This window comes from Phaethon lepturus, unplaced genomic scaffold (assembly GCF_000687285.1).
Source record: "Phaethon lepturus isolate BGI_N335 unplaced genomic scaffold, ASM68728v1 scaffold45240, whole genome shotgun sequence".
NCBI lineage: Eukaryota > Metazoa > Chordata > Aves > Phaethontiformes > Phaethontidae > Phaethon > Phaethon lepturus.
The window spans coordinates 1-53,916 of NW_010510620.1; the positions used below are offsets into that span (position 1 = coordinate 1).

The 53,916-nt window shown below is 42.9% G+C and overlaps 1 protein-coding gene across 1 annotated transcript; it reads left to right on the top strand.

Moving 5' to 3' along the window:
- Positions 1-6,565: 6,565 nt before the first annotated feature.
- Positions 6,566-30,146, top strand: LOC104628855 (A disintegrin and metalloproteinase with thrombospondin motifs 17-like; the record flags this gene model as incomplete). The annotated part of the gene is made up of 4 exons (XM_010297573.1): positions 6,566-6,770; positions 10,702-10,854; positions 26,335-26,512; positions 29,690-30,146. Coding segments are annotated over 4 exons (688 nt in total), but the record flags the coding sequence as incomplete, so codon positions are not given.
- Between the last annotated feature and the right edge of the window lie 23,770 nt (positions 30,147-53,916).

Sequence of the window (53,916 nt, forward strand, 5' to 3'; positions counted from 1 at the left end):
AGGGGAGGGGAGACGGAGAGTAGAATGAGGAGGGCTTGTTGGCTACTGCTAAATGCATTTACATCAAATAATTCAAGATGACTTGCTAGAGCAGAAGTTAATTTGGCATTAGTTTTCACGTGGAGTCATGAGACAGGTTTCTTAGCTTCGCTGTAAACCCCCAGGCTGGCTTACAGCACAGTTTTTCCCATTATAATGTTTGACTCAACAGTCTTATGGTTGAACATTTCCTTGTTTTAAAATGTTAAATGATCTGTGCTGCTTTGCTGTGAGACTCTTTAGGCCAAGTGCAGTCTTTACCCACAAAGAAGGATTAGCAGGATAATCTAGCAAAATATTTAATTGTGAAATTCACTCCTGCTGCTTGCTGTAACGCTCTTCACACTGTTTGCATCCTGTGGTGTAAGCTGAGGAAAAGGCACTGCCTTCTTTGAAAAGCAGGGAGTGGAGCTGGACACCAGTTGCCCCATCAAAGATACCCCAACCATGGATTGGGGTGTGGGTAACTCACTGCAAGGGGGCTCTGAGACTGCTGATATTCTGTGCCTTAGTGTAGTGAGGCAGCTGCCAGCAAGGACACCTACTCACACCAACGCCACACTGAGTTCTCAGAAACTGAGTGATCAGCTTGATTTGGGAGATGGAGGGGGGAGAATACAATGTCTTTCATTTAAAAAAAAACTTCCCAAAGTGCATTTAAATTATAAAACATTGCCCTATGGTTGATCTTATAATTGGTGGGAAATTAAAAAAAATAAAGCTGTCAAAATGATAATCACTAAAGAAAAAAAGAAACCTGTGTGAGTGAAAGTTGGCAAGTCTGTTAGCAGAATGACTACTGTACTGGAAAATTACTGAGCACTGTTTATAAAGGCAATCAGACAGGAATGTTAGTCTTGGAGTCCTACATTCGACATCAGCAGCTGTATTATTCTACTAGATTCCTTGTACTTTTTAAAAAAAAAAAAACAACACCCTTCTAGTGACTGGGTGTGGCACAACCTGTTCCCAAAAGTCAAGATTCACCTGATTATTTTGACCCCAGTATAGCAGAGATATGGTGGAGAGTTTCAGAAGTGTGCAAGGAGAGAAAGATACATAGCAGAGTGTGCATACTTCATGGAAATCATGAGTCCATTCGTAAACAGTGTTTTCTTGGTTCTACATATTCAAGCATGAACTTAGTTTGATAGCTGTAAGCAAAAAATATCTCTCTGTCAGTTCCACGTGACTGATTCTCAGAAATCTTTTCCAATTCTCCCTGCTAAAATTATCCAATGTGAAATCCTGGCCCTACTGCAAGTTGGTCTGAGTTTTGACTAACATCAAGAGAGCCACAGTTTCATCCAGGTGCCTCAGAAAACTGAGAGTAACTTTGACATGATTTTGCATCACTAACTGGTGCTAAAGACAACCAGCTAACTAGACATGGTGTTATCCTCACTTGTACAGTAGTGCAACAATGTATGTTAAACTAAAAGGTACACAATAACATCTCTTATAAATAGAACGCTCAGATTACACTGCTTTAGATTAGTTTCTGTCACAAGTGCTGTTTCAGACTAGCTGTGTCTTGCTTAGTAGCAAGTTTCCTCTGATACTTTATTCAGTAGTAGTACAGGCTCTTAACTAGTTGTAGTTAAGAGCCAGTTCCAAAAAAAACCAGGTTTAATAAAAACAGAAAAAATTGTGTTATTGCAAATGTGTCTTTGGTCACATCCAAGCTATTATTGTGAAAGCAAGGAAATTAATTTCACTGTAGCATTGGGGAGGGAACAAAAGTAACACAATCCCTGTAGATAGTGAGTGCATGTGAGAATATGTCATGGATGTTTAGTTAGTGGAACAGACCAACCTGCAGGGCTCAAGACAGAAATATCCAGGTGAAATTTAATGGGCTGCAATATTTACCCTAGAACATGTAATGGCTTTATGTTATAAGAGGCTACAAATCTCTGAAAAGTGACCTCATGTCTTTTGATTGCACTCCTCCACCCCATCCTTCAGCCTTGACCCATTTTATCTGCATAGCGTTTTTTCACAAATCCTTAGCTACAAGTCTTCATTTGCAGACATTCATCTCCCCTGGGTTTATGTACATAGTGCTGTAGACAATTTTTTTCCTGGAAAGTGTGGGAGTCTTAGGCAAGTAGGTAGAGTGGATAATTCAAGGTTAATGACTAATCCAGACCATAGAAAGATCAAATGATGAACTGAACCTCTAAAAGATATTTCAAGTTTGCTCCAGGGGCCTGCCAAATGAGTGTTGCCAAAGCAGGTTAGAAGAAGAACTCCCAGTTCCTCAGCAGAGATACTGAGAGGTCAGAGGTTGAGGAAGACTCAGAAGACAAAGATTTAAAACAGCCCTCTCAGATTGCATGTACTGCCCATCCCAGCTTTTTGAAGCTGTAGAAAAACACACCCTTCTGGGCATTTTTTAGCTAGACAGACAGCCACTGATGGAGTTAAAAAAATCTGTGCTTAAAAGCTCATCACTTTCTTCCTAAATCTAACCACCAGCAGAGATCATCTAGCTCTTGAATATTCTGTAGAGGTAAGATTACAAAAAATAATACCATGGATAAAGCCAACCCTATGGTTGTGAGAAAGTTGAGTGTGTTTGTCACATAAATCGGTGCTTGTTGGAAAATGAGAGGCTCTCCAGGGACTGCAGCTAGTGCACTCACATGGTCCAACAGAGGATAGATTATAACCTACGAGGGAAAGACCAAACTGAAAAGAACTGTGGTGTCAAGCAATCCCTAAGATCAGTTTACAGGCTTAAAACATAACTGGAAGCCAAAAGCTCTATATGATATACACAAGGCTTACTGTACAACAGTTAATTGGCTTAGTTAATAATACAGAGCTAGCTTAGTGTTTTGAGTTAGAATACTGGAATTATTTTTTACACTGTCACAAGAAAAATACTGTTTAAAAAAAAAAAGAAAAGTAAGTCTCCTTCTCAAACACATCCAGGTATCTTCAAAAGGTGTAATGACAGTGTAGAGAGGAAAATCTGTCTGTAGTGTAATTTAATAGTAACCATCATGTGATACTATTTGCACATCACATTTTTCTTCCCTGTTGTGTGTATTAGCTGCAGATAGCAATTATGTTAATACCTTGCTGCACATTTCTTTGCGAAATAGGAAACTGGCAGGAATTTTCATATTTAATCACTTTGTCCATAAATCCCTTGTCTTTCCACTTTGGTTGTGAGTGATGTTGTTGAAATATAGTTGCAGTGATCGTGTCTCTTACAGGCACCAAAATACTATTTTCAGCTGCCTATGAAGGGAGCTTCAGGAGAACTGTGGGGGAAGATCGGGGCACTGCCAGTACCGCACGTAGGACTTGAATTTACTTGTTTGCCAGATCATTTTTACAAGCCATTGAGCAAAGCAGAGATTTCACTGAGAGGATGAAGTTTTGTGGTCAAAGTGATCATCCCCTTGATGCCTTTGAAAATAGCTTACTTCACTGATATTATTATTATTCAAACATTTAATCTGTCTCTTGTCTCTTGGATATGAAACTAAAACTACTGCTTTAAAATAACCTTTAATTTCTAAGTATTTTTATTCCATGTTAGTAGCAGTTGTCAAAAGTAGGTCAGAGTGAGCTGTGAGGTTTCAGAGATCCCTTACAGTACAGCTCCACCGTATTTGTAACCATTGGGCTCAGATCAGGGATGGATGTAGTGGGTCAGTAGCTGAAGCTGGCCATACAGATGCCACTCTGACAAAAAAGCTGGAGATTGCACTTTCACCACAGGCACAGCTTTGTATTGATTCCCTGAATTTTGGCTCATGCCCTGTGCAATCATTCTTTTCATGATGATGATAATATTTGTTTTTTCTCTGCCCACTTTCCAGTTAGTCTCTGTCATATCTGTGCTACAGCAGCACTAACTAGAGACCACTGAACAGGGTAGGAAGAAGGTGATTTCTCCCCTCCACAAGAGCAATAACAAAAAAAATTTGAAAAGGAATTTTCCTCCTGAAAGGAAAGTCATAACCTTACTCCTTAAGGCATCTTGGAAATAGTTGGCATGCTGCACACTGCCCATCCTAAATGCAAGCTCACAGACAGCCTCTGCCAAGAATGTATTTTTATCTTTCTCCTTTGCTTTCAGTCCCTTTCCCTTTTTCTTTTGCCAGTAGCTGTAGATCACAGTGAGAGTACAGTGCTGAAGTGAATATTAGTTCAGTGGAGCCTGTACAGAAACTGTTCCTGGCCCTGTGACTCACATTCAGCTCATAAAGCAAAGTCACTCTTTCCCCTCCATGCCCTTGTTGAGCAGTTCCTTCATCCAGATAGATAGCTGCCTCCACATTTGCTCTGATAAGGCAGAACCCAGCTGATATCAAGGGAGCCTGGCTATTCATTTTCATGGACACTGATTTCTGCGCTTCAAGGCTATTTCTGTCAGTCTTTCAGTCCTAGTATTTGATTACCCAGCTGGTATTTTCCCATTCCGTAAGCAAAATACCAAGCACTCAGCCACAGAGATGCGTCAAAACACTGGTTGGTGTCTTGCCAGCTGTTTTAGCCAACGGAAATTCGCAGATGTGTCAACTGCTTTAATGCACAGAAACATTTGAGCAGGGCCCTATTCCACAAAAGACAGGTGGCCAGCCTGCCCAGTCCCATCCTGCTCAAACCAAATGGCTTCTGCCTTCACTGTCAACGCAGTCATCAGCGCTGTCACACCAGGTCATCAGTCATAGCATTTAGCAAGTGAATTCATGACAATTGCACCAAGCGAAGATGTTTCTACAAATTGTGCAGAACTGATTTTTCCCTGTTCAGGAAGCTGGGAAACAGTTTTTTGATTCGTTCAGGAGAAGTTATGTGGCAACTTCAAAAGAAACATGGTTAATAAGTTGGCACTGGTGCTCTACCTGGACTACGGGAGCCTTCAGCAAAATGAATATTTCTGACCAGACTTGTTTTTGAGAAGTCTTATTTGAGCCACTTATCATAATAAATAACCCAAGCTTGGGTGACAAGTGAAAGATTCATGGTATAAGGATACTAATCTAAATGACAGTCCTAAATAACAGGCTAGAAGGTAAATTACCTGGTGAGAAAGGCATGATAGCCTTCCGGTGCACAGCGCCTACACAGTTATTGTTCCAGTCTTTCACTTCATCCAGGAATGCCTGTAATTACAGAGAACGTGTTCCTCATTGACAGATTGCAGGAAGCGTAAAGATCGATGCTGCTTGTCTTTAGGAAAAAAATCGTTCCTCCCTACATACCTCCTAATTCAGATTCTTCTTAGACGTTTTATTCACTGTCTTGTAGCCCAGCTCTAAACCACAGTGATGCTTCCAGCACTTGCTGGAGTCAATGGGAGCCTTTCAGTTGGCCTTACGCTGAGCTGGAAGACAGCAGGGTGAGGTTGCCTCATTTCCCTTGCATGGCCACAGCCAGCAACTGCTCACAGCAGCCGTGTGTTCCTTACTTTGGAGGAACCCGAACACCTCACAACATTGTTCTGGGTGTTTGCCAAAGAGCCTTTGAAAACATAACAAAGCAAACAACAAAAAAAAAGGCCATGTATTTGTGCACAGCTCACTTTGATCAAAGGGGAAGGAAATGGCAACTGAAATGTGCTTACAAGGTAAATGAATCCCAAAGGCTCAGAGAAATGATGGGTATAGGGAAATACCCCCTGCTGCCATCCAGATTGAGTTATGGCACATCCTTGTGAACTACGGCAGCTTTGAAACAATATTGTAGGATCCTTTCTATAGGGAAAACCTTGTCTTTTTTAAGTACTTCTTGAGCCTTGGCAGTTAAATGCAATTCAGATTGTCTAAGAATGAATGTGGCCAGTTATTCTCCATTTTTGAGGCCCCTAATGCCATGAACTGCAAACAGATGATATTCCAATTAAACATCCCGGAAAGCCCAACTGTGAAAAGTGAAATCTCACCAGTGGCTGTGAGAAGATGAACTAAAAGTGTGGCAGGAGATGTTTTTGCATTTCAGTAGTCTGGTATTAGAGAATTTTTATGCTTTGAGGTCATATAATGTCAGGCTAGAGAAGCTGACTCTGGTCCTGGATGTGGGAAATCCATGTAGGGCTAGGTGTCTGGCTGTAGTACCATCCCAGTTTGTACATAGTAAGTATAGGTTCTCTGCACAGCTCCACTGCACAGTGAAGATGTGCATGCAGACATAGCAGTGGTTTTCCCAGGTACCTCTCAAAGACAACAATATTTGTGGGATAGGATGATCTGCAGACAAGTCTGTCTTTATTTGGGGGGAAAATGTAGCCACATTGTAGAGACTGGGTGTTAAAGGGAAATAATGCAGAGTTTGTGTTTCTGTCTAGCATGGAGACGAGAGTGGATATTCACTTGTATACACTTTTCTGCTTTACACGCTTCAGCTCCCAAAGGTGATCAGGTGATCTCAGTGTAACGGTAATACGGCACCATTGAAAAACCCACAAATTTAGGAAGAATTTCCCATTTCTCACTGTTTTTAAGTGAAGCATAGTGTTTTATCCCACCAGTTTTCTAACATTCCTTGTCTGGCTCCTTCCCAGGTGGGTAACTGGCCATTGGAGTCCCTGCTCTGCTACTTGTGAGAAAGGTGTCCAGCACAGGGAAGTGACTTGTGTTTATCAGTTGCAAAATGGCACCTACGTTAACACAAGAGACCTCTACTGCCTTGGCAACAAACCAACAACAGTACAAAGCTGTGAAGGACGGGACTGCCTTTCTATCTGGGAAGCATCAGAGTGGTCAAAGGTAGGAACTTGGTTCAAGAAAGGAGCCATACTGCACACAGCTGGCCCTAATCCAGCTAAATACTTAAAATTAAGCACATTCTCATGGTCAGCATACTCAGTGCCTCACAATATTGGGTCACTGGGTAGGACTGTCATTTGTTGAGATGATCAGTTTGGAACTGAGGTTTGTATTCCATACTGGATGAGTCATTAAGGTGGATTTTAAATACCATGCTATAATAACTATATCTTTCCATGTGAAAACTCTGACCAGCAAGGAAAAACATTTGACTGACCTGAGGCCAGAAGCGTAGTAACCCACCAGGGGTTCTGGCTCCATTTAAATGCAGTATGAAACAAATACCAGATTTATCAAGCATCTGCATGTTGCAGAGAATGTACAATCTTTGGGCCTTGGCCAACCTTCTTTTGTGTAATTCCAGGAACATGGAAAAGCTGGTTATACTTTGTATAAAAGGTGCATCTCCACATAGTTGCAGAGAGTTAAGAAATTATTCTCAGATATTATAAATGCACTTCAGATATAAATGGTGTGTGGTGTAGACAGCCTGCGTTTTGTTTAGCAACAGAGTAAACTGGGAGTATGCCTGCAGTTCACAACCAGGACTCAGCTAATACAGAGCAACTTTGTCTGCACCTTGTGAGCAACAGTCCTAATAGGATGTCCATGGTAGTTTTGATATTGTATCTGCTAGGCTCATGTGAATGATGAGAAGATCCTTTCACTCTTGGTGCAGTGCTTACAGCTCTACCAGTCTTATTCCAGACTGGTTGTGTTATGGGACACAGTAACAGTCATCGCTGTGAGAGGGATCTTTCCTTGTTATTCATCTCTATTTTGAAACAGTGAACTGCTGTTTAAAATATTTTCAAAGAGCTTTTGCAAAATATTATTGTTAGAAATGTGCTTAAATGTCACAGATACTCAGGATACAAGGGATCTTGCAGTGAGGAACAGTGTCTCTTAACAAACACAATGTGATTCCATTGTTCACCTTTTGAACAGGAAACCTTTGTTTAGCAAATGAGATGACAGTTAAGTGAGAGTAGTGTTTCCTTTCAGTAGGACGCTGTATCCACTCACTAATGCATGAGATTCATTTTCTTTCTGAGTTCTTTCGTTGCAAATGATGTGGAGAAACGCACCAAAGTTTTAATAATTTGTCTGATAGGTCTTTTGTGTGTTATAGAAATAACCCTTTCAGGTGATGCCCTCTCTATTTCTTATAGCTGAACCAGCTGAACTGTTTACAGCTGAAACTATTCTTATGGCGCAGTTCCCACCTGCTTTACATGAGGTCTTTTGTTAACAATCCCAGATACTTCTCTCTCCTTTTATGAAGCAGAGTAAGTCAAGTTACGTAAGACTTTTTCCAGAGTAGAAATCTTCCATATTTGTGACCATATAAATAATTTACAAATGCATAATATTTTTAGATAATTTTTCCAATAACTGGTTTACTTTGATAAATTTATTTACCTTTTCTCGTGTCTGTAATTACCCACTTGGGATTTTAAATTCATTCTTGTTCTGGCACATTTCTCTGTGCTATTATGTAGCAGAGTTGACTCCAGGACTCATTTGATGCTCTGCCAGTTCGAACACTTCTCATACCTAGGACTTTCTTCAGTGGTAATCACTTTAATCCTTAACATTTTAATCTGATGTTGTGGAGTAAATATCACAGTAGTGGTATCATTTTAGAAATTCATTTTCTCATGTATGTTTTTGAACTTTTTGGTTATACAACAAAAAACAGTTGACCACACTGATGTCTGGTCCCCAATCAAAAATGTGTGTTTTCAAAGCAAATTCCAATACAGTCTTCATTGTGGAAAAAATTAAGTTCCCCTTTTATTGCCAAGCACTTGAGATTGTTTTGGCCAAAGTACTGCTCAACCCATTTTTAATGACAAAAATAGAGACTGTCAGAAAAAGGTGAATGTTTCTAACTGTTAGGAAACTAGAGTGGAAAAAAATATGGATTTCCTTCAAATAAAGGAGCTGTATCTTAACTGTGAAGTTTTGTTGCTCCTTTACAAAACCTTGTGGGATTTGACCAAGTAATTTATTAATAAAATAAGACCTGATGATCTCAGCTGGACACTCAGGGACTGTACACATTATTAGTAGACTGTTCTGTTGTGGAATCTCTGTAAAATATATATGTTAAGAAATTCTTTATGAAGACAGAGGACTTGAAGAAAGAAAAAAACTCATAAAGAGAGTGATTTATATGTGACCACCAAAGATCTGTTGGAAACCATTTGCAAATACTGTTTTGTCTAGGAAAGTATATGCAGTATTAATCTGTGAATGACTTAAAAGCTTGTGGGAAGAACAAACAGTTGGTGTTTTTCCCAGACTTGCTTGTAAAACCCACCTAGAGGTTTCTCCTACTGTGAAAAATACTCCCACTTCAGTTTGATTTACTTTGAGTAAATTGGACCATTTGAGAGATTTTATACATTGTGCTTTGTAGTTTGAGATGAACGAGTGCAACCCTGAGGACTGAGGAAAATGATATATAATTTGGGAAAGTCTATACAACTTGGGGCAAATTCATGGCTTTAAGGTACCATTTAGGGAGCTCCAGCCTGGGATCTCTGGCAAGTCTTGCACTCTGAGGAGTCCAGCAAAGCAGTTTCTGGAATTCTGCAAAGACTGGAAGAATTCATCCCCATATCTAGCAGAACTATACAATTGTGCTTGTTACAAAGATGTTACATCCGTAAGGAGGTCACGCCATGAGCAGCGCATAGTAAATTAAGTGGAAGGTTTCCCAGATTTTCAAGAAGTCACTTTGTAGTGCTCTGAAGTATTTAAAGGCAAGTCTGTTTGCTTGCCAGCTCATAAACGCTTGTCATTCATGTCCTTAACAAGGCCAGCAGGTCAGAACTGCCTGGATTGTATTTTTAAGACGGTTAGACAGGCATGCTGAGATTTGTCCATTTGATGTAATTTATATCAAGCTGACGCTTGTTTCCAGCATAGACCCCCTGGATGGAGAAGGTTCTTGGAATATGTTCAAAAGACCTCACAGAATATCTCATATCTTCACTATTTATTCAGTGTCAAATCAACTGTCTTTTCCATGCTGGTCCCCTGAAGGGGAGAACTCGACATGCTAAAGGAGGTTAGTTTTTATCTCAGTTGGTACATATATCATTTTCCACCCACCTGTCCCCAGTGGCTCTTCAAGAAAATTTCTCACTCTTAACCACTGCAGTGGCATGAAAATGAAGAGCAGAGAGACTAGCTTGCTGGCCATGTTTGGAAGCTGATCACAGCGCTGTGGCTCACTCAGTAATGGCACTCCTGAGCTATCCCCTTTGTACATTTGAAGCTCTTTGGAACTAATATAGTGATGAGGTTATGGCAAAACAAAGAGGGAAGGTCATGTGTGTATTTATTTCACATGAGAACACGTGTGAGAACTGTGACTTTACCATGGTGTGTACAAGCTGTATTGCAGAAGTGTGATTGTAAGAGTGGTCTCATGCCACTGTGATTTAAAAATGCATTCATCACCATCATGTTACTCTCACGATACATCAGGGGATGTAGCAGTTCTGTGGTGTAAATCTCAGTGTGCCCTTTTTCAGTATGAATGATAAAAACTAGATTTAGTGGTTTTTTTAATCTGTAACACTAATTCAAGCAAAATGCCAGCTGATATTTTTCAAAGAAGGTTTATTTTCGGAATTGCCATTTTTCATAATTAAAATGTTTTGCAAGCAGATATCATGGTTTTCAAATTCCTCTTTTATGTTTGAAAGGGTCTTAGATTATCAGGGGGAAATCTTATGGGTTATCCATTGTCTTCTGCATTCATAAAACCAGCTTTTCATTTTAGCTGTGTTACCAAGATAAAAGTTATAATTTCTAGGCATCATGTAACAGAAAACAAATACCTGTTGTTTTGCAGTGCTCAGCAGACTGTGGCAAGGGAATTCAGAAAAGAACGGTGACATGCACAAATTCTCAAGGAAAATGTGATGCAGCCACCAGGCCAAGAGATGAGGAAGAGTGTGAGGATCACACAGGCTGTTATGAATGGAAAACAGGCGATTGGTCTAAGGTAACAGTGAACACTACATGGTATTTTCTTTCAAACTGCAAAGATGTTCAGCGTGCCGTGCTTCATGTGCTCTCTGTGTTAATTTGCAGTTTAAATATTTGGAAAGGAAGGGTTTAACTGGTTTTTGATTGGAGTTTTCACTGGGATTTAAATTTTCCCTTTATGCCATTTATAACCCAAACATTGCAACACAATCTTATGGATATGACCCAGCAAGTTTTAGAGAAGTGTATTCCAAACAGGATAGAAATGAGTATTAATTGACAGCTTAAGCACCCAAAGACAAGACCTACACAAGATTCCCACTACAGGTGGACTCTTGATGTCAAAAAGCTACTTTATAAACAATGCTGAAACTGCTTTCCATATTTCAAAAAGCAAATTCTGAACAGTTCTGGCTAGCAGATTGAATTCTACACAGAACATTTCATTAGCAGTATCTTCCAGGAGTGCAGGGAACTAAGGAGGTGTTCCATGCCCAGCCTGGATAAGCTAAAAAGAAAACAGCAGAAGGCTGGCTTCCTTGAGTGTATATACATGCTAAAAATTTGCACTTCTAGTTAGGAACCTAGTCACTGAGAAAAAGGGAAATCTCACAAGGGGGCTGTGGTGAGAGGTTTGTCTCACTCAAAGCATCAATACAAGTGATGAATCTGAAGGCTTGGGAGAACTGTTATTAAACTGAATACTACTGGTGGAAGCCCGGGGAAGCCCTAGCAGACTCGCGCAGAAACAGAGGGTAACTAATTGAAAGCACTCACAGCTGAGTTCTGTTCCTCACTCACAGCTGAGTTCTGTTCCTCTGCCTCACACAGGTCCTGCATGGCAGAGTCTGACAGTACACTGTTCTATTACCACAGATGCAAGGCTAGAGCTATGCAGCTGAATTTCATGCTATTCTGAGACCTGCAGAGCATAGTCTAGTCCTAGACTTACTCCAACCACCTGAAATGAAAGTCATTAATATAAAGGCAGAGCCAAAACCATCAGTCCCTTCCTCAGGACTGGATTTTACCTTCACTTAGGCCTGTCTGAACTTAGTTTCTCCAGTGACATCAGTGGAATTAATTCCCGAATGCAGTGGATTAACCCAGAGAAGAGTCTGCCCTGTATTTGCATTCTGATCTTAAAGCAACAGGTAATTTTGCTTGGGAAGGAGACCTGGCAGTGTGAGAAACTCAGCCTTTGCTGGTGTCATTCATAAAGCATCCTTTACATTACTGACTTCATGTTTGCATAAAGAACTAAAATTTCCCAGGAATATTGTATTCCAGTTTGGTTTTATCTTATCTTTGTAACTGTACTGTTCTTTAAACAAAAAGTCTACTTTGTGTTCTGGAATGTACGGCATGTGCAGAAACCACTGGGATACAGTAGTTGCATTTTGCTTTCCAAAAACCCAAACTCCAGCGAGGAAAATCCAGTGAAATAGAGGCCCATGATGGGCAAGTTGGCATATCTGCAATTGCATTTTTTTTACATTGTTATTAGGAATTACAGATATTTATAGATATACTCTGTCACAGAGACGTGAATTTAATGGTGTCAGTGCTGGAGAATGCATTAAGAACCTGCCACATACAAAAGGTCTGTATGTATGCTGCGCCAGGAATTTGTATTGCAGAATGTTTAGAGTATTGAACATTATTTTATTCATAACCTGGCACACAGAGTCCATGCAAGCTGGCCAAAACAAACAGTTCTCCTGTGTTAACAGGTGAAATAACATTATTTATTTATTTGTGGAATTTTAAAACATTTTGGCATGCAGATTGACCCGGATTCTCTTTATAGGGAGGAATATGAAATAACTGTGTATTCACTGATTACATGGATTGAAAGTTCAGTATTGTATGAAAGGTTCCAATCCGATAAAGATGCTGGCTCACTGCTAGAAAGGCTGCAATCATACATTGGTCACAGTAAATAGAGGTGTTGATGGTTGTGTTGTCTGCATCTGAGCGGGACAGGATCAGTGCAAAATCACCTGTTATTTGCAGTTCTTAACTCAGGATCAGGATCCTCCCTGTGCAGAAGGGCACAAAAGCTTATGTATCTGCTGCATATGTGGCCTGCTTCTGTCTGCAGAGAGCTTGTGCCAACTCTCTGCTTCCCAGGAATTTCACCCTGTGTGAGTCCAGCAGGATGTTCTTGGACTTAGATTTGGTTTATAATGAGCATTTCAAATTCTAGACATATTGGTTAATTCTGACTGGACACTTAGATCACACAATTAGATTCTTATTCTCTGACTAGAGGGGTAAACAAAAGGCACCACTGGATTGCTAGGAAAGGGTATGGGTAGATACAATTCTTTGAAGAAAATGTATTGTCCCAGAAACCCAGATAGCTTAAATGTTTGGTGTGGAATTCAGTTCTTCACAAATCCTGAGGAAAGGATTTTCATCATGAGGATCCAGAAGCTTTAATGCAGGGCTCAAACTTAGGGGAAGAGCCTTTAGAGCTATCAGCAGCTCCTCTTTGGTCTTGTCCAGCTTTAAAGAGTTCCTGCTTTAAGGAGAAACACAAAGTCTGCGGCAGTTAGATTATAGTGAACTCTTTAAAATTCATACTCCCAGGGTAAAATTCCATTGTAAAACATTTGTTGCCAGTGCTGTAAAAATCACTGTGAGAGAGCTTTGTGCTGACTAAGATGGAAACTTTTTCCTATTAATACAAATTGATCTCAGAACAAGCAACAACTTTTTGCAATTAATGCATCGTGCATTTGTTACTTATTGTTAAGAATCATCAAGGAAGCAAGATTTAACTAACAGTAGTAATTACCACAGATTAAAATAAGGGGCTTTGATGCTTTATCTGCAAACAGCTTGCATGGTGACTTGGCCTCCAATCCTTCAGTTCCTAAACCAAGATCATTTGAAGATACCAGGAAATCATGTAATAAAGAGGCAAAACCTCATTTAAAAAGTTAAGTCCAGAAACAACTTGTAAATAGAAAAGGCTATTTGGGTGGTAATGGCGGACTGTTATTTTTATATTATTAGTAGTAGTATTTATAGAACACATGGACTCTGTGCATGAGAAGACACACCACTTCCCTAAGGAGCTCCCAGCCCTATATAAGTAACTCACCTCGCATCTGACAGCGATGGACATGGTTATCCTATGTAAAATCTTAGATCCTGTTGCATTCAGAAGGTGCAAGAGTGGGCAGCAGTAAAAGCTCCAAATCTATGCCAGACAAGCTGTGGTTTTATGTTCTCAGACCCTGGATCCACTTCTGTGTAGAAGAGGTGAGGGCTGGTGGCATGGCCATGCTGATCTTTAACCTGCGCCTACCAGCCAAAACCTGGCCTTGGTAACGGCTCTGCAGCAATGCCTGTCCATGCTCTGAAGAAGAGGAATTTTATTCCATTTTCTGTTACGTTTATTTGCAGGTGGTCCTTACTGCATATTATAGCTGTGGAAAGCACTTGGAGCTAATGGAGCAGAGTTAGCAAGCAGTCTTGGCTGTGATGTTTGTGTATTCCCAATGTATCGGCAGCGTATTTCAAGTGTTGCATGAGGAACTGATATATCTAGTTCTCTGTGCAAACACATAGGGCCAGGTCTGTAATGTTATTTTAAACGTCTTTGAAGCTACCTTTTTTAGCCCAGTGCTTGAGATTAACAGACCGTCTACCGTAATTCTAAACACAGAGTATTGTTCTGTTACTGGTAGCCATGTGTAACCTCTGTTACCACTGCTGTTAAACTTGCAACTTCTCTGCACTACTTTAATGTCTCTTTTAAACCCCTTATCTCAAAGGGATATGATTATTATTTTTAGTGTTTAACAGAAATGCAGAAATGATATTACAAGTTATATAACTAAACTGTTCCTGGCCCGAGAGTCTTCAAACCTAGTAGAAAGATAGATTGCACAGAGAGACACCCACAGAAGGTGTTAACCTGAAATATTTTTTTTTATTGTTGCCTGGATTCTTCAGCATTGCAATTCATTATATCATCCTTTTTTATATATGATGGAATATACAAACGGGAATCCAAGCCATCTCCCATTCAATCGTTTCTTCCAAAAGGAAGTTCCACATCCAGTTTGCATTCAGTTAAAGAAACAAACATCTCATACACTCTTTCTACTTTGAAATAGTTCCTCCTTGTTTGAAATCTGAGCTGTTAGAAGTTCTAGCACTGGAAACATTTCTACATTTTTGCTGTAGTTGTGCTAGTCGAAAGAACAAACGCAAGTTGCTCAGTTTCTCGACACTTGCCTCAGACTCCTAGGCTGCTCAAAATAGGCTTCTTTAGCAAGACAGTAGTTCATTCTTTTGTGATGAATCATGTTTTGCTGACAAACGTTATGTCAAGAATTACATTCTTGTGAAGAACACAAGCTAGTGAACAGAATGTGTCTTCATGTATGTGGCTGCCCGAGTCTGTGCCATGCGCCTGCTCTAGGCTGCGCGCAAAAGCGTCAGCCGCGGGACTCCGGCTGTGCGTTGAAGCCTGCCGTGACTCAGGCAGTTGAAAACGTGTGTCCCAAACGCTGTAGGGGTGCACTGCTGGCCTGCTGCAGGGCCATGGAGGCTTGGTGTATTGGCTGGCTATGGTGATGATGAAGATCAGTTGTGCTTGAAGGTGAACAGCACGGGGTACTGCTTCTTAGCTACCCGAGGCTATCCCTGTGTCCCAGCTCTCTCCCCTTCTGCTCTAGTAATAATGTAGCAGGGAAAGCACTCAGGTGCAAACGTACAGGCCAAGGCTGTATTTTTTGAGTTCCTTCTCTCCAGTTGGCTTTTGGACTCTTTTAGGGTATAACTGAAGAGGCAAGAGTATACACCAGGAGTAATTGTCCACAAGATTTTTATGGAGTTTTTTTTAATTTCCAGTTTTACTTAATTGTTTCACTATTTTATATGCCTCGACATACTCTATTTCTGTCCTGTGACTGAAGTATTGTATTTCGAGCCAATAGCACAGAATGGTTCAGGGTTCCCAGTTTCATTTTTTTCACTATTCCCCTTTTAACTGGTCTTATATCAAGGAAGGTAGAATTACAAGCAAGATATACTAGCTCCATCGTTCATTAGAGCTGACTTTCACAAGGGTGCATTTTCAGCTTTGTGGCTGAACTTTAAACATGCAATTTCTGTCCCTCAGGCAACAATTTAGCTCATTAACCTATTATATTACATAGCCCAATGAAAAGATTTTTAGAAGAAGAAAGATACATAGAAGCCTTGTAATATATTGGCTTTGCCATATTTTTTCTTTGCTGTTACAGTAGATGCTCTGTAAATACTAAGGCCTGTATTAATCTCAGATAACCCAATGTAAATCCAGGGTAACTGTCTTTCATTCTTCCCTACAACCCATTGGCCACAAGCCAAGGATCTCACTCAGCACACTGGGTCAGATATCAGTCTCTCTTACGTTAGTGTAAATCCAGATTAATTCAGCCACTTAAGTTAATGCAGGCTTATGCCAATGCCGTGCAGATCAGAACCTGACCTGCCAGACTGTGCAAGATCTTTGGGTCTTGTGTTCGAACCATCACAGATTCATGCTCTCAGGTGAAAACAGGAGAAATCTTTTTCTACTACTTTATATCTCATATAACCACCTGGTACAACTTTCACTGGATTCAGAAAGATTGTACAGTCCAGAAACTGGAAAGCACGAGTAAGGATCAGCTTGGCAAAGTGTGATGTTAAACAATATTCTTGTTGCCAAATAGTGTCAGTAGTGATAAAGCACATCTGAAAAATTACCTATAGCCACCTGCCTTCCCTGGACATCAATAGTTGCCAATTTCTTTACAGTATTTTGCTCAGCCTATGAAATGCTGGCTATGGGTTCTCATCCCAGGAGAATATTAACAATAGGGAGGAAAAAAATCTAATTTCCTATAAGAAAAATACTGGTTTTGTGCCAGACATTGAGGTGTTTCATACTGAGGATCAACAGTCATTCATCACAATGGGTGGTAACGAGGATTTTGTAATTGCAAATTAATTGTTTTGGCAGGATTAGAGTAGACTCTATTCTCTAAGAGATAAAACTCCTAACCTTGCAGTACACCAAAAAACATGTTGGGGTTGTTTTTTGGGGTTTTTTTTCAGTTTTGTTTTTTTTTGTTTGTTTGTTTTTTTAAATACTCTACAATGTTCCAGTGCCAGGAAGGCATGTTTTCCAAGTTCCAAATGTTTGGGAACATCAACAAAATCCTCTACACGCCTCACATTTAATGATTAATTCACATTACATGATAAGAAGAGAAAATCAAGGACAGCTGTGGTTTGAGAGGTATATTCAAAGCTGTTGTAAATATAGAAGCAAACTGTCCTTTGTTCTAACATTCATTACAAATTCATGGCTTGACCCGCCATCTGTTTACGATAAACTATGGACAACTTGTTAATTCTTCGTAAAGGTCATAACGAAGTTCATCTTCTTCTACCTTGGAGAAAATAACTTTTCTTGTTGAATTGAGAGAAAACTCCCCAGAAGGGATGGTCGCTTAAAACTGCAGTTGCACATCACAGCTGACAGACCCTTTCCGGCTGCTTACTCACTTTGGCTCAGCAAACAACTTCGTGATTTATGGCTGCTTATGTGCATTCAGCACTATAGCTAGAAACTGATTGTTGGAAGATTGTCTACAGGCCTCACTGATGCAAATCAGTTGTTCTCCAGAAGGTGATAGAGCTGGATTTGACAGGAGAAGACCCAACAAGCTTTAGTGTTCAAACCCTCTGCTTCTCTCGTCCTAGGCATGGCCAGGAGCCAGAGCATCAGAGTGTCCTAAACCTAACTACTGACCCTATGGACTGCTCTAAGTTGTACTGTTAGTTGTGGTTCCCCATGGTTTGCTCCTCTGGCATGTGATCACTGAGGTGCAAACCACAGCCTTTCTTGCCAACAGCTAATCTCAAAATACCTCTCACACCAGAGGATGAGAACAAATGGACCAAAACTGGTTATATCAGCCAGGTATAGTCCTCAATTTGGGAAATTTGTTGCCAGTATCTTAGTAAAAATTTCATGCAACCCTTTAGAAAGTAAGATGGAAAGCCATGGCTCTGCATTCTGAAGTAGAATGGTATACTTTTGAGTTGTGATGGGCTAAAACCATCACCTTTAGTCTAACCTCCATTGACGAAATGCATGGAATAAAACAGATTTCTGTGTGAGAGAAAGCTAGTGTTTGTTTTACAAAGCAGAAATCACTCCTCTCTTCTGCTGCAGTGAACTCAATTTTGTTTATAATACTATAGGCCAAATCACTGACCGACCAAAATCAATGGCCAACTCCCAATGACTTCAGTGAGTTAAGGATCTCAGCATAAAACAAAGAATTCTGGCACATGGCTTGCAGTTTACCTATGACAGAGCTCCAAGACTATTGGTTATTTTTTTGTCATCTTCACTGTCAGTGCAGGGCATGCTGGAGTTTTCTCTGTTCCTTTTCTGATCTTATTCCACAAACTTAGGTACAAGAGAAATGAACCATCCAGAATAAGGGCTCTGACAAAAAGACTTGGATCACTGAAGTAAAAACCTCAGAAGGGGAGACACCTCCATGTTCCTGCTGCCATTTCACAAATCTGTCACTTTGGGCTGCTTAAAGCCCAGCCCAAGGCCCTTCTACTGCCTTGTACCACCAAGTAGAACTGATTGCTTTGTTGTGGGCAAACTTAGAAATAGAGTTTTCATACCTCCAGTGGAAATATGCATTTTAGGAAAGAAAAGAAAGTTCATATGAGTTCAGCTCCTATCAACTACAGACTTCTGTACGGTCATGGGTCCATCACTTAATTGAATTCACATGACTGAATCCTAGCCATCTGACAGGTAGGTGCCTTGTTTGAGACAGATAGTTGTTAAGCTCCATTTACATTCATTGTAAGACAGGCGGCTCCAAGTAGTAGTTTTATCTCCTTTCTTTAGTAAAGGCTGAATTGCCCTTTGAAGTGGCGACCTCTCTCTGCTGACTGCAAAGAGAACCTAAACAGGCCTAATTCAGTAAGATGAATCCAATTCCTTTTGCTCTTTCATTCTTTGTCCCCACATCTGTGAAATGTCTTCAGTTACGGTCAGAGTTGTAAATGTTGTATAACGGCACTAAAACAAGGTTGAGCCGCTATCTAGACTTGTGCTGCCAGCCCCAGTCGATGCAGCTGTAGTTGGAAACCTAGGCATGGAAAGTGAAGAGATGCTGACTACAATGCTGGCTGGCCATGTCATTCCCCTGGGGAATGTAAGCTACAGAAACCAAGTCCTGCTCATGCCTTTAAGGCAATGACTCCTCCTTGTTTGCACAACAATTTTCACAGCTCATCTCTGCTGGAGTTTCTGGGAACATCCCTAGTACAAATTATTTTGATGGTTCCTTAGTAAGGGAGAATGTACTGCAAAAAGACCATATTCATCAGTGTTTTGTTTGAAGTGGAGTACATTCTGTAACAGTGTTACTGCCTCATGTTCCAATACAGCCTCCAGTGATTCTATTAATTGGAGAATAACTTTTTCTTTTTGGTATTTTTTAATTTAAAAGCCTAGTTCATTAAGTGTGGGGTTTTTTTTTTGATGGAGAAATAAAACCTCCCACCAAGATCAGTGGATTGGAAATGGAATTCCATCATGACTATTTTACTCTCTTTTTTAAATGTGAAAAAGAAGAAAGCATGAAAGACAAGCCTGTTCAAATATTGGCATTCATTTTCTCTGAGTTAATCTGAGATGTTACAGTGTCTAGGATCATGTTTTACAAAATATGAAGAGTAGCTAATTCACCATTTAACGTTTCTACTACTCATCTGAAGAGGTTTTTGCCCCTTGAATCCTTACAACATGCAGTATGTATCACTAGCAGAGACTGCTCTAATTTTGCAGTCTTTCCAATAGCCTTTTGAGATTTATAATGACTACTGAGGTGTTAAGGTGACAATTTTCCAGAACAATTAGTATCAGCCTGCTGGTGATCCCTTGTTTGACTGTGCAAAGAGATGAAATGCAGTGTTAGTTCATCATCATACATTTCAAAGTTGAGTAGCTCCCTGTCTAGAGAATGCTGAGGCAGAACTGAGATGACAGAGATGAGCAGTCTCTTGCTGAAGTTCAGTAATCCCAATGGAGTCCTGAGTTTAATTACTTTTAAAAATAAATTTCATTTAGGTAGCATTGATCATTAACTGACTAATAACTAAAATACGTGTTCTGTGGAGCTTCAGTTCCCAAGATATTCTTTCAGACTAACATCTGCGACAGGAGTCAGTATCACTTCCTTCCAGTTTTTTGAGTGGAATAAGCTATGGAATATTTCCACATTGTACCTGCCACAGGTCAAAATATTGCACACGTCCTATAGGTGGCATAGGGTGCTAGAATATGGCACCCTACAGGCAATACTTTATCGTTTCACATCTCTGCTTGATCCTGTTCTTGAAATCCAGTTTGAAAACTTGTGAGAAGTAAATTCTGCCTGATTGGTATAATGAATTAAATGACATTTTCTTATTAGCACCCACCTGGGCTGCATTGCAAAAGTACTTAGGGGCACTGTCACCACCCAGAATGTCATGCATTCAGCTCTTAATCTCTGAACTCTCTATACACAATGGAACTTTTCAGAACAGCAAAGTCAAGCTTAATTATGCAGTGAGATGTGCTGGCTATACTGGTCAGGTCTTGTTCCTTAGGGTCATGCAGCTAGAAAGCACAGCTGTAGGCAGTTCGCAAAGATTGCTTCTCTTTTTTCCTTCTAAGACACCGTCACATCAGCCATGAGCGTTTTCTGCTATAATTTATTATTTCTTCCCATACTGAGTCAGAAGGGTATGCATTTTTTTCTTGGCTAAATTAAACAAATCAGTCATTTCACAAAAGTTTCCAAATGAAAGGTTGTTGTAAGCAAGACCAGATATGTTCTTTTCACAGATCTAGGGTTCAGAAAGAAGAAAAAAGAAAAAAAAAAAGTAAAGAACAAGGAAGCTTGAAAAACAGCTTACAGTTTGCTTTGGGCTACTTAGATCTTATCAGTGAAAAGACAAAAATTTCTTTCTTTAGCATGATGCCATGGTGAAAGTTGACCCGGTGTTTATGAAAGCATATTGCATGCTGCTTTTCAGCTAGAACTATAGGGTTTAGATTAGTGATACTCATAAAAAGCCTGATGTTAAGCTGTATGGAGCACTGACTTTCAGAGCACACACATACGTACTATTAAGGTCTCAGGAAAGCAGCTATTACAGGACATTTGTCGTTCATCTCAGATGCCATGTTAGAATGGCAGAACTTGTCTTGCTTTCTTTCTGACTTTCATAGAGACAGAAACTAAGACCCCCAGGGGGAAAAACACTCTACTCTATCCTAACGCCTTGAAATACTTGAACTCTGAAGTCAGTAAAACATGACTCTGTCTCTGAATATTGGAGCTTTAGCCATAGTGTTATCCTTGGCTTCAGCAACTTTCAGCAAATTGGGGACAAACCAGTATCTTTAAACATCAGATGACTGCAGGCTGATGAATAAAGAAAAAAAACATCTTGCCTTCAGCTTAGTTATGACAGTCATATTGAACTATATCTCCTTCCAACAGATCAGCCTTCTAAATGTTGGAGTACATTCAGGATTGGCTGAAGGGATGCTATGACCTTCTGCTGGAAAAAGCAAGTCTCTTACAAAAGAGACTAACATCTCTTAGAGGTTAGGAAAATGACATTTTTAAAGATGATGCATGGTCTGAATGCATCCCTGCCTAGCCAGCAGCCCTCAGCTAAGGCATAAGCAGTGCTTCATTACCCCATTCAGTCCTGAACAAGATGGATTTACCACCTGTAGTGGTAAATCTGTACCTTTTCCTGTCCCCATTAAGCCTCAACACAGGGATTCTTTGGACTCTCTCTCTTATGCATTCCTGCAGCTGCCCAACGGCAGCGCTGCCCTGGCTTCATTTATTTTCATTCCTTTTCTCTTTCTCTGGCTATCTTTTGTAGATCAGGAGTTGATGAAGTCCCTGACAGATCTCAGCACTTACTGTAAATTCACTCTGTTTTAATACCTAATATTTTCCCGAGGCGCTTGCTTTCAAAGCAATTAGACATCTGTCAGCACCTTTGGTAGATTTCAAGCTTCATATCAGTATCCTAAGGTGGAAATAGCATTCCAGTTGAAAAATCATAGCTTGGTCTTAAGGTTGGAGTTTTTCGGTGAGTAAATCTTCTTTAAGCTGATGAATGCAGCTGCTGCCTTGACAATTTGTGTGTTTATTTCCTTCTGGATGTCCCCACTGGCTTGCATGTTACTGCCAAATGAATTTTGGAGGCATTTTTATATTTCTTTTGCCTTCTCAAGCAGTGTTTGAACTGGGAGTTACAAGGGCTCTCATTAGGTTCACTTTTTGTAACTGTTCATTAACCCCCTCTTTTTTACAGTGCTGAACAATCCTTTGGTCTTTGCATGTGGGTGGATTTCCAATTTACAATGGCTATATTGTCAGTTTAGTGCATTATGGTTAAACTACATGAATTTTGCGTATGCATTTTTCTCATAGTGATATCACTGGCAATGCCTGGTGCAAGGAAAAACCACTTCTTTGTTTGACACCAGTGTCTCTATTCAACCACTTGTCTGAGTCCCAAGCTTCCCAGAGTAAGCAAGTTGCTTGTGGGTTTTCTCTCAATCCTTGCATAGCAGCTCAGGTGCCAGACAGAGGTCCACGCAGCTCCGAACCACGTTCCAAAACTGGTCCTCCACATTCACAGATCTCTTTACTCCATCATGGCATCAAAACATACGTGTTTCTTGAGAGTTACACCAATGCTTGTAAAGGCTTTTCCAATTTTCAGAGTACGTTTGTTAATAGCAGTGTAAGATCTCTGTATTTGCCCAAATGTCCAGTATTCATCAACGGCATTTTACATATGATCAGCGCAGCTTCACTGTGCAGCACTGGAGCCTCCCAGCGTTCCGCGCAGTGGAACTGTACCAGCTCTACAGAATCTGGATCAGGTGCTGGGCTGTAACGGTACTTTTGCCCCTGCATCCCAGGCCACGCTCTGCCATAAGAGATGCACTCTCTGGCAGCTGTTGGCTGCCTGGAAGTTCCTCGGCTTGCAAGAAGGCCACAGCACCTTTCCTTACTCAAACTCCTCATAACCTGTGTTCAAGCCTGAGGGTCCTGTTTCAGAGGGCACAGAGTGAATCTAGTCCTGAAAATTGTTCTGTGGATATGCTTACTTGTTCCATAAATATTTGGGAACAGAGAGACTGTAGCAATGCATTTAGCTGTCCAGAGTAGGAGGGAAGGTATTTATGGGAATTTGCTGTTCAGTTGGAGTTTGATTTTTACACCTCTTTTAATGATGTCCTCTCTTCATAGTGCAACATGAGTAACAATTCCCCCTTTGTATGTATTTTGTATCTTTTCCTATTTCCTATCGAAATTCCTAGGAAAGAGACTATCCAAGTACAGAGTTGAAAATTTCATCTTAAAATAAGCCAGATGTCCAACCTTCCTTTAGCTGCCAAGCCCAAAAGAGTTCAAGAAAGATGTTAAAATCTGTCTTCCTGGCTGTGAAAAACTAATTGCATAGCATAGGTGATGATCCCAGTCTCCCAGGAGAAGGAATAAAACTGCTTCGGGCAAAAACTCTGCTGTTATTTGTCTAAGGATTAGAGTTGGCAGTGTCTGTGGAAAAAGTTTCTTTGCTTGCCCTCCTTGCTGGTTAACAAATGCAGAGGCAGGAACACAGACAAAGTTAGGTGAGTGTTTGTATATTGGTATCTGAAAACCTTATTCACTTTATGAGAATTTTTTTTTTCCCCTCTGTTAAGAGAATTTATAAGCACAGGGCTTCTAAAAGCCAGAGGCAGAGGTTTCAGACTCACTATATTACAATCACATGAAGGAACCCCATGGCCTGAATGGGTTATTTTATGCCTATGTGATAACATCTATCTGTAAAATGGATGTACAATTCACTCCCCTTGCAAAGAGTTTTGTGAGGATTCAGCACTCTAAAGACTAAAAGTGCCATTGAAATCCTGAGGCTTAGAGGTTGCATGTGACTAGTGAAGTGGAAGGGCCTAATAGTTGCATTTATCAGGATAAAAATTGTTAACTTTAAACCCAAATGCAATGGCCATGCCTGACTGGCTTCCAGACTGGTAGAAGTCACTGAGGACACACAGTGCTGGGGAAGAGCAGAGGGACACCCAAGACTAACGGAATGCCTACATCTCACTGCAGAAACTCAGACTATGAAGGGGGTTTAAATAAGGGACTTTTACTTACTTTAACAATTGCTTTTTGGAATAGCTCACTGTAGGCCATACAAGGGAAGGGCTCATTCAGCATAGTTCTAAATACCATAACCATTGTTGAGGTATTAATAGACAGTGACAAAGTTTTGATGTAGAGACAACATCTGAAAATCTAAGTGCAAAAAATCTGTCATCAACTAGTGTGTTGACCCTAAATTGAAATAAGAAGGACAGAAAGCAAAAAAACTAATTATTTATTTAAGAAAAAAGAAGTTCCAAAATACATGTAAAATTTTAATATTGCACAACTGCTACCTTCAGAGTACATTAATCAGGTCTGGAGAGGGCTGCATAGCTGGAAACACAGAGGTAAACTGCACACCAGGATCGCTTAGTGGCGAAGTCCGGAAGGAATCTGAGCCAGAGATTGTTCTGAATGGAGAAGTTCAGTCCTAGAGAAAGGCACTGGGAGAAAGAATAGGAATAAAGAGCAGGTGGAATATAGGGGGAAAATTAGGAGAAAAGCAAATGCAAATTTGGTGAGTATACCAAATACAAGAAACCTGTTTGATAAATCATCATTAATGTGAGTGACTAAAGAAGAAAATTAGATAAAGTGTCTTTGTTATTTTTGACAACAGGGTTCACTGATTGTACAACTTCTCCTACCCAGAAATAGAGTTCACACTGTGCAAATGTATTTCTGCACTGGGTTGTCTGAAGCAGCTCTTTTACATGGTCCTGTTAATCCGAGGCCATTTTTTATCAGGCCTTTCAGTGATTCACACAGGAAGGAAAAGGTCCCTGTGCTCCAGCCCAGAAGAAATCTATACTTCTTGTATCAGATGATCTTTGAGAAGCAGCAGGTTTTTTTTGTGATACATCCAGAACAAAATGACCACAGCTTTGCTGTGCTCTCCTAGAGATGGGAGAGGTGAAGGCTATGTGCATCCATGAGTTCTTTCGCCCTTGAGTCCTAGTCTTATAAGCATCCGCACTGCATACACATCCTTCATACTTGAACTTCAGTCCAGTCTCAGCGGTGCTCATCTTTTGAGCCTCTTCAGTGTTTGGCATGCCATTTTTAAGAAGTACCACTCTGAGACAATAGTGTTTTTCAGGGAGAGAGCTCCGCTGCCCTGATTTTGTTCAGAAACAGCTGAGGACAGAAAACATGATCTTTTTTTACATCATCTTAATTATATCTCCTGAGTTTTCCTCCACCTCCTCCTCTCCCCACACACAGCTTGTGTGTGGCTTTAGCAGAAATAGGAATCTTACCAAAGTCCTGCAACCCATTGTTTCTTTATTTTAAATACAAGGTTCTTTTATTAACTCCAGCTGGTGCACCTCAGTGTGCTCACTGTGTTTGCTTTATTAAAATTGAACAGCGTGCAAGTAGGACATTGTAAATCACAAGCGACTGGGCCAGGGGAAGAGGGAGGGAGAGGTAGGGACTCCAACTGTATGACAACAAAGAGAGCATATAAACAGGCTGGGCCTCCTGGCTAATAGAAGCCAAAACTCATGGAGTGCAATTTGCAATTGCTCCCAGGAGGACAGACAAGTGCCAGACGGTTAGCAAGGATAGATGAGAGTGAATACTTGAATACCTCAATGTGTTCTCCTGTATCCTGGAACAGAGCTTCTCTAGAGGTCTGGGCATACAGTAGGAGCTGCCTGCCTCTGCTGTAATCCTTGGGTTTATCTTATATCAGTGCCTGGCAGTGGTCATCTTGTCTGTGGTGGAAGCCTTGTTAGACCATCCAAGTCTTGAAGAGAGCATTTAAACCAAGGCAACCAGTACCACTGGGTCCCTCGTGGAGAGGGAGGCGGAAGCTGCTAGTCCATAATTGAGGTATACGTTTTCCAGCTTTGCCTCTTTGTGGCTGATGGAGGGAATTGCATCTCTGCCTGCTTGAACCCTGTGGGCATCCACAGGGACAGTCAGTGTAGGTTTACTGAGGGCAAGTCCAGATAGAAAGACAACAGCTTCCTTCCCTGTGCCTGGACAGTTCCTCTGCTCACGGCACTCCCTGAAGCTGCAAAATCATCATGGACAAATGCAACAGCCATATGAAGGGTCCCTGGCTGTCATGATGCCCCTGTTGCTGACTCCTCAGCACCATAGTGAGCTTCCAGTCTGCTGCACACTTCGGCTGTAGCAGTAAATTTTGTGGTGTATGTGTGTATGTGATTTTGAAGCTGCTCTGCTTGGACTGTGTCTCAGTGCCTTCTCTCCTCCAGTGCTCCTCAACCTGTGGGAAGGGCCTTCAGTCACGCGTGGTCCAGTGTATGCACAAAGTCACCGGGCGCCACGGCAATGAGTGCCCGGTCCTGTCCAAGCCAGCAGCCTACAGGCAGTGCCACCAAGAGGTCTGCAATGAGAAGATAAACGTCAACACAATTACCTCGCCCAGACTTGGTGAGTGAGGGGTGTTGGGGGAGGATGCCACCTGCGAAGGATCAGACAAAGCCCAGGGTTCCAGTGTGCCCAGTCTGATAAAAGTGGGGCTTCAGAGGATTGCCCAAGGCCAGAAATTAGGAGAGGGCCCCCCAGTCAGACTTTAGACTAAAGGTCTAGTGTGGATAAGGTCCTCTTTTATCCATCAATCCCTGCCTCAGACTTTGCCCAAGCTGGAGTGCTCAGCAGTGGATAGACCTGGGAGACCAACAGGAGCACACAAATGGTGAGTGGGTGATTGATTGATTGATCAATCGATCACAGAGGTGAGGGAGCTGACAGGCATATCTTTCTCTGTCACAAACACCTTCACACCCTGCTTTCACTGTGGTGCATATAAAGTATCATGATTTATTCATCCATGCCCCAAGAAAAGTACATGACCTTGACAAATAGAGCATCACTGTTTTTTCTTTCCTTTTCACTGGCTGCCACAAGAATGTGGTTTGATGAATTAATTCGCCCAGGGAGGCGAGAGAGCATCCAGCCTCTTTCTGTGAACCCTTTGATTTTCTGTCACTGTTCTTCTCCTTCACCCTCCCTGCATCCCCTGTGTACCTGGCTGAGATGAGAATATGGTGATAAGCCATCTATTGACCAAAACACCCTAACACTGTATTGAATAAATGGCTCCAGTTAAGAATGCTTCTGTTAATACAAAATTGTGGGAATCCATGACTTTCCACATCATATTTCCTCAGTTTATAAGGGGATAAAAATATGTTTTTCCAAACTTCAGCCTTGTATGTTCAGCCACAGCTCCAAGAACCAAGCTAGTTTCTTTACATTTCACACTTCATCACCAGTAAGATGAAGCTAAACTAAGCCATCAGCTACACTGACACAGCCTCATCGGTGCCTCCCATTACTTTTCAGTACAAGAGACTGGGTTGTAAACAATGCTGCTAAGAGCTTAGCAGAAAGCACAGCCTCCACCCTCTCAACAGAGCCAGTCTTGTAGGCTATGAAGCCTCTAATACACATGAAAAGGCAGATCCTAAGTAATAGAGAACCATTTTCTAATAGCACTGTTCAATATTAAATAACACTTAAACTAGGACTGGACTTGAAGCTTCTGAACTGAAGTTTGTTTCCCAAAAGCTTAACAGATGTTTAAAAAAATATGGGAAATTTTATTCTTGCAAATACAGTCATACAGAGGAGCTAAAACTCTTGTTTAAGAACATATGAGAGTACTTCCCAGATATTTTAGCACTAAGAGCATAGTGAAAGGAAAACATTTCATTTGAGAAGTAAGCCCTTGATACACTGATGAGACAAGAAATCCATCCTAATTCACATTTTAGGACAAAGCAATAAAAAGCTCACGTGTTTAGAAGACTGAGGAGGCTCAAGTCCCTGCTGAAAGTAATCTGCAAGTAATTTGGGATGCTTTTGTTTCTAAACTGGGCTTGGAATCACCAGGGCCAGAAACAATGATATTTGATATTAGCAGAAAGATATATCATTGAGTGTGTTGCTCTTCCTGCTTATAAACAAATTCTCATTGGGTTATCCTTAAACAAAATTTTCTGGTTTCTGCAATGGAAACATCACCAAAAAAAATCACACAGAAAAAAAATCCAGTAGTCTACAAAACCCATTCTGCCTTGTCCCCACTCCAGAATGTCCCATTTTTCGTCCCAGGTAACATTTTCAGAAGTATGTAAGTGTGGGGTTCATCTCCCCTGACTCTTACATCTGTGTCCAGTGTCCCTCAGTGAAGACACATTCAGAGGGGGTTTGTTCTGTCCCTCAGGCGCCTCGCCCATGTTGCTTCCTCCACATGCTTCCTGTCTTACTTCACAACCTATGAGGAACCTTGGACCTCTCAAATATTAGAGTCCTAGCCATGTTTGTGGCTCAGTGTCTTTCTATTCTATAAAGTTTCTCATCTCAGGTCTATCTCAGTTGTTATTCAACTGCACCACATTTTTGGAACACTGTGCCTGGTTGGAACCTTAGCTAGTGGGCAGTGCTGCAGGTCTAACCCCCTCAAAAACCCCACTGCTGGCAGACTCAGAAATAGCTCTACTTTCCCCCTTTTAGGATGGTCACTTCAACTCAATTTTTTTTCCTTACAATCATTTTTTTTTCAAATTGGCTTCACGTTCCTTTTTTTTCTGGAACAGTGCAACTTCATTTCATCAGATGCTATCAAACTTTTGCTTCTTGTCCAACTGAGTGAAGCTTCAGTGATAAGCATTCCTACCAGTTTTGCTGCCATCGTTTTCTGGTGCTTGGTACACAGCTAAATACAGGATAAGAGCTTTGCCTGGTTTCATCTAGCAGAGATGAGGAACATGGGACTCAAGATGCTGCTGGGTCAGCACCTTTTGATATTCTTTAATTAGACCATTTTTTCCCAATCTCAGAGGCCACAATATTGAATTAAAATATTTTCCTATTGTCACAGCGTTTGTAAGAATGCTACATACAATTTATAAATGACATACTATAAAAAGCACTCACTATGTGTGTCCATTTTTATCATTTGCAGTTTTTCTACCATTACTTTTTTATAAAAGCACATGTGACCCTTTAATGATACTGTCAGCAGATTCAGCAACAGGGTCTTCATGCCACTTTCTCCCCTGCACAAAACTTTGTCAGTCTGAGAGAGTTTCTGCCATCCAGCTCCCCCCTCCCAATAGCTAATTGTTGTCCTACTGTTTTTGCTACACGAAGAAGTATTATTTTCAATAACCCATCAAACTGGGTTTCATTTTGTTCCTCTGTAAAAACATTTTCCACTGAGAGGATGATGGCCACTCCTGGAAGCGTGCCTTAGCGAAGCACTCTTCCTGGGAGCACAAAGCTTCCCATTGGCTGCTGTGACATCTTCATGTGCTTAAATCTAGGCCAATGCTTTAGACATTTTATTCATCTAGAGCTATTTGTTACTGAGACAAAATAGGTACAACATGAGGAGGCTTGCTCTCCCCAGTCATGTCCAGCTACACCCTTGCAGCAAGCACTTCCAAGAGCCTGATGCTTCGGTAGAAAGAACATCATCTGATCTCCAGTGCTGACAGCAAGATTGGCCCTTTCTTCCCTCATATGCAGTGATTTTGACCACACCTGCCATGCTGTTCTGTGGCTAATCTGCTAGTTTCTCCTTTCTTTTCTTGTCCAAAGCTGCTCTCACGTACAAGTGCACAGGCGACCAGTGGACAGTGTACTGCAGGGTGATCCGGGAGAAGAATCTGTGCCAAGACATGCGGTGGTATCAGCGCTGTTGCCAGACTTGCAGAGACTTTTATGCAAACAAGATGCAGCAGAAGAGTTAATGAACCTGTGCTACTTCTTAGGGTATTACAGCTATTTGTATGTAAATCACGGACTAGTAGGTCTGAGTACTGGAACTTCATGAGTTGCTACAATGTGGTGGATTCCAAAGCATACCTAAGACTTGAAACTAATTCTACAGACTGGATACCAAAGTAATCCACTCATCCACCTTAAAAAAAAAAACAAACAGAAAGAGTCATCTCAAGGAGCCAATCATTTTATCGTATTGTGACATCCTTACGTTTTTCATTAATGCTTTTTACTTTAATATATTAAATCACCAGCCACTGGATGGCTTGCTACCATTAAAGAAAAGGACAAGAGTTGCAAAGTGATTACATTGACTAAGGTTATGGGTACCTCCATGGAGGAAGGCCTCTGGCAAAATAATTCAGCAAAGGTACAGACATTACTTAATCTTTTAATCTTGGCTTTCATCTGACGTTTTAAATTCTCAGCAGTTATCCCACTGTGGACTAGGCTTGGAGGGACACACATAAATGAAAGGCTTAATTTAAAGAGAGGATTTGCTGTAAAAGCTTGTGAAAACTGATAGCAGAGGATGGTCATCTCTGAAATTCCTGCAGAAAATTCAGTACAATTATATCCAACATTCCAAGGCACATTTTTTAAAGCAACTAATAGGGACTGCTCTTTCTAAAAAAAAAAAAAAAAAAAAATCCTCTCTCTCTTTACTCCAGAATAATATAGTTTCTTTTATGAAAGCTAATATTTCTCTGAGCTTAATGAAATGGAAGCTTATTAACATCAGTAGATAATTATTTTTAAGGAAGAACCATTTAAATGACATGGGAGAAGCCAGAAATCATTTCATCCAGTAAAGCTCACTGAGGGATTGCTTGGCCTAATCTCTCTCCAGATTTTAGAAGTCAATAAGATAATGAGACTGAATGTTTTTTTTTAAGAGGACCATGAAACTGGATAGGGTTGGTACAGAAACAGGATTTGGAACAACCTTTGTGTGAAGGATGGAGTGGAGAGCAGAAGAGGTGTTTCCTATCCTTCGGCTCTTGTATACATCTGAGGTTATGCAGCCTTTTAAGTCAAAAGTAGTCAGGGATAAAAGACATTCAAAGTGTAATCTTGAGCTTGTTGAAGCCGTAAGGCTAAGACTTCTGTTGCCTTCAGTAAGGGTTAAGATTTTACTCACTGTAAAATGCTTCCTGTCTTACTTCTGTGGTGCTGTCAGGTTTGGGGCTGTCAGCTTGGTGCTATCAGAGCACTTCACATGTGCTGCATATAGGATACTCTCTTCCATGTCTCTGCACTTTAAACCAAACCTCTCTCTGAGATGTGAGACTTGAAACAGGAGCTCTGCCCAGGGCAGTGTTTGTCCCCTCCGTTAGTCCTACAAATGTCTCTCTACCATATCTTGCTCCAACACGTATCATTTCCCTTGCCAGGGTCCAAGGTCAGTTGTGCAGTGGTTAAGTTACAGCCCACTCTTCGTGACACAGAGCCGTTTGGATGAATTGCAGCTTTGTACTCGCTCTAGAACTGCGTGTTACTGCGTTACTCTTTGGAGATGAGAGCAGAACTAAGCCCAGCTACTACCCCCAGCCCCTGGGCCAGTCTGGGTTGCAGCTCACACCTGTCCTCAAGTTGTCTTTGTTGCTGTTGTCTCTTTTTTCCAATGCAAGGAGGGATAAATACTCTTAGTACCTAACATATATTTAAAGCAACTTTTTCTTCCTTATTACAATCCTTTCAATATCCAAGACCTCACTGGAATAACTCATTAGCATGTTATTAAGGGCTAAGTTTTTCAAGCACAGGGAGCTAATGTTCATCTATAGACTAATACTGTGTGGGCTTCACGTTCGCATCTGTGCTTAGTGCAAATGAGCGTGTGTGCACACAAGGGCTGGCCTGTATGCACAAAGGCACATTTGCACACAATTTTTTCTGAAGTGCCTGTCTCAAACAGATCTGCTTTCCAATGCCCCAGATGATTTTCTCTATCAGGGAAATGATTCCGACTTTTTATTATACTGGATGTTCTTTTGGCATCTTATAGTCAGGATCAGACCTTCTTCTCCTCTTATTCCCACCCTGTAGCCCAAATGCAGAGGTTGTGTAACTACCTAGCAAGTCATCAATGTAAAATATTGCTGGCAGGAGTGACAGGGAAGATTTAGGCAATACCACGGTGATGTTCAGTTAGGCAAATTAATAAGTAGATGAAGTGCTAATGAGAAATCAGACAGAGCCCAGAGGACCTGATTTATATTGGTAACTCACAGTGGTAATTTCCCCCCTTGCCTCTGTCACACCCTGCAGTAACACAGCCCTTGCTGCCCTGTCCTTGCTGCCTCCCTACCACCACAGCCACCTCACAGCAGTTTGGCTGAGATGGGTCCCCTTACATCCTTCACTCGCTTTGGAGTTTGCTGTTTTTCTTTTAATGGGCAACATTTGCCCATGAAGTGGCCTGGCCCGATGAAATGCCACCCCCTTGCTGATCATTTTTGGCATTGCTAATACTCACGTTGGGCTGTTGAAGGATTTGCCACTGGGCTTCTCTATTATCTTGGAAGAATAGTGTGTGCATTTATCAATGGGAATCAAAGGTGCTTTTAAATAGCAGGGACTATTTTTCCTTCCGGTGCTGATCTGTCACCCTCTCTAGGCAAAATGTGGCCTCCTAGAAAGGCGCATAGGAAAGGAAGGATTTTAATTCTTATGTTTTTCACTAATAATTCACTACTGGCCACTGGCCAGAACAGGATACTAGCCTGGTTAGACCCGTGTCCTGTTCCAGTATGCTAGGTCCTGCCTAAGGAAACATGGATTTACAAGGAATTCTTTGAATGTCTGAGCACTGAAAAAACCACCTCACTTGCTCTCACAGCCCACAGATTAGCATGCATCTACCTTTTTTTTTTTAATAATCAGAAACCAACATTAATTAAAAACTGATGGCACAACACAGCTCTACTTTATCCTCTTACTTCATATGGTGACAACCTTCCCATTTTATAATAGCCAGAAAAATAATAACAATAAAGAAGTTTAATTCTGCTCAATACTCCTGCACTTCTGTTTTGTATCATTTTGTAGGAGCTTTACTATGAATTTACAGCTATGCTCTGCCCTCAGTTACTCCATACTGGTGAAAAGAAAGCTGTTTGTTTCCGTGTATCTATGACAATACTTTTTTTAGTTGTTCGTAAGAGATTGACGCTCTTTTGATTACAGTGGTGGTATTTCCATATTGTAAACAATACTCTGTACTGTTACTAAAGTACTGTACATTTCTAGTTGCACAATTGTGTTATTGAGTGTAGATTCTCACTATCTCATGTATGGTGCTATTTTTGTTGGTGGAAAAGAATCTTAGCAGTTGATTATTGCTTGATATTTTATTATAATACAGGGATATATTCTCCATGGCAATAATATCATTTAAGTTTTTCATTACAGAGTGAAATGTATATATTTTTCCATTAGCTAATTTGCATATGTACTGTATCCATGGTAATTTTCTTTTTGGTGCTGGTTATAAATAGAAAAGATAAAAACAGTCAAACTGAATGGAACCAGTTGTAAATGAAAACCAAAAACAAAAGGCAAGAGGATCATTCCATTTTGAAAAAAATGAGTATGTTGAATAATAAATTTATTTTTTCCATAACAACTTTAATAAGGTTTCTGAACTTGAAAAAAAAAAAAGCAAACTAAATAGCTAGCGTGAAAATTAAGAGAAAGGAGTGAAGCTCTATGTAGTACATTGTGCGTCTGTCTCATACTGGACTGAGACTGGGATTCAGTTAAGTCTAGGCCAACTGTTTGATAGCTGTGGTAGGTGTAAAAGGTCATTTGTCATTAAAATTCTGGCATCTCAGAGTTCCCAGTGTGCTAACAAATCAAGAAACGATGGGTCTTGTCCCGGTCAGGTTGCAAAATAAAGCACAGGGAATGTTAATACCTGATTAATGCCTTGCAAGGTCTGTGGTCAGTGACACAACAGTAGAAAATGCCTGTCTGGAAAATGGGAGCCAGGCTCCGTTTGGGGTATTGCTGTGTATGCCTGAGCAGGCTGCGGAGAAGCTAAAGCTTATGCATGAGGGGAAGGACATTTTGCAAGTGCTTTTAAGAAAGGTTGCTCTCAATGTATGTTGGAGCTGAGATGAAGTGGCAGCTTGCTGTATGTTTAATGGTAGCTGCTCCACAGGCGCAACCTGGTAATGAAGGCTGCTGAGCATGTGGAAATTTATACTGGAGCAAAATTATCCCATCCATTGGAAAGGTATCTACATAACCTAGCCGCACACTTCCCTGGTGTGAAATAAACAGAGTTACTTCAGAGCCAAGTGTTTTGGATGTCTTTGTTGTAGGCACAAGCCAGAATCTTTGTACTATTTAATTCCCCTCTCAGCATGGTGAAGATGTTTTTTCAGCCAGCTGCACACGGATATGCCTGTAGGATCCTCTCCCATCCTGTCTGACAAAGATGCCATCATCCATATCCCATTCCAGCTCAGTTCTTGTAAAAAGGACACTTCCTGGAGATGGGAGCAGCACCTTTCTAAAGCAGCCTTAAAAACAAACCATAGTACGCTTGGTGTGAGAGTCCTCCTTCCGAAATGATTTCCAGAAATTGAGTTTATACTCGTATTAAAAATAGAGCTCATTTACTGATCTCACGCTGGCTTCTTGGTAATGGCACAACATTGATAGGCTTCCTAGTTTTCAGAGGTAGCCTTAGGAGATACCAGCCTAGCTGCCATCATACATATGATTGTTAACAGCAGCAAAGTTGTAGAAACTCCATCCAAGTGTTGCTGTATATTAACACATCATCGTGTTTGTGTATTGCCTGGAGTCAACATATGATTGCAATTGTTGACCTGTTTAAGCAATAAAACATAGCTATGAGCCTTTGGAAGCCAACAGGCTTTACATTAAGCTGGGATATGGCAATGGGTGGGAGGGGTGTAAGGAATGCTGTCATACATTTGGCTTGAAATTTTCCTGGTATGTGCCAATATATCTTCTATAAATCCAGTAGGCTTATATACAATTTGCCTATTTTGCCTGTAGCAGTTTGCTGTTTTTCTCCTATTCCTAATCCCCATCTTCTAACCAAGAAACCAGATGATTTGAAGCCATTGTCCTTCCCTGTTGTCTTTTTATTTAACACACCTCAGCCAAGTTCATTCTTGCAGGTGGGGTCAGGTGGTTCTGGTGCTCTGGTGTAAAAGTACCAGGAGGAAAGTATAATCTCTCCTCAACTGCTTGGAGTTCAGTTCTGCCTCTGCCAACTCCACCTGCTTCCGTCACTCTTGCAAGTCCTGGTGTACACGGCAGCCTTAGCTGTCTCTTGGTCCCTTGCAGCAAGCTAGTGGGACCCTGCTTTCTCTGGAAGGGAATTTCTTTCCAAAAAGCTCAATATGGATCACCTTACCCTGGCATCAACCCCATGCATCACTCAGAGTACTACCGTTGGAGGACCTTGCTCTGTTGGTAGAATGAAAACCGCATCTTCCTTTGTGCTTTCTCCAACACCACGTGGTCCATTGGGAAAGGTATGTCTTCTTCTTATTAAAGAGTGTCGGCACAAACACCAATATGCTGTGGAGTTCCAGGCAGAGAAGAACCATGCCACAGGCACTCACGTTCAATGCACTCACACTTCTGACAGCGTGAGAAAAGAAGCCCTGGTAACCTACTTGCTGGCAAGTTACTTGTGTCACTTGTCTTGCTGCTATATGAATATAGTAAACCCAGAGACAGGCAGGCTGTGAGAATTGCTCCTGAACAGCATTTCTTCTTCGAGTACTTGGACCTGGGTTGAACATGCTTGATAATACTTCTCCATACAACTTGCACTTCAGCATCCTTCTGTTTATCTTGGTTTGGAGGCAGGTCAGTAGGAAGATGGGAGTTCCTCAAATGTTACTAGTGCACAAAGAACAGTTATCTTTTCTGTGTGCATTTTTTGGGGTCTTTTTATCATGTCTATGGCTTCCCTTCACACTCTTTAGAAATGGAGAGAGACTTTCCTACAGCATAACTACCTTGGACAAGCAGGACTGTAGCATCTTCACTTTGGTTGGGAAGAATGGTCTGTTTATAAAGGGAGAGTTTAAACAAGAGAGTATATAAGCAGAGAGGGACCACAAAATCCCCTTAGCAGTAACTGCCCAGAAGGTAATCGGAGAGTCTCCAAAGCTGACCTCCATGTGTCTTGCATCACCTTGTCTCCTTTCATGCCACTTTCATGTGACAGACCCCATGAAGAATGCCTGGAGGCTGCACTGTACCACATTTATTATTTTGTCAGAGCTGCCGTGTCTGCCAAATGGTGGCCAGACACTCAGACAGACTTTCCCAATTAGCAGAGTCCTGCAGCTGATGTCTGGGGCTTGCATATGTGTTCCCTGTGCATTAACCACAGCTGAGATGCTGGCCAGGTCCACATGGCCTGGGGTAGGTATCTGCCTCGGCTGCTGGGCTGGAGAGAAGCAGCTGGACTTTCTTGAAAATTGTGGTTTCCCTCAGATCCTCTTATTTGGCTGTGAAAGGCTCCTGTTTGGGTGTTTCATCCTTTCATCCCTCTGTGTTCTGGGTGGAGCTGGAGCCTCCAGTGTGACTTGTCTGGGTCATGCCACCAACCTTGGCATCCTCCTCGACCTCGGGAAAGAGCAAGTCTGCACACTCGCCATGGTGGGGTCCACAGGACATCTGCGTGTGGGGCCGGCTCCTGGCACGACTCAATCTCCAGGTGAACCCTTGCATCCTCCGCATCCCCAGCCTCTCCCAAGCCTCAGGGACTTATAGCCATCTCAAGTGTAACTCCAGAGAGGCTTGCCTTGTCCATCTTCCTCTATTTCCCACAGACACGCTTCATGGCCTTGACTTCCCTGCATGACCGTTGTTCCTTTCCCCTCTTGCTCTACTTGCAGCTGCTTTGTCCCCCACAAACTTGCTTTGAACCTGCCAGAAACTTCATCACCTTTGCAGTCTATTCAAAATACCTTCCCTCATGTGCTCAAGTGCATTTAATCTCCTGCCTCAGCCCTCTGAAGAAAAATACTTTTCTCATCGTATTCCTGTGGTAGCCTTATGTCTCCCCTCACTGTTGCTTTCTGTCTGGTTTTTGTTCTGAGGTCTTTTATAATGATTCGATGTTCTTTGTGCAGCGGCACTTAGAAGCTACGACCAGACATGGATGCTGGAAGGCCATGCACAAAGAAATGGTCCTTCTCTCAAGAGCTTACGGACCACAGGTGATCCTGGGGAAAAGGCATATTCCCAAAGCAGCTAGCTGGCGTTATTGGCAGCAGCAATCTGAAAAAGCCTGGAGATGAGCATAGGCTGCTTCTGAATCGAGTGAGTGAGCCTGTACTGCAGTTACCACACTGGCAGGAGAGAGAAAGGGATATTCTTCACTAGTTTTATATCCTCAGACACATTTTTTGTTATTGGAAGTAGTGAAGGGTAAAATTCACAACACTTCAGAGATGCCCCTTACAGAAACAGGGCTGCAAGATCCATCCCCAAGCCCGGATATGTGGGCCGGCAGAGAGGGAAATGCTCATTTGTTCAGCACGAGGAGAGCGTTGGTAGCACACCAGTCTGTACGGCCGGCTCCGCTACCCCAAAAAGGATCAGCTGTTGAAAGATCACTGACAGTTTCTGTAAGGTCACTGCATACTACAACATCATTGTGCAGCCATCCTGGAGACAGGCCATGAAACTATTCAGACTGTCGACGAATCAATGAAAAAGGGTATCCTCTAACAGGATCTTTAGGTTGCACAAAGATCAGTGCAACCACGACCTGGCCAGCAAAGCTAGATGAGCCATTCTTGGGGTTTTTTTTTCATTTTCTTGGAAAAGACATTATTTGAACATTTTGCAGCTTCCATTTATTTCCCTAGCTCTGTATTTTTCCCCTTGGTTTTGCCTCTAATGGCAAAAAGACCCAACCAGACTGCAGCTTGCTTTGGCACCAAACTTTCCTCCTGAGATGATCGCACAAGAAGTCTTTTATCACTTTGGTGGCTCTGAGCCAGAGCTGCTTGTGGTGGAAGTTGCCGGGACTGTAACCTTGGGCTGTCGTGGGACAAGAGTCAAGCTTGGGCTGTCAGCAAGGCAAGTTGCAGCGCTCGGAGCCCCTGCCAGGACACGTCAGTACTTCTGAGCGTGCTTCCCCCGGTGTTGCTCTTATTAAGGAAAAGGTATGAAATCCACATCTAGATTGAATTAGTCCTTTTAAAAAATTAAGTGTTGCCTAAAATATAAATCCTGTCAAGAATCATGGTCTAATTCCTTAGAAAATCACTATAAATCAAACCTACCCTGCTCCCCACTGCCTAGTAACATCAGGTCACTTCTCGGTTTTCTCACAGAGCTGATTCACCTCCTCTGCCACTTGTGCTGTCTTGCCTTCAGCACCATCAGACCTGCTTTATGCCCAGATTTGTGTCAAGGAAGGAGGGCCCTGCTGCACTAACAGACTGCTGCTCTCTTCAGACATTGGCAAGACCCCAGAGCTGCCAACTGCTCTCGCTCACAGCTTCTTCCCCCCATCGTTTCACAACACTGGCCAACAATACCTTGAGGAGGGGGCTGTGGCACTGAGCCCGAGAAATGCTGTCAGTCGCATTTCCCAGAGGGTAAGGAAGATTCCAGCCATTTTTTTTCCCAACCATGTTTTGCTAAAGAAACAATTTTAAAGGGGAAAAAGAAAAACCACATTATTGTGTAAGCAAGATGGAAAACAGCTTTCTGCGGGTTCCCAGGTATTTATGTGCCATTCTCTCTGCAACGTTATTAGCAACAACATTGCCTGTGGCTGGCTGACTATTAAGTGTGGATGGTTTTGCAACAGCTGTGTGCACAGTACCTTCCTTCGCAAGCAATGCCTTTTCCCGGCTGTCCCCATGGCTTGGTTTATTTGCATGCAAGGCAACTGTGAGGTTATCGAGGCTTTCCATCAGCTGTACAAACTCACAGCAGAATCAGCTCTGTGCATGTGTCCCTTTCTGAGAATTACAGTTTTTGGGTGGTCAGCTCTTGGGAAGCTCCTGTGAGCGATCTGGTCTTTCTCACGTATCTCTCTAGAGGAATTGCTGCCTATGCTTATACTACAAGCTATGGAGTATCTATAGACATATGTATATGAAAGAAAAAACATATTTGCTGGTTTGTTTTCCAGCCTCCCCGTAGAATAGTTCCAAAAGCAGAACTTTGGAACACTATGGAAAAAAATTGTCAAAAACATCCTCATATTTGTCAAAATTTTCTTAGACCTTTCTCAGGGTATCGCTTAGACTTGGCAGGCTCCTCCTCCTTCCTCCCCTGCCTTACCCCAAATACTTCCATTTTTGGCTAAAAAATCTCAAGTTTGGGATTTTTTTGACCAACAATGTCAGCCAAAACCCAGGCTCTTTTCTCTAATTTTCCCACTTAATTTTTAAACTATCTTCTGGCAAAACAGAAATATTGTTTTGATGGAAAATTTTCAACCAACTCTGCTCATTAGTTTCTGCCAACAGTCATAGAGGCAAAACAGTGCATCTTCCAAGAGAGGAGACTGTCCGAAAGGCCGAACATGAGGCAGGCGATGACTAACACTTCTCTCCCCAGCTCTGTGCCCCAGCCAGCATTGTGCTCTTTTGCAGGCCTCAGCCCTTAATAAGAGCCATCTTTCTAGAGATGTTTCCAGCCTAAATCTCTCTTGGCAAGTCAGCTCAGTAATTCAGGTACTTTGCCAGGTTGAAGGAAGATGTGAGTGGCACAGAAGGATCTCCTCTGACCGAAGGACCACAGGACACAGAGGAGCCACGTTGTGCATCTCTTATCAGCGTTGACTAATGTTTGGACACCTCCAGGCAAGTACCGGTTGGCAGGGAAGGGTGGGGAGATTGGGCTAGTCCGGCTCACTTTCAAAGCAAGCTTCAGTGTGCTGTTTAGATACACCAGCAGCTGAGCCATGCACAGCCATGAGCATTCTCCATCTAACGCCGAGGACCTCCAGGGACAAGATCCTAAAGCAGATGATGGGCTGAAATAACACCACTCACATCACTGCTGTCTATCTATTACCCGTCTCTCCCTGGGGAAGGGTATTTTCACACTGAATCTGGAGTGTGAATTCAAGGGGAGCCCTGCTCCTCTCATTTCCTGGGTTCCTGTGATGAACTGGGAGACAAAGAAGGAAGATGTTCTTGCAGAGCAGGGCAGAAGCCAAATTTCAGTGTTTGGCCTCTGCAGCCAAAGAGCATCTGCCCATTGGCTACATGGGCAGTCTGCTCAGGGGATAGTCATCCCTCAGCAGTCCCTAATATTTGCAAAGTGCTCTGAGATCTTTTAGACCTTTTAGATGTGCAAAAGTTTATAGCCCTTCTCTGACCGTTGCTGATTTTAGAGGGTTAAGTTAGGAACAGGAAATACAGTGACTAAAGGAAAGCCATTAATATTAAATTCTACCCCTTGCCAGATAGTCTTGTGTTATCTTTGCTCTTTCATGAAATATTTTCCAGTTTTTCTTGCAGGGCATTCTTTACAGGGGTAGCAACTGAGGAGCTGTAACTTGGCACATCTCCACCTGCTTTTCTGTAGCAGTGCACATTTGTGCTCTGGGATTTGAAGAATTTCCTTTGCCTCTAGAATTGATATGCAAACAGTCAGCTGTACAGACATCAATCTGTCCAGTAGACATGCCGCATGACCTAAGAAATAATACAGGTGGTCAGCACCATGCTGGTGACTCCTGAATTTCTGCAGCAAACAGACTCATTTTACTATGTCTTAGAAGACAGGAGGTCCTCTATCCACCCTCCAGTAATGTAATCTGCTGTGCTTGACTGATAACAAAACACCCTCCAAGACTTCCCTAACAAAATTCTTGATTTTTGCCAAGGAAAGCAAAGATTTGCAGGAAATGAGAGCTGTGACTTTGCCACCTTACAAAGAGCTCGGAGATCTCAAGATGCTCATCTCAGCAGAGAGATGCTTGTGCCAGAGCAAATGTAGAGCCCTGTGTGGTCACTGCACAGCTCTTCCAGCATCCCTTTCTTTACCTCCTCCAATAGGCATCAACTCCGTTGTGATAAAAGCAGAAATGGGCCAATTTAGTCTTCTGCTGCCTGTTTGCTGTGTTGCTGTAAGTTCACTATGTATAGGTACTGCTATGTGAGCAGGTATGGAATGAGGCATGTTAAGACTGGGAGAGGTGAGCGTTGCTGGCTGCATAACCCAGCTCATACTGTTTCTCCCACTAGTGATTTCATCACAGCCAAAAGCTGTGTGCTTGAGCTGCTGTGCACCTTGTGGGCAGTTAAAGCCTAAGGGAAAAACTTCAGAGAGAAAGAAACAGGTAAGCAACTTGTTCTTTAGGGCAATCACCAGTTCTGTTAAAAAGAAGTCCTTCATTTCCCATTGATACTTCTCAAGTTGCAAGGAGAGCCATTCTTCTGCTCCTGAAGGCCCTAGCTGCAGACACAGCCTTGGAAGGGAAGTTTGCTCTCATGGCTACAGCAAAGGAATGGGAAGCACGAGATCTGGCACGAAGTCCTGCTCCCATTGAAGCCAGTGGGATGTTTGCCATTGGCTTCAGGGGAAGCCAAGATTTCAGTCTGCAGCCAGATTTGCTGATGTGTTGAGCTATGCTGAGAGCAGGACCAGAAAGGGTTCTTGGTTTCCTGATAAAGCTGTTACTGCCTCAGCTCTTCTGCTGCAGATAGCTGGTTTCTCACCTCACATTGCCCCCTGCTTGCTGTCATGTTTTCAAATCTTATTCTTAGGCCAGAAACTGTTTGAGGAAGAGACTAGTTGCATGGTTTATGCCTGTTGTATTGTCCTGTGACTGGAGCTCCTGGACATCCCCACCAGCAAAATAATCCCCTCTGTTGTGTATTACGGACAGTGCCAGAGAATGGCATAAAGCAATAGCACAGGGCTCAGGTAAGTGGCTTAAATGAAGTAAAACATATGGGATTTGCTCCAGGTAAATAACTGTGCATTTTCCTTCAGGCAGCAACTTGAATCAGCTCTAGAATTAACTCTGAGTGGTTCAAGAGAGCCTGAAGAGATTGTAAAGGTCGTCCAGAGATGGGCTTCCCTGCTTTACACCTTCACACCAACATGAACTGCTGGGAATCTTGATAGTATAACACCTCCTTTTTCTCCTGTCTCCTCTCTTTTAAGGTTAGGTGGAAGCCAAACTGTGTTAGTGATGAGCCATGGTATAGGTACTCATGAGCCTGATAGTAAACCTTTCCCAAATTCTTATGGTTCCCCATGCTAATAAGCCAACTCAAAGGTTGCCATACTGCTGTAGCGATGTAAGTGTTAAGTAGTGCATTATAGAGTGCTCCCCGATGCATTACATGCCCTTGTGCCAGCTCTTGCAACCCATACAGCATCCACGTTTGGGCAGGGTTAGTGTGCCATCCTCTAAAAACCAGGTGAAGGAAGTGATCTCAGAGTGGAGTGAGGTTGTTGTGTTATACCAAGCAGCCCCATTTTGGCCTGTACAGGTCCTGTAGTTTTTATTTGAGTGGACGCATGGTGGAGCCTCTGTATGCCAAGGAAAAGAAACATTGCAAATAATACTCATTCTTTATTTATATTTCTCCCTGATCAGGATGTCTCTTTCTATTTATTGGGTGGGTTTGGTCTCTACTGCCCCTTTCTGGGAACATCCGTAAACACATTACATCTATAAAAAAAGGCATGAAGCTTTATCTCCTGGATCTGCCCTGGCTTTCCTCATTTCTCCAGATGCCCCATGTTTGACAGCATCTTCTCCTCCTCACTAGCCATAGCTTGTGTTCTCTAGCCATCTGGGACTTGATCTTGTTCCTTTGACATTTCCACAAAGAGTAGCTGGTGGGAGCGGCTTATCGTTGAAACCATTGTGATATATTTTTTCCGCATAAGCAGGGAGTTTGTATGTGTAGATGCTTAAAGTCGAGGTAATGTTGATCATATAGAGATTTGTAGCTAATAGTTTTACTATGATTTTCTCCAGCAAGTTGAAGCAAAGCTACCCAGAAGTTCAGCACTGGTGCAGGAGCGCACCCCAGTGTTACCTCTTTAGGCACAAAGATTTTTACAGGCAAAAATACCCTTTCTTCTAGTAATAAATAGGAAATAACGGGGAGGAAAGCAAAGAAAAAACCCAGACAACAGCAGTATCCTCTCCTCATTGCTCAGCTTAGCTCTGCAGCAGCATTTCCCATCTACCTTTCACATCATTCTGAGATTGTTCCCCTAGAGTATCTTATCAATAGATCCTTTCTCAACTTAGTGACTGCCTCTGAGCCAACTTTTTTTTTCTGGTTCAGTCACTGGCACAATGTTTGCATGAACTCTAAACTATCAACTTGTTGCTCTTCTATTTTCTTTGCTAATATGATCCCGACCAGCTCTCATGTTTCCTAGGGCAAGCACAATCAAACAAATGAATCAGAATAAACAGAGAGAATTAGTGCTCATTCTTTCGTAACAGCATGCCTGTAATTTTTTTTCTCCATTAGCAAATTCAATCCAGCTACTTTTGCTCATGTTAACTCACTGTAGCTGCTATCCACAGGCTCTGGGTTACACGTAATGATGAGATGAGGGGACAGTGCTTTGCTTTTAGCAAGACCTTAGCATTTGTGTGTTTTGAATTTTAAAGAATGGGGCGAGGAGGGGTTACCTGATCCACTGCCGCCTGCTTCTCTATAGTATTCATTCTGTTGCTGGTAAAGTCCCACCTGGGAGCACAAAAGAAAGAAGACACTTTGTATCTATCATCTGCTCATTTGTCACTTTAATTGTCCTAATAGTTCCTCTTCCCCCTTCTTTTTTTTTCCTCTTGTACTTGCTCTGATTTTAGCACTCCAAGAGGCAGCACAGAGTCCTGGCACAGCTTCCCCAGGATCCTGGCAAATTTAAAGGCCACATGGCCAACACGCTCCCATGCACCCACATACCACGTTGACGGTCTCCTTGTGGGCATGACCCCAGAGCCAACTTCTCATGGAGGAGGCCATGGTGAAACTCCCTTCTTGTATCCAGGTCTTGGACCTACGAAGTCTTTCCTGCAAACTTGGTGTCTACATGATGAGGCTGGACTGTGGGCCCCTGAGCTCCCCAGGCCACCAGCCCACCTTGTGGGCATGCAAAGGGTGAGGTCTCCCCCAGCCACAGAGGGTCAGTTCTGTCCTCGAGCCCTTCGTCCTGGTCTCCTGGCTGCCTGGGGACTATGTCTGGGCTGGAGATTGGCTGCAGGACAGCCCACAGCTCAGGTCTGTACAGCTCACTTGGGCAGAGTGGGGTGTACACAGCGGTCGCTGCAGGATGGGGCTTTTCTCTTGTACCCGAGATGTGAGCTGTGCTTGCAGCTGGCAAGTGCTTTGCCTTTGACCCATTCCCTGGGACTGTTTCTTGAAGAGAAAGATCAGCATTTGGCCCTTGGCTTTTAGGAGACTTTCCCAGCACTAGCCTCAAAACAAGTGGAAACACTGCCCTCCCCCTTTGGACCAGAACCCTATGCCAGAACAAGGGCTATGGGTGGGGTTTTTCTGCTTACAAAGCTTTTGGTGTCTTTTTTCCCCCCTATCATCCGAGAGGATTCCTGGCACTGTGATAAAAGCCCCCACTGCCCACTGAGGTCCCTCTCCTCATGGTGAACTTGGTCCAGACAGAAGACGAAGGTTTCCCCAGAAGCACATACCCATTCCATGGCTCCAATTAGAGAAGATTTGTCTGTGTTTATTGCTAACAATGTTCTTCCTTGCATTCGGCTCAGTTGGGAGCCCGATTAGTGACTTCCCAGTGGTCTTGAAGCCCAAGCCCCATGTTTCTTTAATTTTGTCCAATCTGTTGGATATTTAGGGAAACTGCTGGGAATACTGTAAAGCAGCTTCTGGCAGCAAAGAGTCCCAGCAAAGGATTGTATAGACTCCTGCTAATTATTCTCAGCCTGTCCCTCTAAGGCCTGCCTGTGCAGGGAGCTGCAGCATTAACCAGCAGGGACACAGCCCACATATTTAAAGACATTGTTCTGCTCTTCCTCCTTTTCCTTACAAGAAACTGATTTGGCTAGTTGTGCTTTGTTTTGTACCTGGTGATCATGCTGCTAGTGTTTGTGTCACTTTGCTACTGTTCACAGTTTGCAATTGCAGCTTTTCTAAGGCTTTACTGACAGCCAGACGCATCATTCATTGCTTCATACATGCTCATCCCAGCTTCCCAGAAAGCTGGGATCTAGGCTGTGCTGACATGGAACATGTTGTGCAGCACTGGGTGAATCAGTTCCCTGTAACTCAGGGAACCACTGTGCGATAGCAGAGGTACCACTACAGCATTGCTTGGCTGCGGCTTTATAAAGCACTTCAAGCTCCTTGGCAAAACACAGGTAAGTGCAAACCTGTCCTGTTCCTCTGTGGTTAAAGATTGCCTGAGATTATGGTTTGAAGTGAATAGAAAACAACAGCCAACAGAGTAACTCATACGTCCTTAATGGTGGTCAGTGGTTTCGGGCATTTTCAGGGACTACTTCACAGCCCAGTTACTAAAATGGCAGAGGCAACTTGGGGCTGGGACCCTCTCTGTTGGGCTGTGTGCAGGGCACAGGAATTGTATCAGGGCCATGCTTAGCGCTAGCTTTTGCTGTAACAATTACAAGTGATAAAATGTCAGTTTTCCCAATTTTCCTCCCCACAAGTTGGTTTAAAGGGAATGAGGGCAGATCCTGCTATAGCTTAGTACATTGCTAGCCAACTCAAATGACTCCCCACTGCCTTTTCATCTACATGAGACTCCTAATGCCCTAAGTCTTTGCATGTCCTGGCACATAGCCCAATTGAAGCATGAGCTCCAACAGAAGTTTTAAATTTAAAGCTGTTCTTTTGGCTTCAGAAATTTGCAGATTGAAGCTGAGAGATGCAATTCAGCTGTTTACTTGCAGATCTGCAACAGCCCTGCTGTGCGATTGCACTCGCCTTGGTCAGGCAGTTGTGTTAACAGCACTTTCCAATTAAAGTAGCAGCCTCAGTTACAGAAAATGCTTTTCCTATCTTGGCATTTATCTCTTTTTTTTTTTTTTTTAATTACTCGTGAAGCACAGGGCTAGTTTGTTTCCCATCCCTTATTATAATTAATCCATAATTAATCCATCACCGTTTCTGGTGACTAGGCTGGCTTTTGCTGGATTTTTTATTTCTTGCCGTTTCCAGCATCAGCTTGGGCCAATACCACTCAGACACCACATTACTCACATGATGGGGAGCACTGATGTGAGCGATCAGGCAAATATCAGGTGCAGAAGCAATTCCTGAAGTTCTGCTCACCCAGAGCAGGAAAAAAGACACCCTGTTCTGGAAATAGCCCTGCCGGAAAATCCCAAAGCCTTGCTATGTAAATTATGACCATTTCCCTGACTGAAATGTTCCTACTCTGATAACTTGGCTTTTAAGACCTTCACAGCCAAGAACAAGGCTTTTTCCCACTATCTGGACATTCAGAGTCTCCGAGAAAATAAATGGTATCACATGAACCCTGCATCTTTCTTCATGGCTCAGTCAGATAAGAGCATCTTTTTTTCATTTCACCTCACTGAAAGGGACATGCTGGGCTCCATCCTGCCTGTAGGGTGACACGTTCAGCAAGGCTTGTCCAGTGGGATGCAGTGGGATCTGAACCAAGACCTGGGGTTTTCACTCCAGCCACATTTGCCATTGCAGACAATGCTGCAACTGTCTGCCAGTTTTATGTGCTTTGTAACATGAGCACAGAACTGCTTAGGCTGGGACTGCAAGAAGGACCAGATACAATGACAAAAGCACAGGTTTCAGCGCTGACATCCTGTCCCATGAGGCCACAAAGCCCCTCTCTCCTACGACATGCATTTCCCATAGCTTGATCAGCTGTATCTGTCACTCCGGGCTTGTGCCCAGCACAGTGACCCTCAAATCTTGCAGCACCTCAGTTCTGCAAGACCCTTGCAAGGATGCTACAACCAGACTCCCAGGCGAGAAAACAAAGCCTGCTGCTGCCCCCATGTGTTACTTGCTCATTATTGTTGCCACGCACCAGTAAAGACGTGGGAACCCTATTGGCAAGCATGAAGGGGAGCCAGGCTAAGCTCAGCACAGCCTCTCAGCTACTGAGGTCAAAGATCTTGCTTTGGAAGACTCTTCTGTTTCTTCTGTTACCCCCGCAAGCTCAGGGACTTCACTGGGGCACCTTATATTCAAAAAATTGCAAAGTCAGGTTGGACATGTTTGGAAGTGAGACGAGCTGGAGACAGCATGGAGGCACGCGATATGCACCAAAGCACAGAGGTGTCATCGTCCCGTTCTGAAAGGATGTGTGTGCAACGCTCAGAGACCACCGTGCAATGCCGAACGATATCAGGTATCAGCACAGCGCGTTCAGGCTTGTTGGCTCAGACCACGAGGAGCGCAGAGTGAGAGACAGGTCTTGGCAGGCTGAGCTCACATGATAAGGTCATTGGAAAGACAAGTGATACTTTCATCAACCTGCCTTTCCCCAGTATCAGCACCAGCTCGAGCAAGGATTCACTTTGTGCTCCTGTGCTCTGCATGGTACCCAGGACAAAAGCCTCCTCACAAATACATTGAAGCTGTGTTTTTCCAACCAGTGTCTCAGGCCCCAGCTCCCAACCTTCTTGGCCCTGTCAGATTCCAGTTCTGAACCATTAAATGGCATCTCTTGGAAAAGTTACGTTCCCTCTGGATCAGCGGTACCTCTCAAGCTGAAGGGAGAACAGGTTGTAGTTACTGGCTATCTATCTGCTGCTTCCCCACAGTTATAATTTACCTTTTGGACATCCATTTGGGATGTCATGGTTTTGTCCTTCTCTGTTGAGCCCCCCTTGGTTGGGGCTGCACACGCTAATTATTCTGGAGACCATCAATCCCAGAAGCTGCCTGAAGCCTGGGGTGATAGGTTGGTAGCAGCAGCCAAACTCTCACTGGCTCAAGTGGAGCCAGTTTGTGGCTCAGGGGGATCATGCAGACCAATGGTTCTGACCATCACTAACACAGCTTCTTGGAAAGGAAGGGTTGGCTGTTTGCCGTCCTTTCTCTGAGAGCCTTTTTGGCCCTGGCACCATTAACAGATGGGGTGAGGAGCAATGCCTCAGCTAAACATTGTCCACAGACTGGACACTGCCTAGAGCTCTCTGAGAACATCTGAAGGGAACAACATGCGCTGGCAGGGCTTACGTGCTCCGGCAATTGGGGATTGCAAACACATGCTTCAGCTATGCAAGAAATCTTTGACTTGTTCTGAATGTGATTTTGCCTGGGTTTCTTCCCAGGAACATTCCTGTTCTTCACAATTTACCAGTTGCAGGAAGGGAGAAGGGGGGTGGGATTTTAGGAGTAAGGGAGAAGAAAGGGAACAAATCTTACAGTGCTTTCCCTAGCCAAATTCCTCCAGAAGGACAGGGTGTGGATTATGGACTCCAGAATTTGGCACAGTCCCAAGAAAATATGAACTGCAAAATTAAAACCACTCTTAATTAACCGTTTGTTTTTATATAAAGAGTAAGTCTCTGTTTTTCTGAAGTAATTCAGTGTCTGCTATCACATAAACCAGGCAGCCCCTGCCAAATGGTGCTGCGTGATAGAAGGCAAGCACAGAACTAGGTCTCTGAGCAAAGCCACGGTATCTCCTCCAAGAGACGGCAGTGCTGTTTAGATTTGCGTTCTGGTTCCTGAGATAAAAGTCTCATTCCTAAGAGTCGCAGCATACATGAGAGAGTTGCAAATGTAGTCCTCGTAGGTGGGAGTGATTTGATGTCTGAGCTGGAGATGAATGACGAAGCTAAGTCTTTATTATAACACCTGCTATGTTACAAACAGGAGAAAATGCTTGCGAAGGTGGAGGCAAGAGCTGTGCTTCTGCCCTGGAAGAGGTCAGAGGTACAGGGTACCCGGCACCTCCCTGGCTCAGAGGGATGACAAATCCCTCTTCTCATTGCTGGCAACGTTGCTCTCCCCTCCAACCTGGGGAGGGCCACAGGCCACAGTGTCTGCCGCGTGCTGTGGCCATTCGGAGGGACGGGCTGGGTGGGGGCTGCTGGGTGGGTGTCACATTGCGGCTGGGTGTACCCTTGAATAAGGAAGGCGTAGGCGGTATCCAGGTTGGGTCGCTCCGAGCCAGGGATGCCCCTGCAGATAAGGTGTGACGCTGGCTGTCAGCCAGGTCTCGGGGCTGCTCCTGCGCCGCAGCACAGACACGAGCTTTGTGCGTCTTTCCAGATGCGACCGCCTGAACTGTCAGCTTGTTCCTGAGAGTGTTAAGTTTCAGCCCAAGACCCTTCAAAAGCAGTCAACGACAGGAGTAGTGCTCCTACGCAGAGTTGCCTATGGCTAAGTTTGGAACCTGCTGAGCTAGACAAGTGCTTCCAACAGGAGAAACCATTAAAAGAGGCAAGGTGTAACCCGGTGCTACCAAACATGCACTCAGAGTAACCGCCATAGCTCAATTAACAATATTAAGTATATACCTATAATTAATTTAATTTAACTGAGGTTTTCTTCCCTGCATTGTGTGCCTACTGGATCAACCTCTTAAACTTATTGCTGTGTGTATAATTCAATCAAATGTACATACAGTACCCACATGAGCTTAGTCACCCCAGACGCCAGGGAGAATATTATTTCGTTGTATTTGGCTCATACTTCTGCCTTAACACAGGGAGTAACTTCACTGAAATCTGTTATGCTACATTAGTCCAAAACCAGAGCAAAGTCCAGCATTTATTAATTATTTGCAATAGAGGCATCAGAATTTCTATAATGCCAGCTCCTGAACATGGATATGATTGCTACAGCTGCCTTCCCAGTCTCCCACTGGGAAAAAACAAAGTAAAGACAGAAAGGAATACTCATCTCTTTCCTTTCCTTTTTTTTTTTTTAATATAATTCAGCAATATCAGAAATACTAGCAGATTCCTGTTGCCTCACAGTGCTGTATAGGAGCCTTCCCCTGTATATGCTAAACTGAACAGGAATAATCGGTTGTTCAAGAAGTATTTCTTTATCTTGTGCCATACATAGTGCCAGGACAGTAGTTCGCTACTTGTGAGGGTCCCCTCCTTCATCTTTTATTGACTGTATGTTCTACATTTTTATTGTTAATAGCCCATATAGCGAAGGAAACAGGTGAATGATTTCACTCTGTCTTGCTTTTATTAATCCCAAATCATAGATCAAGTCACAATTAATGATGGTTCTGGTGATAATATAAATTGCAATTTTTACTCCTACTAGTTGTGGACAGTTGGAAACCATCAGGTGCCAGCCTGAGCAGCTGTAGCCTGAGCATCGGTTAGCACCGACGAGCAACGTGTGTGTGGATGTGTGAAACGGCCCATCTCTGGGCAGGCGAGTTAATTGAATACCAGTGCAAGAGAGACTGGAGCTGCTTTCTGCAGGTTGCACATTAAGCTATCAGTTTCCCAAGGGTGGAAAGCAGTTTACCACTGAGTGATCTGAAACTTAAATAATAGGTTTTATTGCAGAGCTTAGAAGGCTGCTTAAAGAGACGCAAAGAAAAACACAACGAATATGTGTCTGACACTCTTGACACTTCTGAAGTGAGCCTGAAAAAAGAGGGACAAAACCAAAGTGATGAAGAGAACAGCAATTCTAGATCTGAGCAAGAGCTTAGAGGAATCACAGGAACAAAAGAGAAGAGCCCTATTCGAGATTATGCTCTCTTTGGAAAGCCCCAGCCAAGACCTTCATTGAAGTTTTGATTCTTAATCACAAAGCGGTTAACGCTGACGTTCCCTGGGAAGGAGCTTGCATCGATGTGAATGCTGGCTGGTGCCCAGCATCATGGACACATTGCTATTTTGGATTAAGCAAAAATGAGCAGGCTTTCTCAGTTCTGTTGCACTCTGCATTGACATAAGTCAGGAGTAGGAGGATTTCCTCCTGAAATTCAGGGGACACATGACCCTTAAGTTGGTTGAATGTGTATAATGACTGAACCATTCAACTCTCAGACGGACTTCACTTTGTGGCTTTGCAGCTCTCACGATCTATCTGCTAACAACAAAAATATTCCGATTATTTGGAATGATAACACCATCCACGCAACTGGCCCAGAGCCGACATCAGATCTCCTACAAAATGGACAGTTATTTCTTGTTAAGAATTATCATGTTCTTCTTACTGGCCACAGTTTGCATCAGTTGAGCTTCAGTGTGGCGAGGGCACTGGGAAGCGGTAACAGTTGTGGTAACAAAGCCCCTGAGCAGCTGCACCCCTCAGTTCACTTGGGCACCACGCCTGAAATGATGTATCTGCTGATGGCTCACAGGCCACCGCGTCTCTCTACTTTGAACAAACCCGGCTTACACAAAATGCGGCGGGGAGCACTCGAGCTTGGAGGACCAGGAGGGATAAGCTGTTCGGAGGTGCGGAGTTGAGCTATTCTGCTGCGAAGTGAAATGGTTCGGGAAAGGCCAGGGGGTCAGCAAAAGCTGCTGGGAAATGGCACAAGGCTGAACTTCAGCTGTTGCAAATGAAGAGATCAGCGGAGGACGCTCACACTGAAAAAGCAGATAGGTATCTAAAACATTTTGAAAAGCCTCCTGTAGTGGTGCTTTTTCCAGTGTAATAAATCCCCGTTGGATTAACTACTTAATAGTGAAATTATCCCACTCTGCTAGAGGCAAACTTCTTGCTGAAGGGAGAATAAGTATAATATTTTAAGGTAAAATAATGACAGTTTGAAGGTCCCAGAGGGCAGAAGGGGCAGAGGTGCACTCAGCGAATGGACACTAATCCTCTGTCATTTCCCTATTCAGGCCTGGTAAAGCATACCGCATCTGCTGCTTGAATTTTAGGCCAAGATAAAGGGAATCTTGAAAGCCCTGTAGCTCAAGAAAACTACATATTTAAAGCAGTAAATTCTCGCAGGGACTGTGATCCTTTTGCAGCATAGATTTATTGCAGACAGACTGCTGGGAGGCAGAGCAGAGTCATTTCATGGGACCACAATGGCAGCAGGTAGCTGGGGTCCTGCTGCTACAGGCAAACAGTGCTGCCGCAGTGCTGGGTGGTTTACGCCCATGTAACGACCTAGGTCTAGAAACCACCAGAAAATGGACTGGGAGCTTCCCCGTGTCCTGCTTGAAGTGAATTTGCCAAGATCCATCCGGGTCCTATTTAGGCACCACTGGAGTTGTACGTCAGGTTCCTGGCAGTAAGAAAGGTGAAGGACCTTCCCACGAACTAGTCCAGAGTTGGTCCATGCAGAACATTCCAGACAGTTAGGAAAAAAATCGTGAGCTGTTTTAATAAGGCAGGAAGCAAACTGGCAGTGTAAGTGCCTATGAAGGCAAAAAAAGAACTGAAGCGGGCCTTTCTTCTGTTCTTTCCACTTGATAATGAAGGCCTAAAAGGCTCTAAATTGGCGGGTTTTGTTCGAAGGCTTTAATTCTTTCTCCTCTAGGACCGCTGGAAGACTCCCTGGACAGACAGAAAAGAAGTCAGTATGTATCAGAGACAGTAGAGAAACCATCAGATTTGCCCATGCAGGGATGTTTAAATCTCGGTGATAGATAACCCATTGCGTTGCGCATGGTAGTCTGGACACTGCACACATTTCTTCCAGGACAGGACTGCAAGCAAATGTCCAGCTCAGCCTGTACAAAGGCACGAATGAGCTTTAATTATTTGCAATCAATTGATGACAGTCAAGTACTTCTGTGTTTCTGTGTTTACAATTTGTATAGACAGATCTGAGAAGGGAAGTGATTTTGAGTCCAACTATTAAAAGCTTTTTTTCTTGATTTTCTTAACAGCTGTTTCAGGCCAACAGCTGGGAGAAAAACACCTCTTCAGAAGGATTCTGTAAGGAACTTTCAGCTGGAGGATGAAGCATTTTCCCATCTACATTTCCTGGTGCCTTTCCATGAGATCAATGATGAATTCTTCCTGATATTTTAAAAGTTAGAAAAATAATAAGCGGTAAATAACAGTTAAGGACAAGTAAGCCAACCCAGACTTAGCTCTGCCAGCAAAGTCTGGTTGTTTCCCCCGCGTTTCCAGATCACCGTAGCGGTTGTGTTTTCCAGGTTTGAGCAGGTTACCCTGAATAACCTGTATTTGTTTGACAAAGCGTGATTATTACTAGTAACTTTTAAACCTCACTAGTCACAGAGAGATTATAAGTGACTCAGGGAAGCCATTTTGGCACATCTCATCTAGTCCCCATGCTTCTAGAGCCCTCTCCGGCATGCTAAATCCATCGTCTGTTGGGTCAGGAAAGTACGTAAGCTGACTGGGCCTCAAAATCATCTGCTCAAGAGACAAGCTGGCCTAGGGCTGAAAGGAAGGAAATTGTAACACTTGCTCAGAGATGGGGTGCTGGCTCGCTGCTTGGAGGAGTTGGGCTCAGCCGCAGTCCTGTCTGGCCACTCTCCCACCGCCTTTCCAGCCCTGCTGAATTCACTCACAAACGTGGGTGGGCAAGTGAGGGCCGTGAGGAAGCAATGGCTGTTGCTTAAAAAAAGAATGTCGATGCTTGGGTAGCCTTCCTTCCTCTCCAATGTGTGACATTTGTCAACTGATGTTGCATCTAACCTAGTGGTAGCAGGAGCTGGAGAGGAAATACTCTCCCCTCTTGCCTTCCCTGCCTCCGGCACCAGGATTGCACAAGAGAAGGCAAAGGGACAGCCAGCAACTGCGCTCAGCTTTAATTTAACTCAAAGTAGGTTTGTCCATCTCCTTTAGGGCAAAGAGTGTCCAGCAGCCCTTCACACTTCTGAGCAAAACCCAAGGCTGTGCCTGGCAAGAGTTCTTCACACCAGCCCTTGGGGTGAGTGGTGCCTGTTTAATTCCTGCAACCAGCAACGAGGAAATGTTTCTCCTCCTCCCCAACCCAGAAAAGCTGTGCATGTGGAACTTGTTAAAGATTTGTCCTGAGCTTGTTTTTTAAACATAAGCCACGAGTCAGGATGGGCCAAGGAAAACATACCAGCGCAGAATACACCTCATCAGCCCCACCAACGGCTCTGCAGGCACCGGCTTCGCCGCGGGCGCCGCCCAACGCGGGCGGGG